The sequence below is a fragment of the Ornithorhynchus anatinus genome, chromosome 12 (assembly GCF_004115215.2).
Source record: "Ornithorhynchus anatinus isolate Pmale09 chromosome 12, mOrnAna1.pri.v4, whole genome shotgun sequence".
In the NCBI taxonomy this organism is placed as follows: Eukaryota; Metazoa; Chordata; class Mammalia; order Monotremata; family Ornithorhynchidae; genus Ornithorhynchus; species Ornithorhynchus anatinus.
In genome coordinates, this window is record NC_041739.1 from 53,309,292 (window position 1) to 53,370,239 (window position 60,948).

General features: G+C 41.9%; 1 protein-coding gene across 1 annotated transcript; it reads right to left on the bottom strand.

Moving 5' to 3' along the window:
• Window positions 1–15,040: 15,040 nt before the first annotated feature.
• On the bottom strand, window positions 15,041–40,545 carry QRFPR (pyroglutamylated RFamide peptide receptor). Its single transcript, XM_029076327.2, has 6 exons — window positions 40,168–40,545; window positions 28,114–28,272; window positions 25,622–25,683; window positions 22,594–22,829; window positions 18,502–18,599; window positions 15,041–16,823 (listed from the first exon to the last, which is right to left on the bottom strand). Exons 1-6 carry the CDS (start codon window positions 40,490–40,492, stop codon window positions 16,495–16,497), a joined length of 1,209 nt encoding a protein of 402 aa, XP_028932160.1. The 5' UTR covers window positions 40,493–40,545; the 3' UTR covers window positions 15,041–16,494.
• Between the last annotated feature and the right edge of the window lie 20,403 nt (window positions 40,546–60,948).

Here is a 60,948-nt window from a genome sequence, read left to right on the forward strand (position 1 = left end):
ACTAAGCGCTTTGTAGAGTATGCTATAACAGGGTTGGTAAACCCGTTCCCTGCCCACAGCAAATCTACAGTCACTCAGGGAGGGAGCTACTTCCTATTACTAAAAGCAAATAGGTCACAATTCTATGAGGTAAAATGAAAAACACCACCAGGCACTGCAAAGTGCCACAACATCGATGCAGCAGCAAAGGGCAATCTTTACATGGATAGGAAGTAGCCTCGAAAAACAGCTGGAGTTCACCATCAGTGGTATCATTGTCAAACACAGAGGTTTGCTTTACATGTATATGAAGCCCAGTGATTTGCCAGACTGTTGATTTGAATGTTTTAGCGATTAAGATAATGGATCTACATATTTCAATTTTAGGCAACAAGGATGATTCAAATTGGAAATTATTCACTTACTTCTAGTGGTCGAATTTAGACAATGGGTCAATACTTCACCCCCATCTCCAAATACAAGTAAGAAATTTTAGCAAATATTCCAACTTAAATGCCTCAGAACACAGAGAAGTTAAGTCAGATGGAGGAGCACAGAACAGGCTAATGTGTAATGGCTGGCTAAACAATACTTCTGAGGCTCCAGGATCAACACAGCCTCTCCTCCCTCCACCTGCATTGATTGGCAGGTGTTCTCACCCTTCCATAGGAGCAGAAGCCCCCACTCACAGAAAGTGTGTCCTAGGGGGTAGACCATGAGCCTGGGAGTTGGAAGGACCTGGATTCTAATCCCAGCTCTGCCACTTGTCTGCTGTGTGACCTTGGGTGACTCACTTAACTTCTCTGTGCTTCAGTTTCTCATCTGTGAAATGGGGGATTCAATACCTAATCTCCCTCCTACTTAGAACGTGAATCCGATGTGGGACAGGGACTATGTCCAACCTGATTAGCAATTAATTGTATTTATTGAGTGCTTACTGTGTGCAGAGCACTGTACTAAGAGCTTTGGAGAGTACAATATAACAGAGGTTGTAGACACATTCCTGCTATCTTGCATCTCCCTCAGCACTTCGAAGAGTAAGCCCTTAACAAATACCTTTAAAAAAGAAAAAGAACCATCCAGTCAGGCACGGTTTATAACTTCCCAGCAGTAGTGAACTATTTTTACTGTACCACTTTTGTGCTGATTTTACCTATCATCCTTTCCCTATGTGTCTGTCCTAACCCCTCCCCTCTTAATAAATCAGTGGCATGTACTGAACACCTACTGAAAGCACAATACTCACCTAAATGCTTGGGAAAGAACAACGAAGGAAGAAGAACATGTTCACTGCCCTTAAAGAGCTTACAATCTAATGGGGAAGGTGGACAGGTAACAGTTATTTATAAATAGTGGAAACGGGGAGGAGCAAAGAAATAGTTTTAGGTTGTGAGCCTCCTGTTTTTAGGGACCACTTCTAAACCCATAACCTCTTTTTCTCAGTGCCTCGTACAGTGCTTTGCAAATGTTTAAGCCTATGGTAAATTCATGGCTATTACATTTTTTTTTTACTGGTTTTACCATTGCTCCTTTTGTTCTTCCCCCTCCTAGCCCCACAGCACTTATATACAAATCCGTAATTAATTTATTTGTATTTATATCTGTCTCCCTGCCTCTAGATTGTAAGCTCATTGTAGGCTGGGAATGTATCTGTTATATTGGTATACTGGACTCTCCCAAATGCTTAGTTCAGTGCTCTGCACACAGTAAGCACTCAATAAATACAATTGAATGAATGTATGAGAGAGTTTCTGCAAGGTCATGCCCTTTCTTTAGTCTTTTATGCTTGAAAATGACAAGAACTTTTCTCTTCTACTCTTAACCTTAGAAGTGAACAGGGCTCAAGACACTGCCTAATGGAAAGAGCCCTAGACCTGGGAATGAGAGGACTCCAGGGCTGGAATTGGCACTGCTAGGTCCTGAAATAGGCTAAAGAGCAGGTGGCAGAGGTCACTTCTTGTTCCTGCAGCTCCCAGAATTCCCTGAAATTGTCTTTTTATTCTTCCTATATTAGAAGCTTTCATTTCAAGTAGCCAGGACTGTACCAGAGAATACCCCTAGGTGAAAGGGAGAAATGTTCTTCTTGCCTATCCTACTCCTAGATGCCCTCTACTCTGGGAACATCACATTGCTATTAGTATTCAGCTTATTCAGAAATAAGGGAATCAGGCCTGGCGGTCTGTACTGGCTCCACTCTGTCACAGTAGAGAATAAAGAACTTTGAAAATGACTTTTCCCACACTTCCGACTGGGAGCTGAAATCCCCACTATTATTCTGTGCTTTGGAGCTGTTCAAAAAGACCACCTGGAAACATTCGCTGTTGAGAACCAAGCCTCCTAGAGTCATACGGTGAATGACACCCCAGCTCTCTGAAATCCACTCTGCCTGCCAATTCATTCCCAAGGGTCAGGGCCGCATTGATAAGAATCTCTACAGTGCTGCATGGCTGGTGCCCTGGTTCCTGTCACTCTGACGTTGAACTCTTGAGGTCTGTAAATGAAAGATCAGATCAGCGAGATACGGTGACCCAGGCTTTCCTTCCAGGCAGCTCCAACCAAAAGTTAGCTCTCAAAAGGCAGTTTTCTTTTGACACTGCTTGGCAGAGGAGGGGAACAAGGGTAAAGGAAAAAGAAATACCAAGACTATTATTGCCTTCATCTCTGTATTCTGTTCTGACAGAGGGAAGAGGTGTTGAGTCATGGGAAAACCTCAAATGTTTTAAAAGTTCTCTTTGGAGTTTGCTCAGTCCTTGCTCCTTGATCTTTAAATCATTTTTGTCAAACTAGTGTTAGTGGTTCCAATTAACTGGGTTCCCAGTCTTAATGGGTGCCATGTCAATATTTCCTCAGAGAGGCTCTTATTTGTTGTTCGCAGTTTCTCCCCCCAGGAAGGTTGTTGTGATATTGTCATGGAGCTCTTTGCTGGTAGTCTTTTCTGGTACATTGGTTGTATTGAAAGCGAGAATTTGGAATGTCTCTACACATTTAGAGGCAATGGAGAAAGTTTCAGCTGAAGGCCCCTTCAGCTCTGTCATGACCAGCCACATTAATGGTACCTTCATATACTGATTAGCTTCTCCAGGTAGGAAAATTTACTTAAGACCTGAGCCTAAGCCTACTGACAGGGTTGGATGGTTTTGTTTATCAATCAATCAATGGTATTTACTGAGTGCTTAGCGTATGCAGAGCACTGTATTAAGCGACTGGGAGAGTACAACAGAGTTGGTACACATGTTCCCTGTCCACGAGCTTCCAGACATTAATGTAAATAAATAAGATATGGATATGTAAATAATTGCTATGGGAGTTAGAGTAGGGAGAATATCGACTGCCCAAGGGGTACAGATTTAAGTACCCTGTTGACACAGAAGGGAGAGGGAGTCAGAGAAATAAGGGTTTATTTGGGGAAGCCCTCTTAGGGGAGGCGTAACCTTAATATGGCTTTGAAGGTGGGGAGAGTGGTGGGCTGGTGTATATGAAGGGGGAGGGAGTTCCAGGGCAGGGAGGGGACTTGGGAAAGGGAGTGACAGTGAGACAGATGAGATCGGGGCACCATATACAATATATACAATATAAGTTGGCGTTAGAGGAGGGAAGTGTGTGAGCTGGGCTGTAGTAGAAGCTCAATGAAGTAAGGTAGGAGAAGGCAAGTTGATGGAGTCCTTTAAAGCCAATGGTAAGCACTTTCTGTTTGATGTCGAGATGGTTAGGCAACCACTGGAGTTCTTAAGTGGTGGAGAGACACAGACTGAAGTTTGTTTGTTTTTTGAAAAGTGATCTGGACAGCAGAATTAACAATGGACTGGAATGGGGAGACACAGGAGGCAGGGAGGCTCAGTGGGGAGGAAGAGGCATACACTGAATATGATGAATACCATACTGTCTAGCCCCAGTTCTCCCTGGAGCTGTGTATGGGCAAAGATGGCATAGGCACTTAGCACTGTGCTGCACCTCTACCCACCTACTTGTTTGCTGCACTCTGTGCCCCAGTGAGAACATGACGGGCAGGGATGGGAGAGGGATGGGATTATCTACTGGTATGATAATCAATCCCTCTGCACAGGTTCCTGGTACTGAAGTCTTTACCCAGAAAGTCATCTTTTATTCCTGTTGGCAAACTCTATCATGTCCATAAAGAATTCTTGATGCTGATCTCTGCATTCCTCCTGGATTTGACAGGCAGCAATGACCACGTCTGCTTTGCCACATTGCACTCTAAAACCACACTGTGATTCTAAGAGGGCAGGATTGACGATGTTCCTCAGCCCATAAGGATGTTATGCCATTTCTTTCATCCCTACATTCCACCCCACCTAATGCATGATTCTAAACCCAGTAAGAAAAGAACACTAAGAAAGTTATACCAAAAACCTCCCTTGTAATATATCCAAGGATTTGAGTTTCAAGGATGACACTTAAAGGAAAGTAATGTGTGTAGACACCTGTGAACAAGTTATCCTGCAGGCTGGCTGTTTCAATTTCTGTCCACTATTCCACAGAGCTCAACAAAGTATGGGAAGTTAGGAAATGAGCACTGGAGTAAAGCAAATTAGTCTTACTCCTATTAATGTAAGTTAACTCTCATTATCCCCCTATGTTCTTCCCTTTACTCCAGCCAAGCTAACCTTCTCCCTACCATCCACCAATCAATCAATGGTATTGCTAAGCCTTGGCCTCCATCATTAACTATTATCTTCCTATGTTCGACACATACCCTCCAGACTTCAAAATGCAGCTTTAAGTCTCAATATTTTGGGATCTCTCTCTCGACTAAGGGGAATGAGATTCTGCCTGCCTCTACAAATCTCACACACCCTACCCACTTTTCCCTTTCTAACAAGCCTAGGTAGGTGTATATATATATATCTTTGGGCTTCATGTTTACATGCCATTGCCTAGTGGAAAGAGTCAAGAAATGCAGGATCAAGGTTCTGCCTTGCCCCTGACCTGCTCCATGACCTTGGACAAGTTACTTGACTTCAGTTTTCTCATCTGCAAAATGGGCATAAAGATACCTACTCTCCCTACCTCTTATTTATATTAACGTCTATCTTCCCCACTAGACTGTAAGCTCATTGTGGGCAGGGAACATATCTACCAACTCTGTTATACAGTACTCTCCCAGGTGCTTAGTACAGTGCTCTACACACAGTAAGCACTCAATAAATATGATTGATTAGATTGAGACCCCTCTGCAAAGGCAGGGGCTGGGTCTGATCTAACTACCCCAGCAATTAGCACAGGACTTGGCATAGAGTAAACTCTTAATAAATATGAAAATTACCTCAGAGACCAGTCAGTGAGTAAACCAGCATTCACATTAGTACAGAAAACTGAAAGGAGCTCCATAGAGAGTAGAAAACTTTCTTGGGTTCTTTAGAGGTTCCAACTAACAAATATTTCCAGGCCGTTCAACAGTGCTCACTAAAATCACGATGCATCTTAAAGAAAAACTGACAGCATCCTGCTTCATAAAAACTCACACAGGGTGAGTTCAGCCAAGCATATTGAACATTCTTAACTCTCGGTTAAATGTAATTCTCTTAGGGCTGGTGGTGTAAGGCAAATCAGTGTAATGACTTCATAGGGCTTTTCCAGTTCTGATTTCAGAAATTCTCTGATTAATTATGAAAAGAAGCAACATTTTGCACAGTGGAACAGTTTGCCAGCAACAGACCCTTCAGTTGAAACTGTCTGGGGAGAAGTGAAAGCAAAATCTTTCTAAAAACATGTAAATGTTGCCAGCGTATCCCAGAGAGCTCTGAGCAGGTTATTTGCACTTAAAGAGGTTGGTAATGATTTACATTCTAATAATCTCCCATGGAGATCTACATATTAAATTTGCTAAGATGTGTTCATCTTATATCAAATAAATATCTAGGGAAGAAGAAAGCAGAGGGGCTGGGTTTCACCATCCATTTCCACCTCTTGTTTCAGTCTCATTAAAGAAAACTGTCCAGTTCAAATAGCCTCCTGATTGGCTGACAGTTGTTTCAGTGGGACTGAATTGGGGGTGGGGGGGAGAGAGAAAGGGTGCAGAGAGAGAGAGCTGCCCCAGAGCAATTCTGCTTCTGCCTCTGGCTTTGCCCCACATAGTTCCCTCCCCACATGTCTATGCTCCAGCCCCCTCCCACAGTCCAGAGAAGCCCCTTACCTGCCCCTACTCCTGGGGAAATTGCCTGGGCCCTGAGCCCCAGGCCTGCAGCAGCCCACTGGCCCTACAAATCAGCCCAGCCTGGGATCACAGTAGGCTCCCCTCACTGCTACCTCAGCAGAAAGTAGGCAGCCAAAAGGCTAAGTTTGGAGCAAGGGGGCTGGGGGTCAGTGCCATACTGGCCATGGTTCCCTGAGCCACCACCATTCCAGTGAACCGCTCTGATTACAGTTTTTTGCATGGCTGATCAGGAGATAATGAGAGTGACCCTTTTTTCCCCTCCCTCTTCTTTCCCCTTGCCCCCTTCCTCCCTGGGAGCACCGGAAGTGAAGTATGGCTGAGTCAATCAGTCCCTGGTTCCCACCACTGCCTCCTTTGGTCCCCAAGACCTCATCCACGAGGTCAAGACGAGAAGAGGGAGAGGAAAAGAGACAAAACACTCTAGTTCAATGCCAGATAAACACAATCTTTTCTCCAAAGGAGAGGACAAGAACAAAAACAGAGGGTGTGGACTTAAATTGGAGCCGGAGGGCTACTCTAGATTAAACTCTCTGGTTGTAAATGTGTGTCCCTGAAACGAGTTACCAGGGGAAGTGAGGACTCTTCTCTGGGGATTTTTGGAGAAAAAGGATAGGCAGCTATTTATCTGGGTTGGATTGAGAGTATTCCCTCCAGAAGCAGGGGGATAGACTAGATCATCTCTTAAAATCCCTTCCAGATCTCTGTGTTCTATAAAAATCAAGCTTTTGGTTCATGGAGGAGGAAAGACTAGTTTTCCCCTAGACTTTAAATCTTGCTTCATCAACAGATGATCAGTTCTACAAGGGCAGGGACCACTGTCTTCTATTTCAATCACATGCTCCCAAAACCCAAGTTGAATGCTTTCACTTAGGAGGCACTCAAACAACTATAACTGGATGGGAAGTAGCATGGCCAGTGGAGAGAGCAAAAGGCCTGGGAGTCAGTGGACCTTGGTTCTAATCTGCCTCCACCCCTTGCCTGCTGTGTGGGCTTGGGCAAGCCACTTCACTTCTCTGCACCTCGGTTTTCTCATCTTTAAAATGGTGATTCAACACCTGTTCTCCCTCTTAGACTTTAAGCCCCTTGTGGGACTGGGATTCTGTCTAACCTGATTATCATGAATTTATCCCAGTTCTTAGAACAGTGCTTGACATATAGTACTGAATACCATTACTATCATCATTATTACTATAACTGACTAAAAGCAGCCAACCGCCTGTAGCTCAAAAAGGGATGTTGTGGTGTACAGGCAACCTCTACTTTCTCTACTTCCTTAGACCACCTGTTTTATTTCAAGATTCTCTTTACAAACGTATAAACTGCTTCAGGCTTTCTAGGCCAGCTTGAATATTAGAAGACTGTAAGCTCATGTGGGCAGGGCATGTGCCAGTTAACTCCATTGTATTGTACTCTTTCCAAGTATTTAGAACTCTGCTCTGCACACAGTAAACACTCAATTAAATACTACTGACTAGAAAAGCAACTGTGCAACAGTGAATACAATCTAGATGATGGTGATAAGGACCAAAGTTCAAATGAGAACTTGAAAATTTCTTCTTCTATCAACCATTAATTTGGAATTCATTTCAACTGAAATCTTAACCAGGATCACTTGGCTCTCCAATCCATAGTTCTAACCATGAGAAGTATGTCCTAATGGAAAGAGCCTAGGGCCTGAGAGTCAGAGAACCTGGATTTTAATCCCAGTACTGCTAACTCTTTGCTGTGTGACACTGGGCAAATCCCTTAACTTCTCTATGTCTGTTTCCTCATCTGGGAAATAAGGATTAAATACTTGTTCCACCCTCTTTCTTAGGTTGCGAACCTCATGTTGGACAGGGTCTGTATTCGATCTGATTAACTTGCTTGATGCATAGTAAGTGATTAATACTATTATTGTTATTATTGTTATAATGTCATTATTAACTCGCACCAAAGGTAAGAGGATAGTCCAAAAGTTATACCCAGCGCTCCTGTGTTGGGTTTCTAAGGTGAGTTGGACAGTCAGACTCTCGTATATCTTTCCCAGATTCCCCAAACCCTTGAATCAGAGGCCAAAAAGGACAATTTTGCACTTTCCAGTTTTCATCCCTGTCTTTCTGCTGCCAAGGCAGTTTGATAAATTGGTCAATCTGGTATTCTCAATTAGAGAATAAATATAAACTTAAGCCTGTAAGACTTATTTTTGCCAAAATTCTGTTTTAAATAAGCATTTTGTATACTTAAGTATCATCTTACACCCATAGCATAATCAGGATATTCTTTGTAATGTAGCCTAAACCTACTATGTCAACTATACCTAGCTCTGAGCCTGTATCCTTCCCAGATTCTAATGTTTTGAAGACATCATCCAGAGGAGATTTTCCACAAGGATCTTTCCAACTACTACATGATGTCACCAAGGGCTCAAGCATGTTTGGAAATGAAGAATTGCCAATAAGGAATTTAATGAAACTCTACAGGTTTCTTTGCCTTAATTCAGAAGTCTGGAATATATAGTATAAGAATGTACTTGGACCCTCTTATATAGAGCTTGAAAACTGTATCCCTCTATGTCGGAATGGAAATTGTATGTTCAGTCCCCAAATTGTATGAAGTCACATCTGAACTTTTAACAGCAAACTTTCTAGCCCTTTAGAAACCTCTTAGGCCTCTCAGAACCAGGTTATCAGTATCAAAGGAAACAAAGACTATCTTCAAATTAAGCTTGTAATTTCCTGGAAGAATATATCTATATATACACACATATATAGAGAAAGAGAGAGAGAGCGTCACGTGGGACAACCTCATTCCCCTGTATCTACCCCAGCATTAGAACAGTGCTCTGCACATAGTAAGTACTTAAATACCAACATTATTATATACACACACATGTATATAGGTCACTGGGTTCAAAATCTTCTATTGATAGGAGAAATATTTCAAAGTAGAGCTTTGATTTTTTTTCTTTATATACAACGTTGGGAAATATCCTTGCTCCATATTCTTTCAGGGGGAAACCTGGTTAAAAAATTTAAATTATTTGAATAGGAATATGATCCATAATTCATTTGGTCAGGAGATTTTCTTTCAGATTGACAGTGCCTCAGTATGCCATTAATGACAAACCTTTGCTTTGCCATTTTCTTTGCCAAAATCACACTAGTAGAATTCCACATTATTACATTTCTTGCCTGATCTGTGAGGTAGTTTTCTAGAATGTTAAGTTTTAATTGTATTCTGTTTAGAAATTAATATCTCTGCCATTCAATTTAATTTTTTCACCACAACAGTTTCAGAAAAGGCAAGATGTAAACTATATAGAATGGACCAAGAGATAAGGGCACTTAAGAATAAGAATCTCCAAGCATATTTAATGGCTTTGTCTGATCTTAGCAAAGATCAATACTAGCTGAAAAAGGTTTCACAGATTCTGCTGTCTTGTTCACTGGAGAGCAATATAAAATTTGTTATTAACATGTCATGGTCACAATCAGCATAGAAGAGCTGAAAATTATGAGGTTAAAATAGCGGAGTCAGGGTATTTCTGCAATGAGGCTGCATCCTCTTGTGTGCCTCCTGTTTGTTGTTAGGAGAGTTATAATAATAATACCAATAACAACAGGATTTGTTAAGCACTTACTATGTGCCAAGCATTAAAGGAAGCACTGGGGTAGGTAAAAGATAATCAGATTCCACATGGGGCTTGCAGCCTACATATGAGGGAGAACAGGGAACTGAAGCCCAGAGAAATTAAGTGACTTGCCCAAGGTCACACTGTACTCAGATCCTCTGACTCTCAGGCCCCTGCTCTTTCCACTAGGCCATGCTATTTCTCTGACAACTGATACCAGGGAGATCTGGCTGCTCTGGCTACACCCCTGGCCCTCCAGGGGCATAGAGTTTGGTGGTCAGGACTAGAGGAGTGTGAAACCTGAAATTCCCCCAATCAGTAATGCAAATATATTGTCCAAAGAGTCACTGATTCTTCCTCAGGAACTCAGAGAATTACTTTAAACTGAAAGCTCAGTGCTCTTCACATATCTATTTTACTACTCTTCCAAACATGATCAGAAAGCAAGCGAGACATTTTCTCCATCCTAAATGGGAGAAACTGAGATCCGGAAAGATGAAGCATTCTAGAGGTCAGCAAAATAAGCCAAGAATGGGGCCAGTAAGACCTAGACAACTCAATACCATCTCTAATATAACCATTTCATTCTTTTTATATTCTGTGCATAGGTCTATGAGAAGTAATAAAAAGCACCTATGGGTAAGATAAGTGCCAATGGTATGAGTGTCTCCTGTGTGCAGAGCTTGGGAGAGTACAATTATAAAACATAGACCCTGTCGCTCACTGTACTTTTCAGCTGCAGTTTTTAAAATGCCTTGAATATTATTATTACTAGAACAGGCACTGTTCTAAGCACTGGGGTGGATATAAGCAGATCGGGTTGAAGGCAGTCCCTGTCCCACATAGGGCTCACAGTCTCAATCCCCTCTTTACAGATGAAGTGACTGAGGCACAGAGAAGTGAAGTGACTAGCCAAAGGTCACACCATAGACAAGTGGCAGAACCGGGATTAGAACCCATGACCTTCTGACTCCCAGGCCCTTGGTCTATCCACTATGCTATACTGCTTCTCAGGTTCCTACTCTATGTTTCTGTTCTGACAAATAGGTTTTAATAATAATAATGATGATGATGATGGTATTTGGAGAAGCAGTGTGGCTCAGTGGAAAGAGCCCGGGCTTTGGAGTCAGAGGTCATGGGTTCGAATCCCGGCTCTGCCACTTGTCAGCTGTGTGACTGTGGGCAAGTCACTTAACTTCTCTGGGCCTCAGTTACCTCATCTGTAAAATGGGGATTACGACTGTGAGCCCCACGTGGGACAACCTGATTCCCCTGTGTCTACCCCAGTGCTTAGAACAGTGCTCTGCACATAGTAAGCGCTTAACAAATACCAACATTATTATTGTTAAATGCTTACTATGTGCCAAGCACTGTTCTAATCACTGGGGTAGATACAAAGTAATCAGGTTGTCTCACATGGTGCTCAGTCTTAGTCCCCATTTTGTAAATGAGGTAACTGAGGCACAGAGAAGTTAAGTGACTTGCCCAAAGTCACACAGCTAAGTGATGGAGCTGGGATTAGAACCCACAACCTTTGCCTCCCAAGCCCATACTCTTTCCACTAAGCCATGCTGCTTTAGCTTCCAATGTGTGCAGCTGTGTTCACTGCACATCTATAGGCAGGTCCAAGATGCTATTCTACTTGGAAATGAGCACAGAAATTTCCATTCGCAACTCTTGATAAAGAATACTAAGAAAGAGGTGGTCTCTGCTAAAGATGGTTATTTAACACGTTCATTTTAGCACTGAACTTTCCTCTGTCAGAGTGCTGACACTCATAACCCTATAATCATCAGTTTTGAAAGGCTCCTGAATCAAGGGGTCCTTCTGAGAAAGCCTTTTTTTCCTAGGTCTAATGGGTTTTCTTCAGAGTTTTGTGGGGATAATGTGGTGGAATAAAGTAGAGCTCTCAATAGCAAAGGCTGTTATAATACCTGGACACCAGGGTATCGTATCAACTTCACTGAGTCAGTACACTATTCCACTAACGGAAATTAACTGGTATAATACCAGTGGGCCAGTGTTCGTGTGAGACATTCTGATCTGCTTTAGCCATGTCTGCCTTTGGCTCAAAGTTTTGGATAGAGCATGCATTCACAGCTGGATAGGAGAGTAGTAGCAGGCAGAGGATGAAACACTACCCTTCCTCATGGTTCCCTTCTCTTCCACTTCTCTCAAACATTTTTTCAGTTCCAGTTGGTCATAACAGCAGCTACTTTAAGTCTGGAAGAGATGGTAAAGGACTGTGTCTTCTAGTATAGCTTCTCCAAATGTGGTTGTCCACCCACCTCCACATCAAACAGAAACTCCTTTCCATTGCCCTTAAAGCACTCAATCACCCTGTCCCCTCCTACCTTAACCCACTGCTCTCCTACTACAACCCACACCACACACTTCGCTCCTTTAACGCCAACCTACTCACTGTACCTCGATCTTGCCGCCGACCTCTCGCCCACGTCCTGACTTGGGCCCGGAATGCCCTCCCTCTTCATATGTGACAATGACCCCCCCACCTTCAAAGCCTTACTGAAGGCACATGTAAATGCCAAGGGGCATTTCCTAAGCCCTCACTTCCTCTTCTCCCATCACCTCCTGCAGTGCCCTTACATTTAGATTTGCTCCCTTTATTCACTCCTCCCTCAGCCCCACAGCACTTATGTACATATCCATAATTTATATTAATATCTGCCTCCCCCTCTAGAGTGAAAGTTTGTTGTGGAGAGAGATTGTGCCTACCAAGTCTGTTATACTGCACTCTCCCAAGCACCTAGAACAGTGCTCTGCATACAATAAATTGCAGACATACATTTATATTAATGTCTGTCTCCCCCTCTAGACTTTGAGCTCATTGTGGGCAGGAATGTGTCTGTATTATCCTCTCCCAACAACTTAGTACAGTGCTTTGCATATAGTAAGTACTCAAATTCAATTGAATGAATACTCAAATATGACTGATTGACACAATGCTCAGCTCACAGTAGCCACACAAGTCCTATTCACTGATGGCTTACCGAGAGGCCTCAGATCTGTTTATTTATTTACAGAATAACTCTCTCCAAGGAGAGCAAAGTCATTCAATAATGGGTACATTAACTCATGTGACACTTCTGTAAAATAGGAGGATTGGGAAACAGGAGGGGAAGAAAAAATCCCTCACAATAAAACCTTTCCACCAAAACCCAGTTCACTCTTCCTCCCTGCCCCAGGAAAATAGGGCTAATCTTTAGGACCATCAGGCAGTGTCACCCTGAGCTGCTGCAGGAGGGTAGAGGGGAAAAGCCGAGCAAAATGTGAAGTCAAGTGCAATTTCATCAGGGCTTATAATAATTGAAAATTGTTGGAGAGGATTTTGAGACTACAGTGGACTGCCTGAAAAACAGATGGATTTTAGAGTAAATTAAAACAAAGTGGTCTTTGGAAGACCAAATAACTCGACTTAAATTAGCAAATTTTGGACACATAATCAGGAGGACTAATTCTCTGGAGAAGACATTAATGCAAGGAAAAGTCCAGGGAAAACGTGAAAGAGGCACACCGGCAGCTACATGGCTAGAGACCATAACAACGATAACGGAAGAACGGTTCGAAAGGCTGCGGATTATGTCAGAGGACAGGTCGTTCTGGAGAAAACATATCCATGGAGTCGCTGTGAATCGGAAACGACTCAAGGGCACTTAATTATTTGTTCACCACTTACTGTGTGTCGGGCACTGTTCTAAGCACTGGGGTAGATACAATCTCATCAGGATGGACAGAATCCGTGTCCCAGCCTCAATTCCTATTTTCCAGGTGAAGGAAGTGAGGCCCAGAGAGGTGGAGCGTGAGGTTTGTCAACACCCTATTAATCCCATCTCTTCATCGTGGCATCGGTGGGGTTGCTCGAGGCGACCCTCTGACCTCGTGGACCCACTGACCTCCAGCAGCCCAGACCAGAAGGGCACCAAGGCCCATCCAGGGAGAGCGAGCCCCTCCTCTGTGCGGCAATGCTGCCCCCTGCAGGCCCGTCTGGGATGCACACCCTGCTGCTGCCAAACCTTCACACTCGTGCTTGATGATGATGCTCTGACCAAGTGCCAAGCACTGTTCTAAGCACTGGGGGAGATACGAGATAATCGGGCTGTCCCATGTGGGGCTCACAACCTTAACCCCCATTTTACACAGAGAAGTGAAGTGACTTGTCCCAAGTCACACAGCTGACAGGTGGCAGGGCCGGGCTTAGAACCTCTGACTCCCAAACCCGTGCTCTTTCCAAGCCACTAGCCCTGGGGTCGGATACAAGAGAGGAAACTGTTACCCGCGGTAAGTCACCATGGGGAGGATATTGCCTTCATTTCCTTGGAAATTGGCAAGAGCCAGCTGCAAGGAAAGTGCTTCCTTGAAACAAGCGGTCAAAGGGTGAGGGGACTAGAAACAGCACCCTTGTGCAGCTTTGTTTAATGGTACTTTTAAAGAGCCAATACATGGTCCGAACAGAGTAGGTGCTCAATACATACCGTAGGTGATATATTCCATTTTGTATATAGCTGGAGTGGCCTAGTTTCATGAACTGAGGAGGTATAAACCAAACAACAATGCAGTAGCCAAGAGCAAACTGGGAGTTGGGGCAAGTGGCGGTGGTGGCAAGCAAGAGACAGCTAAGGCTAGAGCTGGGGTGGCTCCAGGTGCCCCTGCAGAAATTATTTGAGCAGCAGCAAACTGCAGTTCACTGTGCCTAACAAAACACTAAACAACCTGTGAGTTGCACTGCAAGTGAAGAATAACAAGTGACTTGCAAGCTAGTCTGGCCTTAACCTGCTGATGTGTTGGAAAAATCAGAAGGGCCTATATAATTACAAATCAGAACTGTAGCCCCGGTTCTTTTTCAGTAGATTATGGATAATAACTTGTCTCTCAGAGGTAAGGTGGGAAATTAATCAAGAACTAAAAAGCATCTAAGTATTTACAGATGTAAATCTGTACATAAGTGCAAAGTATTTCTAATATGGTAGAATTCCCAGAAAAAACAATTTACATGAAGTGACTAGTAAAAACTTGCAAAGTCTCAATGCTATTCCCATGCCCACCCACCTAGAATTATTTTAATATCTAGTCTTTAAAATGTCACAGACTATCTGTGTTATGTTTCCCTCATACTCCTTGACTGAATTTATATACAAACAGTGAATAAGAAACACCTAGATTGATCCTCTGGGAAGAAACAGGGACTTGCTTATGTGGGAACAAAATCTGGTGAACAAAAGATCAAGAGTCAGGAAAGTCCAAAGACAACAGCATGCAGTGAATCATCTTTGTCACCACTGTTTATTTTTAAAATTGGATATCCTACCAGATCAAATATAATTAACAAAACATAATGCCATAACAGAACATGTCAAGTTCTCTTTTGGGGTTCCTAGTTTTTGCTGTTTTGTTAAATGGAACAACTCAGACACCCCCTAGTCACACTGTGGCTTCATGAGTGTACCTCCAAAATGATGAAACAAACAGGCTAAATAAGCACAATCATTTCTAAACAATATCTGTTGCTACCAGCCTAAATAAGAGTTTAAAAGAACAGAACAAGGACCCAGAGGGTTGGAAGAGCAAACTCTTTGATTTTGAGATTGTAAGTGGTGGAAGGAAGATATTTTAATCAAGTTGGACCAGAGGTCTTCCCTGAGTTTTTACCCAGAAGCCTTCTTGAGGGTCTCACAGGGAATCATACTCTCAGGTTAAGAAACACAGAATAAACACTGCTTTCCAACTGAATACACAAGCAGAGTTTATCAATTCTCTATGAAGAGCACAGTCTTAAATTATCATCTATGGAGACATTTTGGGAAATCAATCATTACAGTTTATCATTTCTCTCATTATTTCAATATCAAAAAGTTGGAATATGCAAATATATCTAATGCCCTAATGAAACAAGCCAAATTTGCTATAATGAAATTAATGTCTTTTTTCTAATGTGTATTGCTCAGAGTTTCAAACAACAGAGGAAAAGATATACTTTAGTGGGAGTTTGTCATTAGCTGCTAGAACACACACACAAAAAAAGCCAGATCAATATATTTAGCTCGGGATTTTGCCTTCAATTGTGGCACCAAAGGAGTTTGGAATAACAGTGCAATGGATGCCCATCTTGAAGGAGCTTATACTTATGATTCATCCAAATGCTTTCTCAGTATATTCTTTCCCTTATGATTCATCCAAATGCTTCCTCAGTATATTCTTTCCCTGGAAACAAGTTCTATATGCTTACCATCTGCATCAAAAAGTAGTTTCTTTTAACTTGAAAACTACCACCTTCAAACTTCAATAAAGGCCTCTCAGTCACGTGAGGGACCTTGCCCTGTTCACATCCCTTGCAATTTTGTAAACTTCTATCAGGTCCCCACTTTGCCTTTGTATTTCCCAGCTGAAGATTCCTAGTCATTTCAGTCCATCCTTAAAGAAGAGATTCCATTTAAAAGCCCTTCTCTACCCTTACCATCTCTATTATTTCCTTTCTACACTATGGCCACTAAACTGCATAGGGTATTCCAGGTGAGACTATAGCATGGTTTTATGTAGAGGAAAACTATCCTTTGTTTCCAACTCCCTTCAGTAGCAATGATTCCCTTCAATATCAATAACACCCATCATTTTATCAGTCTTTTTGCCTGCTGCTTCCCACTAGGCTAATGGTTTGAAGGAAAATTTGACAATGACTCTAAAAGCTCTTTTCTGAATCACGAATGACAGCTCAGAGCTCATCATCCTGCAGTTGTAGTTTGACGTCAGTATTGCCATCACTAAATGTTTCTCTTCCGGACTCCTCTTCAGAGTTCTGCTTCCTGGAATAGCTAGCCTTCTGCTGCATCACATTAATTCCCTTATTTCCAAGTCTTCTTGTCGGAAATTGGTCTTCTTTCACAATGCAAAAACATATTGCAGATAGGAAATTTTTTTTGAAGTTTTCATTCATAAATGCATAAACAATGGGATTACAGATGGAATTGGAAAATCCAATGATTTGCACAATGCCAAAAATCATCTTGATTGTAACATCATCATATTCATTTTCCAAATTATCTGGAAAAAAAAGAGTTGTTTTTAGAACATGTTTATCTCAATATGCACAATATCTTTTTTCTTTTCTACAAAATTACATATAAAGCTAAGGCTGTAAATGTTATCTCCTAGAAAAATCATTCTGGGCTCAGAGAATAAAACACATACACAGCTAAATTAAAGAGTTGGCAGCACATGTGAGCCTAAATTTATAAACTCTCCTCATTGGATTATAAACTCCATGAAGGAGATTCCATGTCACTTAATTGTTCTTTCCAATCATCTAGTTCAGTGCTTAGCATGCAGTAGGGATTAAAAAAAATTCCATTGATTGGCACAGGGAAAGGGACTTATGTGCAGAATAAAAAGATATGAATGTGCTCTAGAAGGAAAAGAACTGTCAAGGCATGCCAAATTATAACTGTATCAATAGATCTGCCCCTACTTCCATCCTGGACGTGCAATCCCAAAAGGTGTACGTCTCGGGTTATGATAGGCAAGGGCACAATGTACAAAAAGGTCCAGTAGGGCAAGTTTCCAAGGCTCGCTCTCAGGCTGCCCTCTGGCGAGCAGTGGAAAGTTTAGGTTAGCTGTGCACCCTTTACAGGAACCTATATTTCTAATAATAATAAAATAATGCTAATTATGGTATTTGTTAAGCACTTCCTATATGCCAAGCTACACTAAGCGTTGGCTTAGATACAAGATAATCAGGTCCCACATGGGGCTCACAGTCTAAGTAAGAGAAAGAACAGGTATCAAATCCCCATTTTCATAAGAGAACTGAGGTACAGAGAAGTTAAGTGAGACTTGTGCAAGGGCACACTGTAGGTAAGTGGTGGAGCCGGAATTAGAACTCGGGGCCTCTGACTCCCAGGCTCAAGCTCGCTCCACTAGGCCATGCTACACATGCAGATCTCTACACCTGGCTGCCTCCCAAGCAGAGGCAGAATCTGGGGACAACCTGAGATAGAGATACTGTGTGAATGGAGAGAGGTTCACCTCTCCGCTCGAAAAAAGGGGCCAAGTTATCCCAGTCCTGGACCCAAGTGGGAGAATAATAATTGAGGTATTTGTTAAGCCCTTACTATGTGACAGGCACTGTATTAAGCGCTGGGGTGGATACAAGCAAATTGGGTTGGACACAGGTTCTGTCCCACATAGGGTTCAAAGAACTGAGCCAAGCATTTCCAACTGCCTGTAGTTAAAGCTGCAACATTTTCCCCACTGATATCTAGGTTTGTTGCTCTCGTAAATGTTCCGTAACAAGGAAGTTGCTAGGTATCTAGAACACAAACACTAAGAGAACTACAAAAATCTCAGCATATCAGAAATAAAACCCACTCCATCCACAACTACTGTCAGGTGAATGCATCTAGCTCAAACCAGTGCTTGAGTCAAATGGGATCATACAGATCTCAGATCTCATACCTCTCCCTGACAGGCTCAGGTAAATACGCTGAGAAACTCAGATGAAAAAAAAAATGTGTTTTTTTCTTTTGAAATTATTCCTGTCTGGGTTAAATCTTTACCTAAGTTTTGTCAAAACTCAGATCTTGGGAGACATCCTTTTTGAAAATAACGATAAGGAGCTAGTGTTAAATATTCAAGATTTCATTCCCTACAAACATGTCCTGTATATTAAGGCATCTGTTGGTTCACCAAGGAAAGAAACAGACTTAAAGTGGCGACTGCTCACTGTATTCAATCATCATGTGAACAACATGGAAAGGAGCCCAGCCCACCGCAAACAGCACCACCACGGTTACCATCATCACAATCGCTCGCTTCTTCTTCCTGGAATTACAGGGAAAAAATTATAGGGCAACACCTTGTACTCAATGTCTCATTAGCACACAAATAACGTATGTATATGTATTCTCCAGCAAGATAAAAATGTTAACCCCAAGCTCTCATCTAAATATTTAAAAGCATGCATTGCACAACTACAGAAACCCAGACAGCAACTACATCATTTTCCAGTCTGTTACTTCTGATTTCCCTTCTTGGGAGTTCTGATTACTATAATGAAAATCTAGCCTCCACAGGCTTACAGCGAATGAGCTGTTTGTTCTAAAAAAATTGATATCAAGAAGAGAACAATGAATGTTATTTCCAATCGTTCCAATCACTTTTATTGGCCAACATTTTCCATTAAAAAAACCCAAGAAAAATCTGAAGCCTCCTAGAGGGCAGCGGCAAATGCTGCAAGTCATTTTCTCTGTTTTATTATCTACCAAGATATTTGGATACTCATGGGCTCACTTTTTTCCCCTGTTTCAAATAAAAGAGTAGGCTTATTCCTGTAAACAAACTGCTTGAAGGCATGAGAAATTTCCTTCCAATTCCATTTCAGTTTCTCAATTGCTTGTTTTATTCACCTCAAAAAAAAAAGTTCTTCCTCATTACCTTGAGGGCCCTCTTCAAGCTTTCCATATTGGGTTTCACGTGTGTGCACACAAAGCACGCAACTAATTTCTAAGGGAAAGGTTGTCTCAAGCTTCTCACCTTCTAGCCCATTATTTTCATATTACAGCCCAATACTTGTTTCAGTGGATATTTCATTGCACTGCTCTAATTCTTGTGTGGCCTGGGATACCCTTTGACCCCAAGATTTTTTTCCAGCTGTGCCTGCACTCTCAGGTTGCCCCATTTCATATCTGTGCTGCTATGAAGTACATAATCCTGAACCTGATCCCTATTATAATTGCCAATTTTTCCAACCTATAATTCTAGCTTTTTCCTGGATAATTTACCCCACCCATATTTGTGGTGTCATTAGCAAATGTTAATTTTCAGAGTTTTAATATCCATCTCTTCATTTTTCCCTTTACCTATCAATAAGGTCCTGCTGACTGCCTAATGAAATATTGTCAAACTGATCTGCTACTTTCCCATCTAGCAAATATCTGAAACCTCTACCTTCCCAACTCCAGCTCCCCAGGTCCTTTCAAAATTACCCCAGTTTCACTATGGCATTTTGAGAAATGAAGAATACATTGCCACCTCTAAATCAAAAGCTTCATAGCAACAATCTTCACCCAATTCTCTGCTTCGCAAAGCCTCAACATGAGGTAGAATTGTGAAATAAAGATTCACAGGAAGAGAAAGATGATGGTTAAGTGAATTGGCTTATCCAATGGGGCATGTCAGAGACAAAGCAGGAAATGGAGTTTTAGAGACTTTAGCAGAATTCTATTTTATAAACCACAGAAAATTTATTTTTCCTATTCTGTCCCTGCAGTTTTGACTCATTGATCTGATCAACTTTAAGCAGCCCAGCCTATGACTAGCAATATGCCATCAGTAATTTATATTAATATCTGTCTCCCCTTCTAGCTCACTGTGGGCAGGGAATGTATTATATTGGTATACTGTTCTCTCCCAAGCACTCAGTACAGTGCTTTGCACACAGTAATCGCTCAAATGTGATTGACAGAGATGCAGATTTTAGACCAACCACAGCCCCATATAGAATGTCTACAATAGTTAAACTGCTAAAAGCTCAGAGAACTACTGAAAAAATTCTAGCTGCTACTGAACAACCACTGTGAACAGCCCTTAGTTCAATCTACTGAAAGGGAAACCTTTGGGTTTAGGAGTTATTTACAATATTCCAGGTCCAGGATTACATTCTGTCTCCTCTGCTGGCCACCTAAACAAATATCAGTGACTGAACTAAACCTGCTTCTCACCCACTTGACAGATATATGGGGCTGCTGGAACCTCCAACTCTCCAATTTCCAGCCCCTTTCCGTACTGACTGCCTACCTCGATCCTGAGGCTATTCATGGGGTAACCAAGTAGAGAGACAAAAATGAGAGATACTTAGAGAGCACTTCAAGATTTCCATCAGGATGTAAGCTCCTTTAGGGCAGTAATAGCATTTACCAACTCTTATATTGTACTCTCCCAAGTGCTTAGTACAGTGCTCTAAACAGTAAGTACTCAGTAAATGCTACTGACTACCATTCTTCAGATCTGGCAGGGAAACAGGTGGGTGATCCTCTAGACTGTAAGCTCACTGTAGCCAGGGAAATCACCAACGGTTACACTGCACTCTCCCAAGCACTTAGTAAAGTGCTCTGCACACAGTAAGTACTCAAATGATTGACTGATTATAGCACTGTTGCATATACTCAGCCCAAACAGTGTTCACATACTAATGTAGATCTTTCAGTCATATCTATTGAGCACTTCCTGTGTGTAAAAGCACTGTGCTAAGCAGTTGGGAGAGCACAATATAAAAATGAAACAGACACATTCACTGCCCACAAGGAGGATTGCCCATACAAGATCCTTAACTAAAACAGAGGTTCAACTAGGAATAACAATAGTTTCTGATGTGGACACAGTAGCTGAGTTGCCTTAAGCAAATACCATTACCTCTCTGTGCCTTGCCTTTCCTGTCTATAAACTGGGGATCCTTCCTACAGAGGGAGATTAATTATGAGGATAAATGATGTAACAGATGCCAGTGAGCTTTGAAAGTAAAAAGTCATCATTACAGTTAATAAGCTCTTAATAGTTTGGGTTACTACAGGATATAAACTCATTCATGGAAATGGAGTAATACAGATCAGACTGACCTAGTTTTAAGTGAACATATGGTAACAAAAATCCATTTCTTCAATTTACTTTTTTTTAAAAAAAATGGTATTTGTTAATTTAGGATAAACTCTTTACATATCAAGATGTCAAGTGAGCCTCCCTAAAATTGGAATACCTATAGGGTTTTCCCCATTCTGTTTCTCTACAAGGCCTGAGAGATTTAACGTGGTAAAGCAGCAAGGGCTTAGTGGATAGAGCACGGGTCTGGGAACCAGAAGGATCTGGGTTCTAATTCTAGCTCTCCCACTTTGTTGTGTGACCTTGGGCAAGTCATTTCACATCTCTGGGCTTCAGTTACCTCCTCTGTAAAATGGTGGCTAAGACTGAATCCTCTGTGGAGCAGGGATTGTATCCAACACAATTATCTTGTATCTACCTCACCTCTATCTACCTGCCTGGCACATAGTAAGCGCTTAACAAATACAATTATTATTAGTGCCTGCCCATTTTAAGCCCCATTTTAATGTTAAAAAAACAAAAGCCCAGGGAAGTTCATTAAACTTTAAGGTAGATAAAGATAATCAGGTCTGACAGTAGCAACCCAGGTAAGGGTCCAATGGAACAGAGCCACCTGTAACGGGAGGAATGTAAGTTTTTTTAAAAAAATTCAATTCCTTTCCCTTTGGGCTGCCTAACAACAGCCATGGTCGAAATCAAGTCCATTAACATATGTTAGATCTTCAAGGAATGCCTAGAGCACTGACCGCTCTCCAGAGCTTGGATGACGCCCCAATATTGAGTGTGCAACACTTTCAAACTACAAAGTGGACAGTAGGGGTCACTGCAGATTAAGAAATAATAAAGGATTTCCTTGCATAATTAAGAAATCCCTAGGGCACCCCAAGGGAAATACAGAAGTTTAAAAGCCCTGATGAGAACAAAAGTAACCATAGATATGAACATTTTTAACCACTTATGGATAGACAGAAGCCTTTGGAAGGACCAAAAGCTAGATAACAATTTTTTCAAAATTTCAGATCAGAAGTTCCAATTTCAAAATGGTACTTCTACTTTGCTTCTTCATACTCATGGTCCTGCTAAGTTTACTTGTCCAACTCCTATAATCCTCAAAAGAATTCCTAGAACACTAGACCGAAAACTAGGGATTCTGAAAACAACAGTTTCCTCCCAATTAACCTGAAAGTAATGTAAACAGAGGTGATGATGTTATCATACGCACCTGGATATTTTAGACATTTCATTTCCATGGATAGTTTGAAGTACCGAGGCATCTCCCACTCTTTTCTTTACCCAGAGTTCATAACCAATTTTACTATACAGCAAAAGCATCAACACAAGAGGAAGGAGGAAGAGTATGACAAGGATAAAAGTAGTATATATCTTCTGATGAACAGGACTGGTCCATTCTTCCAAACAGCACACATATTCTTTTTCATATAAAAAGTCATACTTAATCTTTAAAAAAAAATAAAGGAAGTCATGAAAATAATTATACAATATGTGAATATTAAAGAGCAGTAACAAGCCCTATCCCATTACCACGGTGATTTCTTAACCACTTGCACATACCTCTGATGGCAAAAATGATTCAAGCATGACATTCTCCCTCCTCTCCTCAAAAAAACAAACAAAAAAAATAATTCTCAAAGACATTTTCCTGGCAACTTCAATAGTCTTACTGTAAGAAAACTGGCTTTCTGAACACTACCCTCTCCAAGTTCCCTACATTGGGGTTTCTCCTTTCTAGTTATGTCATCTCATTCCTGAAAAATTATGGACCTTTCTTTTTCTCCAGGGTATTTCATCATGGAGATTTTCAAATCACATGGGACAGTCCGAAGACAGCCAAGACATATACCGGATAACATTACGGTGCTTGGCTTTTTATGTTTAATTGTATCATTCAACAGAAGTGAGCCAAGCTTGGCTCACTTTGTTCTCAAGAAAATAAAAAAATTAAAAGCTTGTTTATTCTCTGCAGCAGTAATACATTTAAAGTTTAGCATTAAATTCTACATTATATAAGACTATTAACACTATTACATCGAAGAACACTTTTGCTCCACCCACATAGAGTTTTCGTGACATGAACCTATTGTCTCAAAGTTAGGTGGCACAGGATTGAATCACCAACATTGTTGAGACCAAACTCTAACAAGTTGTCATGAAAACAAGCTCAGTAGGTATCAGATCCCTGTAAGAGATAAGGAAGCTCATGAACTAGATCAGCTAGTTGAAAAGAAGCTTCTAATCCTAAAATTCCTAGGAAGTCTCAAACTGTGGTCAGATGGGTATCGGTTAGCAAAGAACCAGAGTCATTTTGATATCTGGAACACTGTATAAATTTTTGTAACAGAGCAACTGATTTGTTAAATGTACTCTTTGAAAGACCTTGCCTATTTTGCATATAACGATTGTGGTATTTGTTACGTGCTTATTATGTGGCAGGCACTGAACTACAAACTGGGTTGGACACAGTCCCTGTCCCACACAAGGCTCACAGTTAATCCCCACTTTGCAGGTGAGGTAGCAGGCACAGTGAAGTGAAGTGATTTGCCCAGGGTCACACAGCAAATACGTGGTGGAGCCAATATAAGAACGCAGATCCCTCTGGCTCCCAGGGCCATGCTCTTTCCACTAGAATATAACACTTATATTAAAAGACAATCATAAGTGCTTAATTTTTTTTTAAAGAAAAAGCTAAAGCACAAAAGTGTCAAAGGTTTCCTCTGCGTAATAAGATTAAAAGTTATAAGTATCAACAAAATTGTAGCCGTTTCACCCACTCTAACTCAGCAATTTTAAAAAAAAGCCTTAAAAGCCTTGTCTCACCTATCAGCCCTGGTGCTAGTATCTTTATTCAGATAACTCCCAACCCCTACCACCAAATCCTGTACTGTAGTAAAAAACCTGAATAACATTCTGTGGGCCCCCAAGGAATAATGCAAGATCAATATTTTGGAGAGAAAAGGATGAAATCCGAGGTGTAAATAAGGTCTTTTGCTTTTTCCTTCATCTATAAAAACAGAATAATATTTGGTGGAAAAGATTTAGCTTGAAGATCAAGTCTACTTCTGAGCCAATGTGCCAATAAGGGCTGTCTAGGAGGAAGCCTCAATGGAGGATTTATATTGAGAGAAAGTGATTTATGTATGCCTGCATTTACACGGCATGCGAACTACAGCCACGGAGATGTGATGTATGTCAGGAGAGAAGTGGAGGTAGAAGAAATTTGCAGGAACTCATGTGAAAAGGAAATCAGAAAGAAAGTTTATGTGCCTCAGGAGCAGACAACTTAGGGAAAATTCTCTAGACAGCACAATCCCAAGTGGCCAAAAGACTGGATTTAAATTTAATGTGGACCCCATCAGGTTGTAAACTCCTCTTGTGGTCAGGAATAGTATTTTCTACCTTTACCGTGTTCTTTCAAGCACGTAGTACAGTGCCCTGGACACAGTAAATGCCCAATAAATACTACTGATAATTGATTTTAGTGGGTGCAAAAGAAGGAAGGATTAAATACTCCCTTAGATAGCATCAGTCATACTCACATGAAGCAAGTATTGTTTTGATGATAAGGTTTTGGTAAGAAAATCCACTTGGGACCTGAATCTGCCCAAGACAAAGGCCAATCTAGCAAAAGCAGAGATTCAACAAAACAAGACTCCCATTTTGGAGGGCCACACACTATTTGAACCCTAAAGCCTGTAGGCCCAAGTTTTCTACATCCTGCCCCTGTCCCCACTGCCATCCCAAGGAGTTCTATCCCTGATCTGAGGAAAACCATTAGGAGAGAAAGGACCCAGTTTACTTCTTTTAGGTAGCATCTCTCAATCAGGAAGATAAAGACAATTATGAGGCATCCTCTTGGCCTCACTGCAAAACACATTATCTGCACAACTCCATCATGTCGCTTGTCAACCCTTACCTGAGAAATCACCACCAAAAGTAAAAAAGCAAAATCCCCTATCTAACACCAAGTCAGGCACCATAAGATAAAGACAAGTCTGGTGACTGAATTAGGTTAGATAAGAATTTGGGGATTCAGTACTGTACTTTTTTATTTAACATTAAAGCCTTTCAGTGTTCAAAAAGATTTTAGAAAACACTTGCTGGGAGATACCCGACCCATCGGAGGGCTACACTAGCACTTAGAAATGCCCAGTGAAATCTTTCAATTTATCCAATACTTTCTAGTCTGAATGCAGAAAACTGTGCTGACAAAATAAGATTTTTCCAAACTATACCTCCAGCCTCTGCACATACCACATGGGAGATCCAACGATAATTGCCACCAGCCAGACTGCACCTAGAAAGTCAGAAGTTCATTAGGCAATGATGCCTCCAAGAGAAGTCAATCAATCATACTTATTGAGTGCTTACTGTGTGAAGAGCCCTGTACTAAGCGTTTGGGAGAGTACAATACAATAGAGTGGGTAGACATGTTCCCTGACCACAACGGGGCAGACATTAATATAAATACATTATGGATATATATACACACATATATATATATATATAAGTGCTGTGGAGCTGAGAGAGGGTTGAATAAAGGGTGCAAATCCAAGTGCAAGGAAGACACAGAAAGGGAGTGGGAGAAGAGGAAATGAGGCTGTCGGGAAAGGCCTCGAAGGAGACGTGCCTTCAGTTTGTTTTGAAGGTGGGGAGAGTGATCGTCTGTCAGATACCAAGAGGGAGGGCATTCCAAGCCAGAGGCTGGACGTGGATAAGAAACAGTGGTGAGATAGAGGAACTGTGGTACGGTCAGTGGACTAGCATTAGGAGCAAATTGTGCGGTTCGGGTTGTAGGAAATTAGCAGTGAAGGGTATTAACACTTAGTTATTTGCAACTCAAGGAGAGATGGGTGGCTCAAAACTTCAGACTAGACCTCAATGCAATATGCACGTGTGTGCTCTCCAATCACAGATATCCCTCATCCCCGATCAAATTTCTCCATTCTGTTTCACAGGACCTTCATCTTGAATTATACATACTTGCGGGAGTTCAGCTCTTTCCAGGAATGAACATTCAAGACCTCAAAATAATAATGATGATGATGATGATGATAATGATAATGGCATTTATTAAGTGAAAGCCAAGGGACCTGCCACAATGGAGAAAGAAAAAATAAAGCATCACTGGGTAGAAGAGAAGGAAACCAGGGCATGAGAAGGGTTGAGGAGGGGGGTAGGGTAATGAGACTATAAGGGAGCTGCCAGGAAATATGAAAATATGAAGGACATATGACCAGGGTCCCAAATAGCACAGGTTTACCTGGTGCTAGCCAAGGACTACACGACACTTTCACTTCTAGTGAAGGAATGAAGTCCTCCTGCTATTATCTTACTGCCTCCTCCTCAGCTCAGTGAGGCTCATCCCATAACATCTCAGTATTAAATGCCTTCTAGTAGTTGAATTGGTCATAATACATATTATTTGCTAGCGTTCCTCTTACTCATCTTTTTCCATTCTCTCACAACTACATCTTGCCTCGTGCTGTTCCATCCACTTGTCTCTAACAAAATTCCAATTTTTTCTTAGTATACTTCCTTACATACATCCTGTTTTCTGATAAACTCTCAGAGGAGTATTTGTTATTTAAAGTGGAAAAGTCTCTGCACTGAAAAATGAATATTTTGAAGATAAATGTGATGGAAATTAAAAAAATTAAACTGGCCTGCTTTTATTTTTCCCCAACTGACCTTTCTCTCAAGGACAGAATTTGCATAATACAGTCAATGATTATACTAATAATAATACTTGTAAAGCACTTGCTATATGCCAAGCACTGTTCTACACACTTGAGAAGATACAAGGCTATCAGTTTCATATATGGCAAAGTCTTGGAGAGAGGCAGCACTTGAATATGGAATTAGTCTTTCCTTACAATAGAAATAAAAGCTTAATCATTCATTCCTTAGAGGGTAACAATGGGTATAAATTTATCTCTTTGATTACTGTACCTCTTGCTGCTGATTGTTTATAAACAACCAACTCTTCTAGGGGCATACTAAAGAAGATTTTTGAAATGCTTAGTCATAGTCATTGAGTAAAGAACTTTCCTCATTTAGAAACTTGGGGTCTGGAACTTAATTCTGAGTTTATCACCAGATTCCTTTCCCCAATATTGGCCAGACTGGCAGTTCAAGAATCTTAAGTGACCTGCCCAGTTCTAAAATGTTTGTCTTGAAATGGTCAACAATGATGTGAATGGTGGAGCTCATCTCACCAGCCATCTCTAACACTTTTGCATTTATTCTGATTCTCAACACTAGTTTATATATTTTTTTTGAGTTGAGCATTCAATTACTCATGGGGATTACTCATTTGTAAACATTTTAATGTCTGTTTTGCCTGTTAAGAGTATAAACTCTTTGTGGTCAGGGAATGTGCCTCATCATTCTGTTGTATCTTCGAGACCTTAAGTGCAGGTTAACCAGTGGGCACTCAGCAAATACTATTACTAATAAATAATTATGGCATTTATTAATTGCTTATTTGGGGCTAAATGCTGAGGTAGATAAGGTTATCAGATCAAACACAGCCCTCCCACATGGAGCTCACAATCTAGCTCACTCCCATTTTACAGATGAGGAAATTGAGGCCCAGAGGACTAAAATGACTCATCACATAGCTGGACAGTTGCAAAATTAGCAATAACTTCCAGATCTGCCAATTTCCAGCCCCATATCTATCCACTAAAGACACACCAGCTCCCAACTATTAGTACCACCTTACCTAGCATTGTGAAGGCTCTCCGGTTGGTGTATTGCCATTTCATTTTTAAAGGATGAACAATTCCTTGATGTCTTTCCACTGCAATGCAGGTCATAGTGAGAATCTCAGTCACAATAGCAGTACACTGGACAAATGGGACCATCTTGCAAGCAAATGCCCCTGGAAAAGGCAAAAGAGAAAAGTCAACCTACACTTAATTAAAAAAAAATCAAAGTAGATATATGATAGATAGATGGGGACACTGTACATATGCATCTCCACTCACAGGATGACAAGTTGACTTCAACCTGGTTTTGTCCCCAACACTAATTAGGCCCAGCTTTTGGAATAGTTTGGGTTCTGCCAAACCCACATTTTCATCCCATGTCAGGCTATAGCCCAGTAACAATGGAAATTGAACTTTGGATGCAGTTTCTGTTAAAATATAGATACCAGGTTGTGCTTTTCCAACAGCATTCCACTCCTTTTTCAAACCTCAAACCCAAGGTGGGTGTCCATCTTAGCTTAAAAAAAAAACAAACAAAAAACATAACCCCACTGACAGTACTTTGCACACAGTAAGTGCTCAATAAATTATTGAATCAATTTAACAATCTTCTAAAGCACTATTAAAAGACATCATTTTAATCTTTAGTAATTTCCAAGTGACATGGGAATATTAAAACACCCACTCCTGACTGGTTAATTCAACAACCAAATAATAGCATGACCTAGGGAAAGAGAATGGGCCTAGGAGTCAGAGGACCTAGGGTCTAATCCTGGCACTGCTAAATGCTTGTTGGGTGACCTGGGGGGAAGTCACTTAGCTTCTCTGTGCCTCAGTTTCCTCATCTATTAAATTCAGATTAAGACGAGCCCCATGAGGAACAGAGACTGTGTCCAACCCAATTAGCTTTTATATACCCCAGCGCTTTGTACAGTAATTGGCATATAGTAATTGCTTAAATATCACCATCATTATTACTATAATTTTTATAAATCATTAATTCCCTGGGAATGTGTTTCAAACAGTAATTGATTCTTTGATAGGTAGAGCAGTGGGCCATTTGTAAAACTCACTGTGGGCAGAGAATGTGTGGTTATTGTTATACTGTACTCTCCAAAGCCCTTAATACAGTGCTCTGCACGCAGTAAGTGCTCAATACAATTGAATGAATGGATACAATACATTGTTTTTCATTCACCACTCTACAATGGAAAACAGCTGACACCTTTAATAAAGGGCAGTGATATTTCTCATGTGGTAGCTGGGTTCCTGAGGGATAGCTGGACAGACCAGGCCCCCACGGAACTAAAGCAAGCCCAACATCTGATGGCTTCCTTTATTCCTGTAGAACAACCTGAGTGACCTCTGGTAGAAAAGAGGGCCTCAAACAAATCTGTTCTCTCCAATAAGTAGCTGTTCATTTAGTTTTACATTTTAATAAGCTTTCCCTACCCTCTCCCTTGTTTCATTTAAACCCCACAAAGCATGAAATGGAGATGGATTATCATTAAGTCTTTACCATAGGGAGCTCTTTGAGGTGAGAAGTTCCTTAAAAACAAAACTTTCTGATTAATGTCATGGCCTGGAGAAAGGAGCGTGGGCCTGGGAGTCTGAGGACCTGGGTTTGAATCCCATCTCTGCCACATGTCTACTTGGTGACTTTTGTGCCTCAGTTATCTCATCTGAGAAATGAGAATTATGACTGTGAGCCCCATGTGGGACATGGACTGTGTCCAACCTGATTATCTTGTATCTACCCCAGTGTTTAGTACAGTTCCTGGCACATAATGAGTGCTTAACAAATGATTATATATATATATATAAAAAGATATACCCAGGAACCCTTCCTGGCCTTTAGGAATAAGGTGGGAGGCCTGAAACTACTCCTTCCCTCTACTTGCTCCCCTGCCATCTTCCCCACTAAGGAGATACACAAAATGGAACATTCCATGCATAGATTGGTGAAAACTTGTCCTCGGGCAGATATGACGTTCCCCCTTCCTGGGATGCATCACCAATAGAAGAAGTGGAAACTCCTTCCTGTAAAATGAAGGCAAGGGAAGACAGATTGGATTCCCAAAGTCTCTCTATCTATGGCATCCTACTGCATTAGCAGAAGCAACTGCATCAATTTTTAGTCTCATTCTGAGAACAAGATAATCATATTAAATTATATTTTATACATTGGAAAAGCTTTGAGCCCACCAGATCCAACATTGGGATGGAAGCAGGGGATGAAATACAAAACCTGGTATTCTAGTTTAAATACACAAATCTGAACAAGTCCAAGAATAAGAAACTCAACAGAAAGTTTTGCAAGTTATCCTGCTTGCATAATTAGAGTTACGGCTATTGTCTTAGCAAAATGAAAGCCTCAATTGCCAAGCTCCCTGGGCATCTTTTGTCTCAGTAAAATGAAAGTCTCACATGCCAAGAACCCTGGGCATCTCTTCAGGTTCTCACCATCCAAGAAGATCCTACATCATGTTCTTAGTGCCAGAATGCAAAGCCACAACATAAAAGTTGATGCCATCCTGGTCTCCCCAAGACATCTTCCAACGCAAAAGAAATCGAATACATTGCCTGTAATGCTGCCACATTAACTGCATTTAAAGAGCAGTCAGTTCTAAGTGACTCCCGTCAATGAATTCTGTCTTGAGAAGCTTTATGTGAACATGAGCTTGTAATTACTCCCCAAAAAACCTCATACTCATCACCCTGGAAATTCAAACAACTACAGAAGCAGCATGGCATAGAGTATGGGCCTAGGAGTCAGAAGGTCATAAGTTCTAATCGTAACTCTACTATTTGTCTGCTGTGCGACCTTGGGCAAGTCAGTCCACTTCTCTGGGCCTCAGGTACCTCGTCTGTAAAATGGAAATTGAGACTGTGGGACAGGGATTTGGCCCAACCCAATTTGTTTGTATCTCCTCCAGTGCTTAGTACAGCACCCGGCACATAGTAAGTGCTTAAATACCACAATTATTACTATTATCTAATTCCAGGGGAAAAACAGTGTACCCTAAAAGCTTATTTGCTAGCTTGACCTGGATAGCAATACACAGTGAAGGGCATAATTGTTGAAAATTTTCTGCCAGTTAGTAGGACAAGTAATTTCAGCCAACAGGACTCATTTATGATTATGGAATCAGGCTGATTGGAGAAAGTGGTTTAGCCATTACCTGAAAAACTATAACTAGTCTCAAATTGATTCTGATCTTCCAGATGAACTGCCGAGGGTCCTGGCTTAGGACTTATTGTCTCTGATTGGCCCAGGTCTCCTGTCACTGGTGTTCAGCTTTGACATCCCCACTACCAAGCTCCCTGCATGAAATTGACCAGTGGACAGACCGATCTATCCTTTGACATCACCTCATGTCCTATTAAGAGCGAAAGAGTTCTTATACTTACAAAGGCCATCATTTATTTGCAAGAGTCTCCTACACAAATGAAAAGGAATTCAGAGGAGATGCAGGAATGGAAATTTGCAGAAAACAGCCAAAGGGCAGTAACCCATCATTATGCTGAATTGAAAGGCTTGTTACCACAGTTACCTGGCAACAAACTGGTACTCTGACCACTGCACCTGATGAGTTGCTCTGGAGACATGATTTCTATGGTTCCAGGGGCACACTCCCAACTGTTCTACTTAACCTTCCTCACCCTCTCCCCACCCTCACAATCAGCTTCAACCTTTCCTCAAATTAATAAAGATCATTAAGCCTTCGTTAGAACAAGCCATTTTCTATTGTCAAGTGGGGCATCAGCCAACATTATCACTTCGCTTTTCTGGGTGGGTTTCAACAACATTTTTTTTAAAGTATCCAATGCTTGCCCACCACAGTAAAGCAACTGCCGTGACTGTCCACAGAACTAGAACATCAGGTCGAACTGCAAAGTAATGTCCAAAAAATAGCAGGTCAACATGTATTTGAGCCTTCTTACGTCACCCTCTTAATCATTTCCAGTTTGGCTTTCTCCCTAAAGTACTTGGTGCATGGCTGCCCATTCCCAACCTGGTATCTCTCAAACCCATCTGTCAGGAATAGGGGAAAGTCACATTACAGATCACTCTGAGTGTCTTCATTAGGACTTAAAAAAGAAAAAAAAAAGGATATCTTACTATACAGTCTGTTGGGGAAAAAAGGCAGTCAACCAAATCTACATGACAAGACAGACCATTTTTAATCGCAGGCTGCTGAAGATACATATAGTCTAAATTCAATAGATGAGAATATTTATCCTGCAAACTGTGTCTTCCTGTCAAGAGAAATTCCAGTATAATCTATGCTATTTCATGACTACACTGTTTAAGAAGGTTATTGTGCCAAACTTTCAGCTATCAAGAATTTCAGAAATTCACATATAAAACAAATTTAATAAGCCCCTTTGATATTCTCCAAGACACAAGATTATTAGTCATTATGACATTGGGATTTTTTTTATTAAGGTGGTTAAGATTATAGCAAAGGTCCAACTGCAGTGGTAGATACATTTCACTTCTGGTTCATCTTACAAAGACAACTCCTGAATGGGAGCCTAATTGAAAAAGCTGGGATTTTCTCCAGGAACTTGACAAAGTATTTTTTTTTTCCATTCTTGAAGTTGTTCTCAGATGTTCTCTTTGGCTATTCTTAAAAGTCTACCACTCTTTCAGTCAAGAATGGTCTTCACTTCTTCATTGAGAAAAAGCATGAAATAAGACTGGACCCTTTCAAAGTGCATTTGACTCTGGAAAAAGAGTTTACTAAGCAACCTGCTCGTCAAGAGAACCCTTCAAACAACAGGCCATAAGAAAATGAAATCCAGAGAAGATAACTAATTTTTAATGGTATTTAAGTGTTTACTATGTGCCAAGCACTGTACTAAGCCCTTGGGTAGTTATGAGTTTGGTACTGTCCATATCCTGTATGGGGCTCAGAGTTTTAGATCCCCATTTTACAGAAGAGGTAAACTCAGACATTAAGTGGCTTATCCAAGGTCATGCAGAAGACAAGTGGGAGAGTCAGGATTAGAACCCAGGCCCTCTGACTCCCAGATCCATGCTCTTTCCACTAGGACACACTGCATCTCACGCAGATTGAAGTTATAGAGGAAGCCAGTAGCAAAGCTGGCACTAGAACCGAGATCTCTACATTGTCTATTCACTTCAAATCAGGCACTGTCCACAGATGTATCCCAGGAATCTTGGATATCACATTTGATTAGTGTCTATTACGAAGTATGGTCATTCTTACACAGGATCTTTATGGTTCTCAGGCCCAGAAAAAACAGAAAAGAGCCCTACAGACACCCTGACTAGCCCCCTTTGTTCCTTCCCACTCCCAACCTCACACTACTTATGTACTTATCTGTTATTTATTTATATTGTCTGTCTCTCCTCTCCAGACTGTAAATTAATTGTGGGCAGGGAATATGTCTATTGTTATCTTGTACTCTAAGTGTTTAGTACAATTCTCTGTACACAGTAAGCTTCCGAACTTCATAATAATGAGCTACAGTAAGCTACATACTAATAAATGATTGAATGAATGCCTCTCCTTTCTTTTCCCCATCTATGGGCTTAAAATCAGGTGGAGTTAGGATATTCCTATTACATTTCAGTGTGCTGAGGTATCAAAAATTTTGGGAAGTAATGTTCTGGAGCAGCAGACTTTAAAAAAAAAGTTTATTTCAATTTCAAAAAAGTGATTTCAATCTCTCTCCCCTCTTGGATTTGGTTTGAGTTTTGATTCTGATTTTACATTGCCCTCATCTGCCAATACTGGGGTCAAGTAGTTCTTGATACCAAAACAGTTCCTGCTCCTTCAACAACATTTTTCATTAAGGTTGAACATCTTACTGGGTCCATATTTTATTTAGAGAGTTCATTTTAAATTTTTAAATCAAGGGTAACAGCTTAATATTGATGTACCCAGAAGCTATCCCAGTGGCAGAATTTTTGCTATAAAACTGGCTTTTATTTGCTTTCTTATCAGTAATTCCCTACTATAAACAACAATTCTTCTTCTAGTGTTCCAAGAAACCTTTCAAAAGAAAATAGTCTTGAAGTGCCACTTCATAATAGTCATTTCCCCTAAGAATTTTGAGGAATGTGAAATTTGGTGTAAGTCCAAAGTCAACTATCATAGTGGCAAAAGCCCTTAATCTTTGTTTAAACCAATCAGATTTCTAAACTTTCAGAGCTAGAAGGGGGCTCAAGAGATCATCAAGTCCAATCTCCTTCCTTTGGGCAAGAGCACAGTTAAAGCATCCAGAGAAATTAAGCTATTTTCCAATGAATGTAAAAAGACTTCCTTAATTTTGCTCAACAACTCTCACTACTGGTAAATTCTCCTTAATGTTATATTTCAAGACCATTTCCTCCATTGCATTGACATTTAAGCCCATTTTCTCTACTCTTTTGTGGTGATGGAAGGGGGAAAAAAAAAGATATTTCTTGCTGAAAACCTTTACTTTATTTTCCACCGAGACACCCTGTTCTTTTTCTGCCATACACCTAAGCCAGTATCGCTCTAAGGAGTATTTCCCAAGTTTTCCTTTCTTCTCCATTTGTACTGAATTTCATTCTGTGTTTTTTTGCCACTTCAATTGGGCAAGGTCATTGTGAATTTAATCCTAACTTGCACCATAATAAGTGTGTTCTCTATGTTCCATTAAGGTTACTGACATAAAAGGGATTGATTCCTACAAAGCCAAGCTCTGTGGAGAATGGCTTGTTAGGTCCTCTAAAGGAAGCAGCGTGGCTCAGTGGAAAGAGCCCGGGCTTCGGAGTCAGAGGTCATGAGTTCGACTCCCGGCTCTGCCACTTGTCAGCTGTGTGACTGTGGGCAAGTCACTTCACTTCTCTGTGCCTCAGTTACCTCATCTGTAAAATGGGGATTAACTGTGAGCCTCACGTGGGACAACCTGATTACCCTGTATCTACCCCAGCGCTTAGAACAGTGCTCTGCACATAATAAGCACTTAACAAATACCAACATTATTAAAGCTGACCTAGGGATGGTAGTGCTAACCCGTTTAGTCTTTTGTCTGGCAAGTGTAGCTTAGTTAGGCCCTCCATCACCCCTGTGGCAAGGGAAAGGAGAGGACCATCTATTTAGGGGGTGAGTATCCTTGGTGGGGTACACAAGGCATACATCCTGCCATCATAAGTACGGTCCTTCCACCAGTACCAGGTAGAAAGTACAATTGAGAGAGAGGGTCACAAGTCGACTTTTGACATCACCTTCCCCTGAAGCATTTCCATCATTCTGACACCACAATCTAACTGGATAGAGCAGAAACGTACGGAGGAGTTATGGCATGGTGGAGAGAGAGACACAGACAGAGACAGACAGAGACCTAGGAATGGCATGGAGAGGAGAAACAGAATGGACAGCAGAGGAAAATGGTTCCATTCCATTCATTCAATCATATTTATTGAGCACTTACTGTGTGCAGAGCACTGTTAAGTGCCTGGGAGAATACAATATACCAAGTGAATACAATCTTCACAAACGGATGCACAGAGCATATTTTCTCTATGACTTTTCCTGGATAAAGGTTAAATACGGTGCCCAAAGACAGTGAATCTCATTTAAGGTAAATTTATCATTATACACTTTAGTAAAAAGGAATTCTTTACTTCTTTAAATATATAGTACACTCCCAAGCACTTAGTTCTCTGCATACAGTAAGCACTCAATACCATAATTAACATTTATATCATAGGACAATTCCATGATTGAATTATTTCAACTAGGAAGAGTTTTTCTTTCCAGACATAGGACCATATTATCAAAAAGCAGTGGTCTCTTGACATACTTCAAAGTGTGAATAACATAGTAAAAGAAATGTAATCCAGTAGCATATTGCAAAGCTGCCAGATTGCATAGACTCTTGTAAATTAATTGAAGCAATTACAGGAAAATTTTCTGAAGATCACAAGCTCCAAACAAAGCTGTGTGTAGGCAATTAGTGAAAGATTAAGTACATGAAGTTACTGGGCACAATTCCCTAGTCCTTTCTTTCTCATTACTGTGTTTACTAATATTTTACACAGCCTGCTTTCCAAAGACCTCTCCACAGAGGTCTCCAAACTCTTCACAGTTTCAGAAAACCTACAAGTCTTCAAAACTTATTCTTCTTTCCCCCAGTTCACACAGAAGGAGCATGGCTTTGTGGATAGAGTCAAAAGAACCTGGGTTCCAATCCCACTTTGCCACATATCTGCTGTGTGACCCTGGGCAAGTCACTTCATTTCTCTGGACCTCGGTTACCTTATCTGTAAAAATGGGGATTAAGAGAGTGTGAGCTCCATGTGGGACAGGGACTGTGTCCAACCTGACTGACTTGTATCTACTCCACTGCTTAGCACATAGTAATTGCTTAAAGTACCATTGTTATTATTATTGCTAATAATAATAATAATCTGGTTTTTTTGTAATGTTTCCTAACACTACTTGAGAAGCAGTGAGGCTTAGTAGAAAGAGCCTGGGTTTGGGAGTCAGAGGACATGAGTTCTAATCCCAGCTTTGCCATTTATCTGCTGTGTGACCTTGGGCAAGTCACTTAACTTCTCTGTGTGTCAGTTACCTCATCCGTAAAGTGGGGGTTAAGAGTGGGAGCCACATGTGGGACAACCTGATTACCTTGTAATCAGCTAATCAGCACTTAGAACAGTGCTTGGATCATAGTTAGCGCTTAACTACCATAATTATTATCTATACACAGAAAACATCTCATTTCCTAAAGGTTCTCCCAAGTTCACATTACACTGCTCTGCCCACAGTAGGTGCTCAATAAATATGACTTCCTTAAGCCCACATTTCCTCTTCTCACACTCCGTTCTGCTTCACCCTTTTTCCCTTTATTCATCCCCTCTCCCAGCCCCACAGCATTTATGTACATAACTGTAGTTTATTTAATGTCTGTCTCCCCCTGTAGACTGTAAGCTCATTGTGGGCAGGGAATGTGTTTATATTCTACTCTCCCAATTACTTGGTACAGTGCTCTGCAAACAGTAAGCACAATACAACTGAATGAATGATTGATTAGCTGACACTAAAAAAGTACAGTTCCAAAAGGGGCTTAACTAAGTGATTCTTCCAGAATGGTCTGCTCTCTGGCCCCTCAACAACTGGAAAGAGGTCCACTAGGGAGCTTGAAGGTCTGTGATGGATATTCTTATCCTGTGTTATTTGGATGTCTATCTTATTCAATGTGCCTGCCTTCTCCATCTTCTCTTCCCTTTCTCCCTTCCCTGCTCTGATGCACATGGTGGGAGCTTTTTTGATCTGGGCTCGGGTCTCAACACACAAGAACCTCTCCAACATGACCCCTCTCATATTTAAGAGGGATCGATTAGACTGTAAGCCCGTCAAACGGCAGGGACTGTCTCTATCTGTTGCCGACTTGTTCATCCCAAGCGCTTAGTACAGTGCTCTGCACATAGTAAGCGCTCAATAAATACTATTGAATGAATGAAAGGATCAAGACAAAGTCTGGTGCACAGAAGGCAGGGTGGACTGGGGAATCCAAAAGCATGGGACTGGGAGTCCGAAGTCCTGGGTTCTAGCCCCAACTCTGTCCATGGGGCCTACAGTGTTACCACAGCCTTCAATTTCCTCATCTGTAAAATGAGATTTTAATTCCTGCCTCTCCTTACCTCAAAGGGATAGGGTGATATGATATAACTGATGGGAAAGCATCTTGGAAAAGCAGAAAGAACTAGATAGAGAAGCAGCATGGTGTAACGGATAGAGCACAGGCCCAGAAGTCAGAAGGTAACAGGTTCTAAGCCCAGGTCTGCCACATGTCTTCTGTTTGACCTTGGGTGAGTCACTTCTCTTCTCTGTGACTGTTACCTCATCTGTAAAATGGCAATTGAGACTGTGAGCCCCACCTGAGACAGGGACTGTGTCTAACCCGATTTGCTTGTATCCACCTCACAGCTTAGTACAGTGCTTGACAATATAGTAAGCATTTAAATATCCTATTATAATAATGGTAATGTGGAAGAGTCCCTGGGCCAGATAAGCATATGCATATGTCCCAATGAGCCCTGTATCAGGTCCCAGTGGCCATGAGGTGGTAGGCCGTGGCCCACACCTGGCCACTACCTATGCTGTATGACACTGGAGGCAGAAGGGCATCCTTGGGCCCAGGCCAGGCTGGTTACACCTGCTGATGAGGTGTCAGTTAGGGAAGGACAGGACTCCCTCCCTCTGAAAATGACTAAAGTGTGCCCCACCGGGTTGGCTGTAACGCTTGGCTACCTTCTGGGGCTGCCACTGGCCAAATAACCATCAGGGAAAGCCAATCCTTGTTAGCTACCATTCCTCCCTGCAGAAAGAGCATGGCCTAATGGACATAGCATGGGCCTGGGAGTCAGAGGACCAGGGTTCTAATCCCAACTCCACCAGTTGTCCACTGTGCGACCTTAGGCGAGCCACAACTTCTGTGCCTCAAGTTACCTCATCTGTAAAATGGCGATTAAGACTGTGAGCCCCATGGGAGAAGCAGCGTGGCTCAGGGGAAAGAGCACGGGCTTGGGAGTCAGAGGTCATGGGTTCGAATCCCAGCTCTACCACTTGTCAGCTGTGTGACCGAGGGCAAGCCACTTCACTTCTCTGTGCCTCAGTTACCTCATCTGTAAATGGGGAATTAAGACTGTGAGCCTCACATGGGATGACCTGATTACCCTGTATCTACCCCAGCACTTAGAACAGTGCTCTGCACATAGTAAGCGCTTAACAAATACCAACATTATTATGTGGGACAGCAAATGGGTCCAACCTGATTAGCGTGTGTCAACCCCGGCACTTAGTGCAATGCCTGGTACATAGTAAGCGCTTAACAAATACCAACATTATTATGTGGGACAGCAAATGGGTCCAACCTGATTAGCGTGTGTCAACCCCGGCACTTAGTGCAATGCCTGGTACATAGTAAGCCCTTAAAAAAATACCATTACCAAAAAAAAAAAAAGTTTCTCTTCTTCCCTCCCTCCCCGGAATGCCATTAATGAATCCCCCAACCTCTTCCTGATTCCTCCTGCTGAAGGGAGGGTACATGTCTACCAACTCTCACGTAAAATAATGCCCGGTACACAGTAAGTGTTCAGTAAATACCACTGATCACCTAATGCCCTCTCCTCACTCTCACAGCACTGAGAAGCAGGGAGAGAGTTCCAATTCCTTCCCTCAATCAGCGGGAAGAATACGTTCTAGCTCCTTATCCTTTGTTAAAGCAAAGGAAAAAAGTTGTGAATTTTCTTCCCAGTGGCCCTGAGCTTATAGGGTCTCACCAGTGTCTCTATTCTGTCACCACCGCCCACCTCCCCTTCTCCAGAACGGGCTCACTCTCTGCCCCACGCTGGGACCATCCAAATCTCTGCCCGGGATTGGGGAGAAAAGGAACCAAGCCATTAGCGCTAGAAAACCCTCTGTCCAGGAGCGGGGTGGGATCCAGAGGAGACGGGAAGAAAGAAACGCGAGCATGAAACAGGGACGGGGGAGGAAGGGGAGTGGAGAAGCCCTGGGCGGACTGGAGCAGGGAATGTGTCCGTTTATTGTTATAGTGTAGTCTCCCGAGCGCTTAGGACTGCTTGGCACCCAGTAAGCGCTCAGTCAATATGAGCGAATGCAAAGGGAAGGGTAAAGTAGGGTATGGGGGGAAGGTGAGGCGGCTGGGGCAGGGGATGGAGAGAGCAGCACCTGCAGCAGCAGCACCTGCAGCAGCAGCACCTGCAGCAGCAGCACCTGCAGCAGCAGCACCTGCAGCAGCAGCACCTGCAGCAGCAGCACCTGCAGCAGCAGCAGTACCTGAACCTGCAGCCCCTGAACCTGCAGCACCTACAGTACCTGAACCTGCAGCACCTACAGCACCTACAGTACCTGAACCTGCAGAACCTACAGCACCTGCAGCCCCTGAACCTGCAGCACCTACAGCACCTACAGTACCTGAACCTGCAGAACCTACAGCACCTGCAGCCCCTGAACCTGCAGCACCTACAGTACCTAAACCTGCAGCACCTACAGCACCTGAACCTGCAGCACCTGCAGCCCGTGCCCCAGCCCGCTCACCTCCCAGCCAGTTGTTGGAGATGTTCTGGAGCAGGGTGAAGGGGACGCAGAAGAAGGTGACGAGCAGGTCGCTGAGGGCCAGGGAGCAGATGAAGACGTTGGTGACGGTCCGCATGGCCTTGCGGCGGGTGACGACGTAGAGCACCAGGGCGTTCCCGCCGAGCGCCAGGGCGAAGATGAGGGCGCAGCTGAGGCCGAAGGCCAGTTTGGCGCGCAGGGGCAGGTCGGGGACGGCCACCAGGGGGCGCAGGCCGTACAGCCCGATGAACTGCTGGCGGCTGACGTTGTGGGCCCGCAGGAGGCGCGACAGCTGCTCCGGCCCCATCGCGCCGCGGAGGGAAACCGCCCCCCCCCCCAAAAAACCCCGCTCGGGACCTCCCCGCTCAGCCGCACGCCTCCCCAGGGGCGGACACCCCCACTAACGAACACGCTCCAACTTTACAAGCTGCAAAGCCAAAAAAAAAAAAAAAAAAGTTAGGGAGCGGAAGGATCCTCCAAGAGGGACTAACTTTCGAGGCGGAGGGATCCCGTCCAGACAGGTACTTATAGAGAGCCGACGGAGGAGGGGGCGGGGCTTAGCTCGGCCGGGAGCCAATCAGAGAGCGCCATTGGGAGGCCACGCCCCCCCTCCCAGGACCGGTCGCTGAGCCTCCTTGCACCGTCCCGGCTGTGGGCATTCCTCCAGTCGTATTTCTGGTTGTTATTATTAATAAAAGATTAATAAGTTATAAATAAATGATCATAAGTTAATGATAATGATGGTGATGTTTGTTAAGCGCTTCCTATGTGCCAAGCACTGTTCTCAGCCCTTGGGGGGATGCAAGGTGATCAGGGGTTCTCCCGTGGGGCTCACAGTCTTCATCCCCATTTGACAGATGAGGGAATTGAGGCCCAGAGAATAATAATAATAATAATAATGTTGGTATTAAGCCCTTACTATGTGCCAAGCACTGTTCTAAGTGCTGGAGGGGGATACAAGGTGATCAGGGGGTCCCACGTGGGGCTCACAGTCTTCATCCCCATTTGACAGAGGAGGGAACTGAGGCCCAGAGAATAATAATAATAATAATAATGTTGGTATTAAGCCCTTACTATGTGCCAAGCACTGTTCTAAGCGCTTGGGGGGATACAAGGTGATCAGGGGGTCCCACGTGGGACTCACAGTCTTCATCCCCATTTGACAGAGGAGGGAACTGAGGCCCAGAGAAGAAGAAGAAGAAGAATGTTGGTATTTGTTAAACCCATATTATGTGCCAAGCACTGTTCTAAGCGCTTGGGGGGATACAAGGTGATCAGGGGGTCCCACGTGGGACTCACAGTCTTCATCCCCATTTGACAGAGGAGGGAACTGAGGCCCAGAGAAGAAGAAGAATAATAATGTTGGTATTTGTTAAGCCCCTACTATGTGCCAAGCACTGTTCTAAGTGCTGGAGGGGGATACAAGGTGATCAGGGGGTCCCACGTGGGACTCACAGTCTTCATCCCCATTTGACAAAGGAGGGAACTGAGGCCCAGAGAAGAAGAAGAAGAAGAATGTTGGTATTTGTTAAACCCATATTATGTGCCAAGCACTGTTCTAAGCGCTTGGGGGGATACAAGGTGATCAGGGGGTCCCACGTGGGACTCACAGTCTTCATCCCCATTTGACAGAGGAGGGAACTGAGGCCCAGAGAAGAAGAAGAATAATAATGTTGGTATTTGTTAAGCCCCTACTATGTGCCAAGCACTGTTCTAAGGGCTGGAGGGGGGTACAAGGTGATCAGGGGGTCCCACGTGGGGCTCACAGTCTTCATCCCCATTTGACAGATGAGGGAACTGAGGCCCAGAGAATAATAATAATAATGTTGGTATTTGTTAAGCCCTTACTATGTGCAAAGCACTGTTATAAGTGCTGTGGCAGATACAAGGTAATCAGGTTGTCTCACGCGGGGCTCACAGTCTTAACCCCCATTTTACAGATAAGGTAACTGAGGCACAGAGAAGTTAAGTGATTTGCCCAAAGTCACACAATTTACAAGTGGCAGAGACAGGATTAGAACCCATGACCTCTGACTCCCAAGTCCGGACGGTTTCCACTGAGCCACGCTGCTTCGCTGAAAAAAAAATATATAGTCAGTGTGGCAGGATTGATTTGAACAAATGAGGTATTTCTGATATAAGCTTCCAACATCTCCCTCACTCTCTCTCGTCTCTGTACCTTCCCACCTTCATGGTCATAAATATTTATTGATTAATGTAGCCTTAGCATGTACACAAAATTTACTGATATTGGACCCCGATTAAAATCTAAGCTTCCCTCGACTGATTTGAAAATACTCGGTTTTTCAACTTTTCATGTTGCAATGCATACGGTTCAATTATTATTCACAACTCAACCGAAAAGGACAAGGAGAAATCCTATACATTTCTAAGTAGATCAGTGTAGGAAAAATAGCTAATTATCAGCGGTTTGAATAAATCCATAATAAGCTCCGACTCGAACACTTGCTAAAATGAAGTACAAACACCCTAAACACTGATAGTCAAGAAAACATGGTAATAAGTGAAAGATCATCTCTCTATCTAGTTTCGAATCTGAAAGAATTTCACAGTACACTGTGACATTTCCAGCCCAGTGAGAAACAAGAAGCTCTAAAATTTGACAATCTATTCTCATGAGATTTCTATCTCAACTTTTGAGACTGAAAAATAACCACATGAATTGTGGCTCTTCATCTTCTGTCCATCAATCCCTGAGAAATTAGACACACATAGCAGCTTTCTGACCACGGTTTGCTGGGTCTCTAAAGTGGATATAATAATGCAAATACCACTAATCTCTGTGATCATTCTAAGGCTGTGTTTATCATAAATATTTATGACATTTTGCAGTGCCGGATAAAATCCAACTGTGGGTCAGGAAAGCTCTGTATAATATTGAAAAATGAATGTTCTGTTATGCTGATGTCCAGATGACCATTTCTTTTTAAACCAGGGCAACAGACTTACTAAAGCTGCCGCAGGAAAGGAAAATGCAACAAAAATTAAATTGAGCAGCAGCAGGCAAAAGTAGATGTGGCACAGATTTATTGAAACATTACCCTCAGGGAAACAGCTTAAATCCAAGATGCAGAATTAAAAATACCCCACCACCCCCCACCTGGCCGCGCCGGATAGAGAAATATATACAACGTGGCCAAAAGAAAGATTGTTTATCTTTATTATTCATTCTTTTTACCATTTCATTTCATTTTTTGATATTTACATTTTAAAACAGTAAATAATGGTCAGTACTAAGCTGGTAAATATTAAAAAGATTTTGGCAATATCATATTTCTAAATATAAGGTAGAAGTTGTCTTCATGTGCCAGTGATGGAGATGACTCCCAGGCTTGCAATTAGCTAAAAGAGCAGATCAGTGGGAAGGACAGGAGCAGGAGCAAAGGAGAGGGGAAAGGAGAAACTAGAGATGTTTGGGAGGGTAAAGGAAACTGGGGAAGCAGGAGGGCTACACTTAATAATAATAATAATAATGTTGGTATTAAGCACTTACTATGTGCAGAGCACTGTTCTAAGCGCAAGGTAAATACAGGGTAACCAGCTTGTCCCATGTGAGGCTCACAGTTAATCCCCATTTTACAGATGAGGTAACTGAGGCACAGAGAAGTTAAGTGACTTGCCCAAAGTCACACAGCTAAGTGGCAGAGCCGGGATTTGAACCCATGACCTCTGACTCCCAAGCCCGGGCTCTTTCCACTGAGCCTAGAACCCTTAGGATAACTGTGGGAAGGAGAAAAGGAGTGGCAGAACTAGCCCTGGACAGAGTCTGAGTATGGAGGAGGTAGAGCAATCAATCAGTCATATTTATTGAGCGCTTGCTATGTGCAGAGCACTGTACTAAGCGCTTGTGCAGGTAGTGCTATGGAAAGAGGAGCACCAACACTGACAGTAATAGAGGGACAAGAAAAGCAGAACACAGATGGTATTTCCACTAGCTTAAATAGTATAACTGTCTGCCGAAATTCTGCTGACAAGTACAAAGATGTCATTGTCTTCATGAAGCAGCATGGCCTAGTGAGTAGAACACTGGCCTGGGAGTCAGAAGCACCATGGGTTCTAATCCCCGCTCCACCACTTGTTGGCTGGGTGACCTTGGGCAAGTCACATCACTTCTCTGTGCCTCAGTTATCTCATCTGTCAAATGGGGATTAATGCTGGGACCCCCATGTGGGATGTGGACTGTGTCCAACCTGATTAGATTATATCTACCCCAGTGCTTAGAGGAGTGCCTGGCACATGCTCAGGGAAAAGAGCCCGGGCTTTGGAGTCAGAGGTCATGGGTTCGAATCCCACCTCTGCCACTTGTCAGCTGTGTGACTGTGGTCAAGTCACTTCACTTCTCTGTGCCTCAGTTACCTCATCTGTAAAATGGGGATTAACTGTGAACCTCACGTGGGACAACCTGGTTAACCCTGTATCTCCCCAGTGCTTAGAACAGTGCTCTGCACATAGTAAGCGCTTAACAAATACCATCATCATCATCACTGGGCTGATGGCAACTAATAAAGCTAAAGCTATTAGTAGAATTGGAAATGCAAGCTTGCAGCTTAACATCAAATTATATTTCTTTTAGAGCCTCCATTGCACCTTTGTTTGGAAATCAGTCAGTCAATCAATTAATCAATCAATCATATTTATTGAGCACTTACTATGGGCAGAGCATTATACTAAGTGCTTGGGAGAATACAACAGAATTAGCAGACCCTTTCCCTGCTCATAGTGAGGAAAGTCTAGCTTATTTTGCTTTAAAAAAAAATCAAGAAAGTAAAAATGTAAAACTATTCATGAGAGGACTTTCCTGAAAGTACTTCACTGAACTCTAAGTGCTCATGGTGTACTAGCAGAAAAACACAGACTAGGTTGCAGCTCTGAATGGGAATTTCAGCAAATTCTAGCTGTGGTCATCACTTAGTGACAGGATTCAGATTTTTTTCCCCTTAGGATATTTCAGTTAAAAATCTCACTAGTCAACATGGCCATGGGCTACTATTTCTCCTTTCTTTTAAATAAGGAAAGACAGTATCTTTTATAGAATAAGAGAGTGACCCATTATCAATTGTTCTAGTTAGGCCCCTCGAAGGAGATAATGTTGGGTGGATAAGCAGCGTGGCTCAGTGGAAAGAGCATGGGCTTTGGAGTCAGGGCTCATGAGTTCGAATCCCAGCTCTGCCACTTGTCGGCTGTGTGACTGTGGGCAAGTCACTTAACTTCTCTGTGCCTCAGTTCCCTCATCTGTAAAATGGGGATTAAGACTGTGAGCCCCATGTGGGACAACCTGATTCCCCTATGTCTACCCCAGCGCTTAGAACAGTGCTCGGCACATAGTAAGCGCTTAACAAATACCAACATTATTATTATTATTATTACAGAAAGGATGGGGGGCTCAACACAGAAATTGGAGGTGGGGTAAAGAGGAGCTAAGAGAGAGCTTCTATGTCCCAGGGATTTCTGGAATATGTGTTCCTAAAGAACACTCTCCATTAAGCAGTGTTATTAGGACTTCATTATCTAATCTGATCATGCAGACTGCCTTTGAAAACAAGAGCTAATTATGTTGTGAAATAAAGTGAAAAGCACATAATCAATAAATAATATTTATTCAGCACTTAGATGCTTAGGAGAGTATGACAGAAGTAAAAGATCCGGCCACTCTCCTCAAGGAGCTTATAGTCTAAGGTCAGATTCGCTTAGCTCAGAAAACCAAGAGGTTTTTTAATGAAAAAACAAAATTTTCCAAAAGGTGCTTGGATCCCACAGGATTCTCTGGAATACAGATGAACTTTAAATAATTCATCCAACATGTCTTATAGATGCCCTGCTGCCAAATAGCTGGAAATAGAAAGATAAAGCCACTGTGTTCTGACAGTTAATCTAACAGGATCCCAAATCACTCACCCAAACAGAATATCCTAAATGTCTGCATGCTGGGAGAACCATTCCTGCTAGGAAATAAACTACCTCTGAATCTCAAAAAGTAAAATAGTCACAAAATAGTTGAGGGATGTTTATGCAAAGTGAATGGATTCAATTACTAAGCAGCATGAAGCTTAGAGACCTTTTAAGCACTGTCAGGCCCAGCCTCATCTCTAAGCCGTAGATAAATTTTCAAATCTATGGAGGCCCTGCAGAGCTAAATAAGAACTATGAAACAATTTTATGCTGTACCTTTTTATTTGTTAAATCCATTTACACTAGACTTTGTAAAAATGAAATATCAACAACAATGTATAAAGCAAAGATAGAGGATTTTTAATGGTATTTGTTAATCCAAGCACTGGATTGGATTCAAACTAGTCAGGTTGGACGCAGTCCATGGGGTTTACAGTATTAATCACTATTTTACAGATGAGGTAACTGAGGACAGAGAAGTTGAGTGACTTCCCCAAGATCACACAGCCAACATGTGACAGAGCCAGGATTAGAACCAGAAGCAGTGTAGCCTAGAGGATAGAGCACAGGCCTGGGAGTCAGACGGACCTGGGTTTTAATCCCAGCTCCACCACTTTCCTACTCTGTGACCTTGGTCAAGTCACTTAACTTCTATGTGCCGTAGTTACCTCATCTGTAAAATGGGGATTAAGGCTGTGAGCCCTATGTCCAGCCCAATTATCTTGTATCTACCCCAGTGCTTAATACAGTGTCTGGCACATAGGTATCGCTTAACAAATTCCAAACTTGTCTTTCTGACTCCAGACCCATGCTCAATCCACAAGGCCATGCTGCTTAAAAACCTCTTTTTATTGGTAGGCCGTATATATCAAGTTTCATCCAAGATTCTTTCACAACAGAATTATTCCCCACACAAGTATGAAATAGATTATGCACAGACTGCATTGTGAGCAGGAAACTTATTTGTTGCTTCTGATGTTCCCTCCTAAGGATTTTTAGTACAGTGTTTAGCATATAGTAGGCACTCAATAAATACAACTGATTAACTGATTGAAACTGCCTAAGGTCATTCTTAAAAGTCAGTGAACTAGGCAGGAAGCACTCAGTCATCTGCTTTCCCTGCTAAAGCCACAATTCCTCTCTTTCATTGTCCTATGGATAATAATTATTATTAATAATACTGTTGGTATTTGTTTAGTGCTTACTATGTGCTGAGCACTGTTCTAAGCGCTAGGGTAGATACAGGGTAATCAGGTTGTCCCACGTGGGACTCACAGTCTTAATCCCCATTTTACAGATGAGGTAACTGACGCACCGAGAAGTTAAATGACTTGCCCAAAGTCACACAGCTGCCAAGCGGCAAAGCTGGAATTAGAACACATAACCTCGGACTCCTAAGCCTGTGCTCTTTCCACTAAGTCACGCTGCTTCTTAATAATAATAATGATAATAACATGATATTTGTTAAGTGCTTCCTTTATGTGAAGCACTTTACAAAGCACTGGGGTTAATACTGTGTAATCAGGTCGGACACAGACGTTGTCTCACATGGGGCTCACAACCTAAGAGGGAAAGAGAAGAAATATGGATATCTTTTGTCCTATCGTGATTGATAGATTTGTTCTTTGGGAGTGTTCATCTGGTATTCAGTACTTTAGAGGTGTAGGGCTACTATCACCTGCTATCAATTCTGCTATCCTCCCATAAGATTTACAAAAGTCTACCCAGTTGATTAAACACTTTCCCAAAAGGTACCCAAATCCACCTCCAACAGACTCAAAGAAACCTGACCTTGCTGGTCAGACAATTCTTACCCCTCTCTGTGTCCACAATGAATAAAAACGCTAAGACTATTGAAAAATAATTAAATTCTGCTTCTGAAAATCTATCTGCCGAACCCAGGTAAATGAAAAAAGCAACAGCAACAAGCAACCTCTCTCCCTGTGGTACTTCCCAGAAATTTAATCAGACAGATGAGAACATCTGAATTGCTCTTTCTGCTCTCTCATTATCTTTGTGTATTTCTTTTTAACTTTTGAGGACTTTAGCTTAGAAATCTTTTCGGCACTGTTTCTTGTATTTGCTTCCTCCTTGGAGAGGCAAGAGATGTTTATTATTATTGCTAATAATAATAATAATAGTTTTGGTTTTTGTTAAGCACTTACTATATGCCAGACACGGTACTAAGTGCTGGGGTAGATACAAGCTAATCAGGTTGGTCAAAGTCCCTATCCCATAGGGGAACACAGTCTCAATCCCCATTTTACAGATGAGGTATCTGAGCCATAGAGAAGTTAAATGACTTGCCCAAGATCACAAGGCAGACAAGTGGTAGAGCTGGGCTTAGAACCCAGGTCCTTCTGACTCCCGGGTCCATGCTGCATCCACAGTGGCCATGCTGTATAGGGGCATATTTTTTGAGAAGATGAAAAATTGCTTGGGGACAAGAATCTGCTCAGTCTCCAAGATGCTCTTACCTAGATAGAATTTTACAATTAGAGATAATACTTTGGGAGCCTCATCCCCTCAGATTTTTGCCCTTGGGTCACAAGATCAAGAGCCTTCACTATACTTATGCAAGTATTCTTATACTCTACTATTTCCCCTATCCCTAATCTATTTTAAGCACTCTCTCCCCCTGTAGACTGTAAACTCCTTGTGGACAGGGATTGCATCTACCAACTCTGCTACGTTGTACTGTGTGCTCTGCAGTTAATAATAATAATAATAATGTTGGTATTTGTTAAGCGCTTACTATGTGCCGAGCACTGTTCTAAGCACTGGGGTAGACACAGGGGAATCAGGATGTCCCACGTGGGGCTCACAGTCTTAATCCCCATTTTACAGATGAGGGAACTGAGGCACAGAGAAGTTAAGTGACTTGCCCACAGTCACACAGCTGACAAGTGGCAGAGCTGGGATTCAAACTCATGACCTCTGACTCCAAAGCCCGTGCTCTTTCCACTGAGCCACGCTGCTTCTCAAGCACTCAAGTTAAGCACTCAATCAATACCACCTATTCACTGATAGATCGACAGAAGGTAGATAGTTTGCATATACCACCTCAACTCACATTTTCAGTTCAAATTCCTATGTTATTATGTCAAGAACGCTTGACATACTTACCACTCATTGCTATTTTGCTGAATTTAATACTGAAAAATGGCAAAAACGCAGAACAGCACAAAGCACCGTACATTACAGTCAGGCTGAGGTAGAAGCTGGGAAGTGTAGCAGTATCACACCTTTGACCAATGCCACATGAAGACATACAAGCATTCTTCATATATTAAATCTACACGTGCCAATTTGTGTATTGCCTTGTACCAGAAGAGATTCTTGTTGTGGGAAGATTCTTCCCTAACAAGAAGGGGCATGGCCTAGTGGAAAGAACATGGACCTGGCAATCAGAGGACCTGGGTCCTAATCTCCTATTTGCCTTGGGCAAGTCACATAACTTCTCTATGCCCCGGATATCTCATCTGTAGAATGGGGATTAAGTCTGTGAGCCCCATGTGGGGCAGGGACTGTAACCAACCATTTTGTATTTTGTATCTTCCCCAGATCTTTGGCTTAGTATAGTGCCTGGGACTTAGCACCTAACAGGTATCCTAAAAAAATTATTTGCGAATGCTCCATCCAAACTGTGTAATGGAAACGTGTTCTAGCAGAACTGAGTGTATAAAGCTGCCTGCTCCCAGGGGCAGTAGCTATCAATTAGTCAGAACCTCCAGATTAATGAGGAGGCATCCACAGCTACTTGCTATCATTTAAAAAAAATGACCCTCTGCACTAGCATAATTTATTATGAAGTGGGATGAAAAGGTAGTCTAGCAGTCTATTCAGAGAACCAGACAAATCCTTTCAAATAACTTAGTGGAAAGAACATGGGATTGGGAATCAGAAGACCTGACTCGAATTTCAGTTTTGCTAATTGACCAGTTGTGTGATCTTGAAAATGTCATTTAACCTCTCTGTGCCCCAGTTTCCTCATCATTAAAATGGGGTTGCGATATCTGCTTTCCCTATCTCTTAGCTTCTGAGCCCCTTGTACATAGAGACCTATCTAGTCTTCTAGACTAGAAGTTCAGCGCTCAGAACAGTGCTTGGCACATAGTAAGTGCTTAACAAATACCATCATCATCATCACTGTGAGCAGGGTCCACATCTACCAACTCTGTTATACTGTACTCTCCCAAGCACTTAGTACAGTGCACTGCACACAGAAAGCACTCAATAAATAGGATTGATTGATTGCTTAGCCCCGTATGGGACAGGGACTGTCTGATGTAATTATCCTGCATCTATCCCTGCAGTGAACATAATGCTTAGTAGATAGTGCTCAATATACCATAAGTACTCTTTCTACAATAATTATATTCATAATTATTCATTAGAGCTCAGTACAGTGCTCTACACACAGTAAATGTTCAGGACATACCTATGATTGATTGATATCTGAATACCCATCAGGAAAGATTAGATTAAAGTAAGAACAAAGATTACTTTATACTAGGCAAAACAAAATGTCAAAACAGATAAAACTTTCTAACATTGGTGTGCATAAAAGCAGTCCTTGGGCTTCCCTCTTAAGCCATAGCCAGTGGCTTTCTCCATCCCCTTCTACCCACCTTCCCACATAACGTTCTTATCCTAGACTGTAAACTCACTGTGGGCAGGGAACATGTCAACCAACTCTGTTATTTTGTTCTCTCCCAAGCACTTAGAGTACAGTGTTGTGCACTCAATAAGCCCTCAATAAATACTACTGATTGATAACAGGAAGTTATTGACTGCTTTGGGGATCTTAAATCCCAAAAACCAGCTGCAAAGGAGCCAGCTGGAAACATCAAATGAAGACAGTCTTTTCTTCCTAGAACCCAGGAGAAGATTAAAGTTGAGAAGCATTTTACCTTACATAGAGATGAAATCACTGATTTGTGTTTATCTGGTTGCTTGGTTACCCTCAAGGGATTCACAAACATCCTTCCCAGAATTCAGAACCAAAGGTTTGCAGGGAGCAGAGTTCAGGAGCAGAAATGAGCTCAATATGGAATTCTTCTGACTTTTGTGCTCTTCTGAAATTTGATATTCTGAACTCAACTCTGGGCAAGTCATTTAACTGCTCTATACCTCAGTTTCCTCATATGTAAAATGAGGGATTCAGTACCTGTTCTCCTTCCCTCTAAGATAGGGAATGTCTGATCTGGTTATTTGTATCTACCCCAGCACTTAGTACAATGCTTGGCTCATAATATGAGCCTAACAGGTGGCACAATTATTAACATTATTGTGAAGAAAGGCTTCCTGATGCTGATTAAACTGCTTTGGAAACCGATGTTACAAGATGTTCTTCCCCTCGACTCCATTTATTGCCATTGTTCTTGTCTGTCCGTCTCCCCCGATTAGACTGTAAGCCCGTCAAACGGCAGGGACTCTCTCTATCTGTTGCCGACTTGTTCATTCCAAGCGCTTAGTACAGTGCTCTGCACATAGTAAGCGCTCAATAAATACTATTGAATGAATGAATGAAATGTGTGATAGATCCAGGTTTCATAACCATTTGCAGTTTGAATAAACTTTATAATAAACATTTAGCTTGACATAAAGCTTGATGGCCCAAATCCTCACCCAGACTGTCCCTCTCCCAAAGGGCATACCAACCTTCTTGATTTGGTTTTCTGTTTCTCTGTGGATCCTGAGATAAAATTCTGCCTATGCTCTGCTCCCCATTGCTATGGCTATTGAAGTTGGCTCTACGTAGGTAATTTCTTCCAAGAGGACAAAAAAATGGAATCAAGGTCTTTTGTCACTTTCTAAGAAATAGTGATTTTTATACTTCTTATTTCCCACAAATGTATTCAAAGTGATAACATAAATTGAAACTCCTCCCAATGAATGAATGGAGTTGACAATCCAGAATTCACTAGATTTTCTGTACAAGTTCCCATCGATACAGAAATCAGATAAAATCTGCCCATTAAATTCATTAAAGAACAAGAATGACATTTATTTTGAGAAGAACATCAATGTACTATTTTGTCCATATTTCTGTTGGCAACTTACAGCATTTTAGACTGTTCTTTTACCTAGTGTTTGTCAGGAGTGCAGAAATATGCAAATAATTACTACTGTAGAAAAGCTTACAATAATAAATTACAATTTAGCCCACCCTTGTTACTTCTTAGCTCCCCCCCCCCCCCCCCGTATGTGCCTAAAAGGCCAGATTGACTTAATTCTGGAAGCCAAAGGGATGATAAAGGTAATATGATTCCCTGCTCACCAGAAAGGATTAACTAAGAGGGGAGAAGGGCACAGAGGAAAATGAGGAAAATTGGTGTATCCATGTAACATGCACTGACTAATGTTCTCAAAGTTTATCACCAAAAGAAATGAGCCACAATGGATGCCAGATGCATCACTTAGCAAACCCAATTAGTTTGCTCAAACCTGTTTTCCTCAATGTGCTATTGCTCCCAGACCTGAATCTTTATAAGTGAACGAGTACAGGAATTCAATCAGTCACTCGATCAGTGATATTTATCAATCACTGGGAAGCAGCTTGGCCTAGTGGAAAATGCTTGGGCCAGGGATTCAAGGGACCTGGGTTCTAATCCTAGTTCTGCCACTTGCCTGCCATGTGACCTTGGGCAGCTCAGTTCACTCCTCTGTGCCTCAGTTTCCTCATCTGTAAAATGGAGATTGAATAATCATTATGGAATTAGTATTTATTGTGTGCAAAGCACTGTACCAAGTATTGGGAAGCAGCATGGCTCAGTGGAAAGAGCACGGGCTTGGGAGTCAGAGGTCATGGGTTCAAATCCCAACTCTGCCACTTGTCAGCTTTGTGACTGTGGGCAAGTCACTTAACTTCTCTGTGCCTCAGTTACTGCATCTGTAAAATGGGGATTAAGACTGTGAGCCTCCCGTGGGACAACATTATTACCCTGTATCTACCCCAGCGCTTAGAACAGTGCTCTGCACATAGTAAGCACTTAACAAATACCAACATTATTATTATTATACAATACAAGCAGATCGGACATAGGGCCATCTCACAGGGGGCTCACAGTCTACCTGTTCTCCCTCCTATTTAGACTGTGGAACAGAAATTATGTCCAACCTGAGTCCCTTATGTTTATCTCAGTGCTTAGTACAGTGTTTAGTAAGTGTTTAATAAATGCTGTTTTCCATTTGATTATTATCATTATTATTATTATTACTGTGTTTATTGAGGACGCTTGGAGGAGTACAAAACAACAGAGTTGGTAGACACATTCCCTGCTACAGGACCTTATAACTACATTAAGAGTTGTCAGCTTCTCCTCCCAAAACATCCCCCAGTGTGAGCCATTCCCACTGAATGGACTGCATCTCTGGATCCTCTCCCAACAGCATCTATGACGACCTTCAAAAAGGGTGGCACCAAATGGCTTTCATGACTATGACAAGAAGATACATGGGACAACCCATGCATGACTAAGTGCTTAGTACAGTGCTGCACACAGTAAGCGCTCAATAAATACAATTGAATGAATGAATGATGCTTGGCACTCTTGCATGCAGATGTGCATTCAGGAGCCATTGGGGTCTAGAGCATTTCTCCCTTCTTGCACCAAGCTATTGCGTTCCCTTCCCAGGACCCTGTGAACACAAGTCATTTCTGAGCTGTGGAACTTGACCGCATGATCCCAAGGTGGAGTAAGGCCCAGCTCTGATGATAAAAATACATACATAAAGGTGTCCAGGGCCTTATCCATACCAGATAGCGGGGGGCAACCAGCTGCAAACCAGACCCATCCTAACTCAGATTCTGTGCCCAAAACAATATATGCTGGCATTTGAATCACCATTCTCTATCATAGAGCACACAATAGCTTAAAACAAATTGAAGAAAATGAATAGGATAAATAAAAAGCATCCGATTCCAACCGCATTACATTTAGTAGTAATAAATAAAATGAAATGGGGCTGAGGTTAGCTTACAAGAATTGGAGGTGCTCTCAAGAGACGAGATTGGTGTCTAGTTATCAGCTAAATTATTCAAAGAAATTCTAAGTTCAAGTTTGCTTTTACTTGAAGCTTCTCTGAATGATTCTCTTTACTATTAGAAAAGATATTGAAAGCTCATAGCAATTACCTTTAATAGGTATAAGGATCTTTTAAGTAAAAATTCAAACTTTAAATGACAAGAATAATAGAGACAGCATCCAAATTAGCAAATGGAGGGAAAGCATTTTTAAAATTCAAAGTAACATATTCACTAAGAAACCCAAGTTTTTTTTTAATTTCTATGAATTTCATAGCTGATTGGAATACAGATAGCATCCCACAATGTGACCACCTGAAAGTAAAGGGTGCAGCCAATTGTATTTTTGTTCTTGCTAGGCTACTTTTCCATTTAACTTAGGCTTCAAGCAGATACAAACCATCCAAGTGATTTTTAGATTTTCTTTAGATTTTCTTTGAGCCCCAAACCCAAACTGTAAGAATAAATGGAATGCTACTCTGTTTTTTAACTTATTATCCAGCTCAACTAGACACATAAAAAAATATTTTTTGGAGCACTGGCTTCAAGACTTGCCACCAACTTTATCTTATATGTTGGCTCTGTTCACAAGTCAGTGGTATGTATTGAGTGCTTTACTGTGCGCAGAGCGCTGTACTAAAATCTTAGGGGAATACAATACAATAGAGTTGGGAGAAGGGACCCTGTCTCAAGGAGCCTACAAACTACTCTCCAGCTGATATTCTTCATTTCTCCCAGACTCACTCTCTAACTATATGGTGCTCTAACCTCCAGCCTCCAACCTCTTGCTCATTCAGATCCCCTGACTTGTACTCCCTCCCACTTCAAATCTGCCAGGCTACGATCCTGCCCACCCTCAAAGCCCTCTGAATATTGCACTTCCTCCAAGAAGGCTTCCCTGAGTAATTTCCAACATTGGCTATAGTAATAATAATGGTATTTGTGAAGTGCTTAATGTGTGTCAAGCACAGTTCTAAGCACTGGAGTGGAACAAGCTAATCAAGTTAGATACAGTCACTGTCCCACATAGAGTTCACAATCTTAATCTTCACTTTACAGATGAGGTAACGGAGGAGAAAAGAAGTGAAGTGACTTACCCAAGGTCACACACAGCAGACAAGTGGCACAGCCGGGATTAGAACCCAGGTCTCTCTGACTCACAGGCCCAGGCCCATGTTTTCATACCTAACGTCAACACTTAGGTACATACATATTGTGCCTCCAATTTGAAATCACAGAAATATTTCTTTCTCTAAGATTATCTCAAGGGGTGGGCTCCATTATGCCAGTGTTGGTTTGTTGTGCTCAGGTGTATGTTAAATTTATTGCCAATTTTGTCCTCCTTCCTTGCATTTTTAATGGCTCAAAACATCTGAAGGAATAAATATGAAATTCCCAAGGAAATGCAAACTTAAAAACTAGAAATACCAGCTGGCTGCCTCCTGAGAAAATTTGCATTCTCAAGAGTTGCATTTGTAGTAGGCCATCCTTTCCCTCAGGGAGAGCCTTAGCTCCCGAAATGCCTCAGGCTAAAGAAAGGAAAAGCCCACATGTTGATTTTTCTGGGAAAAAAAAATCATCACAGGGTACAGGGTTGGAAACAAGAGCTCTGATGCCAAATTCACATAGTGATTATGATCAATTCAGAGTACAGCTATTTTGTGATGGGTTCACAGAGGAAGCTTACGTGTCAAAGGCTTTCCTCCCATGACTTATGTGGAGGGATGTTGAAAAATACTTAATTAGAGCCCAAAAAAGGGATTAGAATCAGAACTAGCCCAGTTCAGTCTGGCACTCTCCTCCCTTCTCTCTTTCTACCGCCCACCCCGCACGCTCCACTCCTCTGCCGCCCACCTCCTCGCCGTCCCTCGGTCTCGCCTATCCCGCCGTCGACCCCTGGGTCACGTCCTCCCGCGGTCCTGGAACGCCCTCCCTCCTCACCTCCGCCAAACTGATTCTCTTTCCCTCTTCAAAACCTTACTTAAAAATCACCTCCTCCAAGAGGCGTTCCCAGACTGAGCTCCTCTTCCCCCTCTACTCCCTCTGCCATCCCCCCTTTACCTCTCCGCAGCTAAAGCCTCATTTTCCCCTTTTCCCTCTGCTCCTCCACCTCTCCCTTTCCATCCCCACAGCACTGTACTCGTCCGCTCAACTGTATATATTTTCGTTACCCTATTTATTTTGTTAATGAATTGTACATCGCCTCGATTCTATTTAGTTGCCATTGTTTTTACGAGATGTTCTTCCCCTTGACGCTGTTTAGTGCCATTGTTCTTGTCTGTCCGTCTCCCCCGATTAGACTGTAAGCCCGTCAAACGGCAGGGACTGTCTCTATCTGTTGCCGACTTGTTCATCCCAAGCGCTTAGTACAGTGCTCTGCACATAGTAAGCGCTCAATAAATACTATTGAATGAAAAAGGACAGAAAAGGGACAGTCTACTCTGGCTGTCTCCACTTCCTTTCCTCCAACTCTGTCCTCGACCCCTTGCATTCTGACTTCTGCACCCTTCACTGCTTGGAAAGGGTCCTCTCTAAAGTCACCAATGATCTCTTTCTTGCCAAATCCACTACCTCTACTCCATCCTAATCCTCCTTGACCTTTTTGTTGCCCCTGAAATTGTGGACCACCGCCTTCTCCTGGAAACATGATCTCATGGCTGATCTCCCTGTCTCCTGTCGCTCCCCTCTCTAATCCATACTTCAATCTGCAACCTGGATCATTTTTCTGAAAAACAGTTCAGTCCATATTTCTGCACTCCTCAAAAACACTCCACTGTTTGTGCATCAAACAGAAACTCCTTACCGTCAGCTCTAAGGACTGTATCAGCTTGCTCCTTCCTACCTTACCTCACTGATTATAATGATAGTAATAATGATAATAGTAATTGTAGTATTTGCTAAGCATTTACTCTGTATCAGACAGTGTGCTAAGCACTGGGGTAGATAGACAATCAGGTCCACATGGAGCTCACAGTCCAAATAGGAGGAGAACATGTATTGAATTTTGCAGATGAGGAAACTGTGGCTCAGAGAAGTTGAGTGACTTTCCCAAGGTCACACAGCAGGTAAGTGGAGGTGCCAGGACTACAATCCAGGTCCTCTGACTCCCAGGCCCATGTATTTTCTAATTCATTCATTAATATTTATTGAGCGCTTACTATGTGCAGAGCACCGTACTAAGCGCTTGGAATCTACAATTTGGCAACAGATAGAGACAAAGCCATGCTACTTCTTAATATGATCTCTAACTACAAACCCAGTCTTCCAGTTTGCACACTCCACTCCTCTGATGCCAACCTACTCACTGTCTCTCAATCTCATCTATCCTGCTGTTGACCTCTTGTCCACATCCTCCCTTGGTCCTGGAACTCTCTCCCCCTTCACGTCCAACAGTTCACAACACTCCTCACCCTCTAATTAATCCCTCCTAATATCACACCTCCTCCAAGAGGCCTTCCCTGATTAAGCCCTCATTTTCCCTACCTGCCCTCCCCTCTTTGTCTATTGTGCACTTGGCATTTCTAAAGGAGACTAAGATGTCAGTTTTTGGGAGATCCTCAGGCTTGTTAATGTACATTTCTCTAGTATTGTTCAGAGCCAGAGGGTAGACTACATCCCTGGTCTCGGTTCCTACAATTGCCATTTTTAGGAAACTGAAAGGAGTTAAATTATAATGCACTTGTTCTTTATATTCAAAGTTGACTGGTGGTGAGATTGTCTATACAGGAGGGTGAGGTTGAAAAGCTTTTATTTTTAGTCCGTGTTAAGAATGTAATAATATTTGTTAAGCACTTAATTTGTGCCTAATTCTATACTATATACAATCCAATCAGATAAGACATAGGCCCTGATCCCATGGATCTCACAAAGGGGAAAAGAGAACAAAATAAATACATATAAATATTTAGATTAATATCTGTCTACCTCTCTAGACTGGAAGCTTGTTGAGGGCAGGAAATGTGTCTGTTTATTGTATTTTGTACTCTCCTAAGTGCTTAGTGCAGTGCTTCTGCATACAGTAAATAATAAATATGATTGAATGAATACGATTGGATGAAAGGTGTTTAATTCCCATTTTGCTGATGAGGAAATTGAAGCACAAAGAAGTCAATTGACTTGTCCATGGTCATACAGCAGATAAGTGGCAGAGCCAGAATTTGAACTTAGATCTCCTAATGTCCAGCGCTGAGGTCTTTCCACTAAGCTGTGCTGCTTCTCATGATGCATTTCCCCACAAATGTAAAAATCTCCTTGCGCTGAGCTGATGTCTTGGCCATTTACAGTACCTGTCACTGTTTGTGAGCTGAGAGTGAACTGGGGGTTTATCCTACACTCTAAGATCTATGCTGAAGATTATTCAACTGCCTCTTCATCTCCCCGTTTCAGGATTTACTTCAACATTTATGGTCCAGTAGGATTTCCCTGTGTTTAATCTCCATTTCTCTGTTTCTGAATAAAGACAAACTCTCTTTTACACATTCTCACACGCCCAACTCTGGATATGTCAGAATTTGTTATGAATGTTTGAACCGAAAGAAGGAGAAAAAACCACCTCAGTCAAAATTAGGCAAGCCGGTTGTGGGCAGGGATTGCCTCTCTTTATTGCTTTATTAGTTCAGTGCTCTGTTCACAGTAAGCACTCAATAAACACAATTGAATGAACTGGGACCAAGGAGATCCCACTGGACAGATAGGGCCTATTAACTGCCAAAGAACAAGTCTCAAGAACAGATTTCCGTAGAGGGGACCTTCCAATCAAATGCCTCTTTGCCATTAGATCAATCCAGTCTGGCTGTGACACCGGATTCTCTTCCTGCATCATTATTTAACCTTTTCTCGCCCTTGCCATCATCCTGTGTGTATTTCACCTCATGTACCATAATTATAGAAATGATAGCAATTACCCCATGTATAGCTTGTAATTGTTACGTCTCTGGTTTCCCCTAATAGGACACTGGAGAGTCAGTGATTTAACAACAGCAACTGTTCTTCATCTCTCTGGCATATTTGGCCAAAGGGGCTATAATAAATGTCTTTTTAGAAAGTTTTACCACAATGTATCGAAACACCAATTTTCATACCGTGATGCTTCTATTATGCTACACAGAAGCTCCTATTCTGATCGATTTGTCTAAAAATAGCATTAGACAACACTGGGATAACAATAGCCGACCAGCTGAGAATCACAAAGTTTAGCCCTTTAATTCTGTCTTTCTTTTAAATACCTTTATAGTCGTCGTCATCATCATCATCTACTATCATTTAAATAAACTGAGCTCTAATCCCAGCTTTGCCTTTTACCTGCTGCGTGACCTTGGGCAAGTCATTTAACTTCTCTGTGCCTCAGTTTCCTCTTCCATAAAATGAGGATGAAATACGTGTTCTCTCTGCCTCTTTGACTGTGAACCCCTTGTAGTACAGGAACTGTCCAATCCGATTATCTCGTATCTTCCCCAGTGCTTAGCGCAGTTCTCGGCACATAGTGAACACTTAAGCATCCTCCTCCTCATCATCCATCATCATCATAATTAACTTTTCAAGTCACTTGGATTAATGAATTTTCAATAACAAGAAAGCTTTTGCTTATCTGTATCATTTCATGTCAAAATTTAGATAAATATCTATGCATTTGAATTTAAAAGGCAAAGAAATCAAGGCGAATTTGATTATGGCTAGAAAAGTTGGACTAATGAATCAAAATAAGTTTGGCCTAGCTTGCTAAAGACACTGATTGGTGGTCATGGAAACCTTAGGTGTGTTTATCAAATTACTGAATTTTAAATAGTTTGTTCCTTAAACCATCTGAAACTTCTATTTCGAACAGTAGAAGCCAATTTGAATGTTTCATAAATTATTTATGAATATGCTAAAAGTATTCAAGATCTCTCTCCTCCTGTTAATTTTTTTTCAAGTGTCCTTCATCTTAACTACTCTAATGCTGTGCTTCTTTTTATTTTGCAGAGTTGAAATGCCAAATTGTCACCCTATAGTCCCATAGACCATAAGTTGCTTGTGGGCAGGAATCGTGTCTACCAACTCTGTTATATTTTTCTTGATCAAACTCTTAGTACAGTGCACACAGTAAGTTCTCAATTCCATTAACTGATTGATTGATTGATTGATTGATTGTACTTGGTTCATATGTATTCAGCTGTAAATAACTTCTGTTGCATTTTCCCCTAACAAGTGAGCTATTTCCTCAATGGTTTGATGAGATTGATACACTAAGACCATGTCAATAAGGTCTTTATTGGGGGAAAATATATGTCTATTAACTGACACAACTCCTGACCCTCAGATAGAAGTTGGGTTACCCTGTGGATAGAGCCGGGACCTGGGAGTTAGAAGGACCTGGGTTCCAATCCTGGCTCTGCCGCTTGTCTACTGTGTGACCTAAGGTGAGTCACTGAACTTATCGGTGACTCAGTTACCTTGTCTGTAAAATGGGGGTTAAGACTGCACCCCATCTGGGACATGGACTGTGTTAGCTTGTATATTCCCCAGGGCTTAGTACAGTGCATGGCACACAGTAAGCACTTAAGACCATAAAAAATAAAATGAAATAAATAATCAAAGCCTATAAGATCTACACGCTGCAATGCCACTGATGCTTGGGGGACCTGAGACAATTCCCTTAATGGTTATCCATCCGTTTCCTGATTTGTGACTGAGGAGCCACAAGGAGCCCACTTAACAAGTGTCTTCTTTAAAAAATCAAATTGCTTTAGGGGAGACAGTTTTAAGGAAGCTTCTTTCATTTGGGTTCAAAGCACCATTCGATATGATGAGGGGGAAATACATGACTGTTAACTAAGATATGATCC

Bases quoted from the DNA above. Each gene is read 5' to 3' on its own strand.
- QRFPR (XM_029076327.2), bottom strand. From the start codon at position 40,492: ATGGGGCCGGAGCAGCTGTCGCGCCTCCTGCGGGCCCACAACGTCAGC. The intron at 28,273-40,167 runs GTGAGCGGGCTG...TGCCTTTTCCAG, and splicing joins CTCCAACAACTGGCTGGGAG to GGGCATTTGCTTGCAAGATG. The intron at 16,824-18,501 runs GTGAGCAGTCGC...TTTTTTTTCCAG, and splicing joins TCACATGATGATTGAATACA to ATAATTTGGAAAATGAATAT.